The sequence below is a fragment of the Macaca mulatta genome, chromosome 8 (assembly GCF_049350105.2).
Source record: "Macaca mulatta isolate MMU2019108-1 chromosome 8, T2T-MMU8v2.0, whole genome shotgun sequence".
Taxonomy (NCBI): domain Eukaryota; kingdom Metazoa; phylum Chordata; class Mammalia; order Primates; family Cercopithecidae; genus Macaca; species Macaca mulatta.
In genome coordinates this window covers 21,562,593-21,634,681 of record NC_133413.1, presented here as the reverse complement: position 1 = coordinate 21,634,681, position 72,089 = coordinate 21,562,593, and the positions used below count along the sequence as shown (strand labels likewise).

Below are 72,089 nucleotides of genomic sequence, written 5' to 3'. Positions count from 1 at the left end.
GTCATATTCTCACCAAACACTTACTGCTAAAAGCAGTTACCACATTCGTTTGCTCATCTACAACTTCCTTCCGGTACTTTCTCGAAACCCAGTAACATGAAAACAAACACATAAGTCAATTTTGCCCCAATTCAGTGCTGCCTCACCTTCAAAAAAAAAAAAAAAAAAAAAATACCATTCCCTCCTGTGTGTTCCTCCTTTGTGCACAATTTGGAAGATTCTAAGTTTTAGAAGAAACATAACATGTTTTTAACCTCTTTCACTTTACTTTCCATTCATGGCAACTAGTATAGCCTTTGCCAGGCCAGACAGTGCTGTTTTCCAAATGGAGACAGTTAACTGGGTCATCAGCTTCCAAAGAAAATCAAGCTTGGATTTAAGTGCGCAGGGGCCACCTTGCCAGCAAGAGAAGTCAGACTTAGAGTGAAAAGATCCACTTAGGGCAGTAGTATGTTTATTCTCAGGGGGTCTTCAGACTAATAGGCTGTCAAGGAGTGAATTGTACGTAAGGTATAGATTTCCCAGAAGAAAGAACACAATCCAAAGTAGATTTGTTGCAGCTCTCTCCACTCCCCTTCCTTATCACCCTCTGTTCCTCCTGGATTTTGAAGACCATGGGTTTGGGGAAAGATCACTTGCTGTTGGACATTTGTGAGACTATTTAGTGGCTTCCATTGATCTTTGGATACAGTCTAAATGGAACACAAGCTCTTGCAGGGCTGTGCCCATGCCCTGAGTATCAGCCTTCTCTTGTGTCTCTGTCCCAGTCTGCATTTGGCTCCAGAAATGTTGGCTGTCTCTTTGTTCTTATTCTCCAAACAAGCTCCTTTCTGTCTCAAGCCTTTTGTAGATGCTGTTCTAACTGTGTAGAATGCTGACTCTCCCCTTCCTATCCCCATTCTCTTGCCTGAATAACTCCTATTCATCTTTCAAGTCTCCATTTAAATCAATTTTCCTTGGGAAAATCTTTCCTGACTTCCAAAGGAGGTTTGGCATCTCTGTTATATACTCTGAGGACACCCTGTACTCTTAATTCTTGGTATATTATCCAATATCATAATTAACTAAATGCCTGTCTCCCCATTAGACCATCAGTTTCTTGAGAGACAAGGATCAAGTCTGTCTTATTCACTGTGATATGTCTAGTATCTAGCATAGAGCTTGGCTCATAGTAGAAATTCAAATGACTATTAAATTAATGACTGAGTAAATAATTGAATGAATGAAACTTGAAATACATCTCAAGCAAAAACGTAAGTGGCTGTTTCATGTTCACTGAACTTTCAGAAGGTGCTGATAAAACATTGTTTTCTTAACCGTGCTTTTAATTCTTCACTACTTAAAAGTGTCTTTCAGACTTGTACGAAATTGTTTTAGTAATTAGGACCAGAGATAATAAATAGTATTGCAAAGTCGAATAAGCAAATCAAGTTCTGGATCCTGGATTTTACACCTTTCTAATGGGAATTAAACCACTCTAGCTTCCTATTTCACAAGCACCTATTATAAACAGTACGCATTGTTTGTGATTTGCTCTGATTCCAACTTCCTTTGTGTGTGAAATGGAGAGACTGTGGTGACATCTTGCTTTTGGGAAAAGTGCAGCTGCTCTAAACTACTCCTCGTTAGGTCCGTGGCTCCTCTCACCCCATGTCCTCTGGAGTAGCCACAGGCTGAGGCAGTTTCTCTGACAAGTCCAGAAAGAAGTCTAGAAAGAAGCAGCTATGCTAGGTGGTTATACAGGGCTTTGAGAGCTTTTTCCTCTAGGGAACAAGTGGTTGCACCAATATTCAGAGATTTCAAGGTCAAAGAAAGCCAACTTTGGGAATGGAAATGCATGTCAGCCTTGCCTTGCTTTTTTGCACTTTGAGACATGATTTCTTCTCTTAATGAAGATTGTCTTCAAAGGTCATTTTTCCTGCGCTTCTCCTGGCTAAACCATTTATGAAGAAGCATATTGTTGTTTGCCATTGGAATCTAACTTCCCAATAACAGTTCTAGTCCCATACACCTCAAGGGACAATTGATGTCATCATGTGTTTCTCTTCCATTTTTCCGTTCTAAAGATCCAACATTTTCCTCCAAGCCACTGCCATCCTATGCTGTCTGTTTCCTCTTCGTGAGAGGCGAGGACATTTCCTCCAGTTTTCAGGGGCATCAATTATCTGTGCAGGATCCACCTTTCTCGTGAGGAGCATGCACTTCTGGCTCTTGCTTAATCTCTTCAGAGTAGGTGTGCATTGAGGATGCGCTGCAAGATGCCAAGCCCGTTTCAAATACTATGTGTGTGAGACACAGTATTGAACTATCTTAAGTGAACCATCCATATATGATTTCATTTTGGACAATCATCTTAAAGGAATGGGTTTTTATTGCCCTAACACATAATTTGTATGATGGTAATGATGATGATAATGATATTTGTTATTCATTGCTTGAGTGTATGCTGTTATGGAAGACAGTATCTTGTGCTTAACAGGGAAAAACAATAGATACATTCATTAATTAGGATCCTGCTTAACCTTCTGTTATGAAGGATGATGAATTGTTTTGGGCAGAATGTTGTGTTTTGATGGAAACATAGTGGGATAATAAAAATATGACTGGATATTTGTGTTTAGTTTTATTTTACATTTTAAAATTTGCTTTATGATGAGGTAATCTAGTAAAATAGTTCAAAAATGAAACAACATTGGAAAGACATATTACAGGCTCACCATTATCCCAGATAATTCAATTTTTTCACCCTTCCTGTCATGAGTAACCACATTTGTCAGTTTATTCTACACTCTGTAGAGTCTCTTAATACCTATGATTTTGTTTCCGTAACATCCAGTATGAATATCACAGGAGAGGCAGACTGAGCCCCGTTTTCTAAACTAACCTTTATCATCAAAGCAGAAGGCTTAACTTAAACTAGTTAATGGTTATCCTTCCCAAGACATGTATAATGATAAATTTTATGTGATATGATTTATTTGTTTCCTTCTCTTATTCTGAATCGAATTGGTACTTCATTTTTAGCTACAAAATAGATATCCATATTAATACACAAAGAGAAATACATTACCTTTTTAATTTTATTTATTTATTTGAAATGGAGTTTTGTTGTTGCTGCCCAGGCTGAAGAGCAATGGCATGACCTTGGTTCACTGCAACCTCTGCTTCCTGGGTTCAAGCTATTCTCCTGCCTCAGTCTCCCAACTAGCTGGGATTACAGGCATGTGCCACACCCAGTGAATTTTGTATTTTTAGTAGAGACAGGGTTTCAACAATGTTGGTCAGGTTGGTCGTGAACTCCTCACCTCAGGTGATCCACCTGCCTTGGCCTCCAAAATTGCTGGGATTACCGGTGTGTGTGAGCCACCACGCCTGGCCACCTTTTTTAATTGACATATATTTTGTCACTTGAAGGCGTAATGAAAGCCAGTCAATGCAGTGACAGTATTATATGTCCTAAAGACATTCAACAAAGATGAAATAACTGACTAATAAGAACCAGATCTGTTTGAATAAACATGAGTATGTATATTTTTGACTTTAGATGAAATTTGATGCAGATGTTGTCATGTAAATGTGTGGGTGTGACAGGAAAGCAAATTACAGTAATATTCTTTCAAAAATGTTTCACTGGGAACCAAGTGCATGTATGTATGTCAAGGTGTCTCTTTAGAAACCGAAACCATGGTTGTCAAGATAAAGTCTATGTATCCCCATAACTGTGTGTCATTCAGTTTCATTATTCTTCAAGGCTCTGTCAGTTATTTTTATATTTTCTTTGTAATCAGTCTCTTCTCCTTCACTAATATATAGGCCTAAAAATGCCCCAATATCTCTTCTATAAAAAAAATTGAATAAAAATCTTGCTTCTTATATACTGCCTCTTAGGTTAACATGTTCTCTCCCTTCTCGAGTTCCCTGCAAACTTCTCTAGAAGCCATTGACTTCATTTGTGAAAGTCCAATTTATTCTTCATTCCTTACAGTTTGGCTTTTGTTCCTGTCACTCTGTAGAATTTATATTCTAAGGAGTCATCTATAGTTCTACTGCCAGACCTAGACACTTCCCTTGTCATTGTCAACTGACTTCCTTTCCTTGTAGACACTTTCTGTCTCAGACATTGATAACTTCCACATATCCTACAACTTCTTTGAAGTTTTTTCAGTGGATTTTCCTCCACCGTGTCTTTTCTAAATTTACCTATCCACAAAGGTCAGTTTTGTCCCACATTTCTCTCTCACCATTATTTCTTCCTTGGTTATCATAATTAGCTGTCACTTCCATGGACACAGCCCTAAAATCTACGTTTGTGATCTCTGACCTCTCTCCCAAACTCCTATTATCTATCATCATGTAGATGTTCCTCTACAACTTCCTGGTCAATTTATTGAAAATAAGCCCATCATCTTACATAACATGGAATCTCTTCCAGTATATTCTGGCTCATTAATATTTTTTAATATTTTGTTTTTAGAGATAGGGCCTCACTCTGTTGTTGAGGCTGGAGTGCAGTGGCACAGTCATAGCTCGCTCCAACTCGTGAACTCAAGCATTCCTGCTGCCCCAGCCCCCCAGGTAGCTGAGAACACAGGCCTGCACCACCACGTCCAGCTAATTAATTCTTTTTTACTTTTTTTCATAGAGGCAGGGGTCTCCCTGTGGTGCCCAGGCTGGTCTCAAACTCCTGGCCTCAAGTGATTCCCTTGCCTTGGCCTCCCAAAGCACTGGGATTTCAGGTTTGAACCACCACACCCCGTGTATTTTCTAGTTTTATTTATGCAGAATTATCCTTTCCTGTAGACTTGAAGTCAATTTACAGATGTTTCCTTCTCCTTTGTCCTTTCTTTGCATTACTAACCTTGTTGAATCACTCATCGTCTCTTATCTGAATTATTTCTGTTTTCTCTCCCTGAAACACTTGCCTGTCCTTCCTGAATTACTGTAGGATTGACTGCTCTCTCAATACCAATCCTTTCCTCATTCTAAACTATTTCTATCCAATTCTTCCAGAGAAATCTTCTTAAACCTAGCCTCTTGAATCTTAATTTTTTTCTTAATGTTTTTCCAATGTCTACCAAATAAAGTCCAAACTTCTTATCAGAGATTTTGCTTTTATTCATTCATTCATTGAGCAAACATTTGCTGAGCCCCTATTATTTGGTAGACATTATGTGAGGCATTGGCTACAGATACATCATGTATTTCACGTTCTCATAGGAGAAGCAACCAAAGGAGCATTTCCAAGATGGTAGGTAGTGTGATGGAGGCCTAGGATGCAGGATGCAAGCACACATGACTCTCTTTTGGTAAGAAGTGGAGGCACCATCTACCGCAGGGGGTGATAGGATCTTGGCAACCGCTTTAGATACACAGAGCAGGGCTGGAGAGGGTGGCACCTTTGAGGACCACCATGAGAGATGCAGGATGGACATGTAAGGGGGTCCCTAACTCAGGGTCAGGGAGATTTCCTGCAGGAAATTACATTCACAGGGATCGGTAAATTCTAAGTAAAATTTAGATATGGAAGGAAGGGGAAAAATGAGTTTCCAGGTAGAAGCAACAGGATGGCTTTTGAAGGCTTGCTGGGATCTGGCCTTATTCTACTTTTTCAGCTGAATCTTTCATTGGGTCTTTGAAGTCACCCTACACCCCTCCCAAACCAGACAGCTCCAGGTGCTTTCCTGTCTCTGGGTGTTTCCTCCAGCCTTTCTGAACGCACTCTGTTTTCTGCCTGTTCAGATCCTGCCCGTCCTTTAAGACTCAGCTCAACTACATCTAACATGAAGTGTTCTCATTTCTTAGGCTGGAAAAAAATATTTTCCTTCTCTGTGCTTTTGTAGCATTTTGTTTGTACATTTCTTATAGCATATATGCCTCATATTATATTATTGTCACATCAGTTTCCTATACTTTTTTTTTCTTTTTTGAGACAGAGTCTCACTTTGTCACCCAATCTGGAGTGCAGTGGCACAGTCTTGGCTCACTGTAGGCTCTGCCTCCTGGGTTCAAGCAATTCTCTTGCCTCAGCCTTCTAACTAGCTGGGACTACAGGCACGCGCCACTACAACTGGCTAAATTTTGTATTTTTAGTAGAGACAGGATTTCACCATGTTGGCCAGGCTGATCTTAAACTCCTGGCCTCAAGTGATCCACCTGCCTCGGCCTCCCAAAGTTCTGGGATTACAGGTGTGAGCCACCATGCCCGGCCAGTTTTCTATTCCTTTTTTTTTTTTAAGTCTCTACAAGCTCCTCAAGGAAGGGGACCATCTTTTTTGTTTCGTTCACTTCTAGATCTTAGCATTGCGTATTACAGCCCACTCCAGGGTGAGAATTTTAGGGTTTTTCAGGCACTGGAGCCACAAAGCCTTCCAGAATTAGGGTGAAGTTGAAATCTTCCAAGAGCAGGGCAGGGCAACCTGAAAGCAAAGACTGGGTCTGATTAAGCAGCAGGGGAAGGATATAGTTGGGAGGTGAGTGTCGGTAACAGACTTTTATCAAGCACACATTACATACCTCACTTAATCTGCACAGCTCTCTTTAGTGGGGAAGAATTGTTATCCTCATTTTATAGATGCGGTCGGGGAGATATAGAAACTTACGTATGGTCATATAAGCATTAAACGGAAGAGCCAACATTTCAGCTCATCACTTCTAATGATTCCGCACTCGGCTCTTTGTCTATGCCTTCCTCACCCTGAGGGTTGGAATGCCATGGAGGCTCTGAAAGGAACCAGGAAATACACAGCAGAAATTCAGAATACACCCAGGTCAGAAGGAGAAATCTAGAGCCTCATACCTCTCAGTGATGTCAGCAGCAGATGCAGAGAGGAGAGAGGAGTGAGTGTCTGGGGTTGAGGTCAGTACTTCTCTGCAGGAAATAGGGTGAGGCAAGAGGGGCCCAGGGCACAGTATTTAAAGAAGCACTGTCAGGAACAGAGGCATGTGCTAGCACCCAGCCCAGCACAAATCTAGATGCATAGCACGTGCTCAAGAAATGCTTTTCTAGTTAAACTGATTTGACACCTGGACAGTGTTCCATATTGTCTCTGCCTGGCTTCTGTAGATCATACATTTATCAAGTATGGGTGACACTTGCACTTGCAAATTAGCTAAGAAGATAAACATTTTTAAAACTGTATTGAGTCGTTATCATTTAATTAATATAATTAATGTATATCAAGTATGAAATATATATCCACAAATTATATATAGTAGCTATAATAATATAAATGTGAGTCAGCACTTTTTGATAGAGGAGAGGTAAAATCAGCATTTTTCAAAATGGGCTGGTGGTGTGGGCATATTAGAATCTCTTGGGAGACCCTTTCAAGTTCGGTGTGCTTGTCTTCTCTGTCCATCCATGCCAAGGTTATAAAATGCCCCTCTAAGCATACATGGCTCTCTTTGGTAAGAATTGGAGGTACCATGTACCGTAGAGGGTGATGGGAGCTTGGCAACAGCTTTAGATATACACAGCTGGAACTGGAGAGGGTGGTGCCTTTGAGGACCATCGTGGGAGAGAAAGCAGAAGATGATGAGGGAAGGGCTTTACAGAAGTCTATGGAACTGAGTCTTACAGGGCATGTAGGATTTCCTCAGCCAAGGCGAGAGTTTGTGGAAGTACCATGAATAGAAGGCTCTATCCTTTGTCCAGTTGGTTGCCAATAATTAAATTCAGAATACTGTGAGTCAAAAAAAGAATTTTTCTGACTCTGCTATAGGCCAAGTTGTTTTCCAGCCTTCTATTATTATACCAGGTGGCTTATTACTGTTAATCTATTAATAATTATGACAATAAGAATGTTACCAGTTCAGCAAATGAGGTAGGCTCCTTGCTAGGTAATTTATTGCATTATCTCAAACTCCTGTAATAATTGGATGAGGCAATTAGCATTACATCTTTTTAGATGGCTTAGAATTTCCAGATTACTGGCGGCCACACACACTGTTCTCTCTATATTTTTGGACTTGGCTTGTTGACATTCTGCCCACCTGTTCATGTTCACTGTAGCCATAAACAGCATCCACGCTGGGTTGATAACATCCATCCTTGACATATGTTCTGTCCACAGAAGCCAGATGGAGACAACATGGAGCATGGTCCATGTTGACCAGATGCAAGATCACTTTCATTCAACAAGCATTTATGAAGCTCCTCATGGATGAACTTCTAGATCTGTGCTCAATTAGGTGCTAACAGCAATGCAGAAGTAAATGAGGCTCAGTGTAGAGCCTCTGGGGCTCACAAGATGGGAGGGTGGAGACACACAACTTAGCACAATGTAAGAAAGATAGTGACAGATGCTAACAGAGAAATAATTTAAATGCACTGTGAGATATGCCTTAAATACTTTTAAAAATAATCATTCTCGAAGCCAATTAGAGACGCCATGTTTATAGAGTATTTGGCTGCTGTTTGTTTTGTGCCTTTGAAAATATATACATACCTTTAAAATTAGTGTCAATTCACACTTAACTCTCAAGATTCACAAAAGCACAGTTCTTTAGTTCTAAGATCGTTCTATAGGCAAAAACACTTTTAGCAAATATTTTTTAAAACAGAGACCAAAGGGAGAACCAAATGCTATCCAATAATGGTCTGCCTGTCACAGAGTAGAGAATGTCAATCTAGACAGTTAGTGGTCCCCGGAAGACTTGGAAAAAGTAAGTGGAATCAGAGACACCAAGCCAAGTAGAAGGTTGCAGTGCTGTGTTTGGTCTCCCTTACTTTAAGATGCTTTTCATTCCTGGCCTGGGTCCTAACTCTGTCCCAGCTGTGTGCTTTCACATCCCAGAAGGTCTTCATGCCCAGCCATGACCTCTCCACCCCCATTTCTCTCTATCACTGAGAACACCCAGCCAGGATGACTCCGCTTGTTCAAGAAGTTCAGAAATAGTATTTTGTTGATCTATATCTACAAGCCAAATTACCTGGAAGGTCAAGGACTTGCGGTGGTTTGACCTCTGGTGTTCTCACCTACCCTCCACAGCAAGGCGAGGCAGCCTCCATGTCCTGCTCTAGCTGAGGCTCTTTGGAATGAGTGTAACTTTTCCCTAAGGAGTCTATAGGCCAAGAAGCCAACCAAAGCACCCTCACTCGCTGGGACCCTGCAGATATTCCTAAGGCTATAGCCATCTCACACATAAAATTAGAGTTCCTGGCTAGGCGCGGTGGCTCACACCTGTAATCTCAGCACTTTGGGAGGCCGAGGCAGGCAGATCACCTGAGGTCAGGAGTTTGAGACCAGCCTGGCCAACGTGGCGAAACTAAAATTACAAAATTAGCCGGGCATGGTGGCGTGCACCTGTAATCCCAGCTACAGGAAGCTGAGGCAGGAGAATCACTTGAACCCAGGAGGCAGAGGTTGCAGTGAGATGAGATCATGCCATTGTACTCCAGCCTGAGTGATAGAGTAAGACTTTATCTCAAAAAAAGAAAAGAAAAAAAAAAAGAGCTAGTAATGTACTTGTTTGATTAAGCTACTACTGTTCCAGTTTTCTTTATCTTTTGCTGAATAGCAAAATTTCTTTGAACTTAGTGATATAAAACAACAGCCATTTTATTGTACCTAAAATTCTGTGGGTCAAGAATTGAGGCAGGCCTTGCTGGGCAGTTCTCCTGTGTCTTATGGAGTCAACAGAGGACATTTAGACAGATAGGCTGATCTGGAGGGTTCAGGCAATAAGCAACAACCAAATATCCTTCAGAAACCATTATTTCTGTTTTTATATCTCTTGATATAAAGAATCTTTCACAGGAGAGCTGCTCCAGGCATTGCTTTATTGGTCAGAGTAGGATGGGTTTGGGCTGAGTCATCACCTCTCATCTGGTCTTCTTGTCACTGGAGTTCTTGTCAATGCTGAGGGCAAAAACAATATGGATAATTTTAGAACTGGTTTTTATGGGTTTTCTTTTGAGACAGAGTGGTGGTGGCGGCGGCTTTCTTTTGAGACAGAGTCTCACTCTGTTGCCCAGGCTGGAGTGCAGTGGCACGATCTTGGCCCACTTGCTCCTGAGTTCAAGTGAACACCTTAGTTCAAGTTTCTCAGCCTCCCAAGTAGATGGGATTACAGGTGAGCACCACCATGCCTGGCTAATTAGAACTGTGCTGTATGTATGTTAAAGATACTCTAGTTCAGTGGTTTTCTATGGAGAACTAGATGTTCTGGAAGCATCTGAGAGACATCAAGGGAAACTCCCTCTTCTCCTCTTTCTTTCATATTCCAAGCAATAATTTTGTTTCTTATACTATTTCTAAATGTATGATTTAATTTGAAGAAAAGTTCTGCAAACTAAAATAATTTGAAAAATACTTACACCTATCTTCCCATTTTACAGATGAGAAAAGTGAGACCCAGTCAATTTAAATAATTTGTTCAAGACCGCATGGTCAGTGAAGTAGCTAGATGGGAATCTGTGTCTTCTTGATCTTGGTGTCTACTGTGTGGGCTCCCCTATCTGATTTTTATGACCTAAGAAGTAGGTCCTACATCTATTAGATGTGAAAAATGGGATCCAGAGAAGTTAAGTGAGTAGCCCAAACTCTTAGAGATAATAAATGGTGAAGCCAGGTTTTAGAATGCCAGGAAGATGCATTATCTGTTATACCAGTGAGTTGTAAACTTTTTTGTTAATCATACTATTTGACGATCTGATGAGTGCTATGAACCACTTTCCAGAAAAGTAAACTTTATGCCAAGTGTTAGGTGTAATTTAATAGACATTCTATAAGTCATCCATGAGCAAAAACCTTCTAGGAAGGGGCTTGCAGACCCTGGATTAGGACCAGTGTTGTGCTGGTAAATGTTTAACAGTCTACTCTCCTTGTGTAATTCTGCCATGAATATTGGTTGATATTTTCATTTACTTTAACAAGTAAGATGAAACTGAAATCATGAAGATGAATGTCAGAATTTCACTTGTTTCTCAAATGATGAGTGATTTTTTTTTGCCAAATCAGATAACAGTTTTTAAATATTGAAAGAACATTTCTCAATATTACGATATTTACAAGGTAATGTCAGAACTCACAGATTGCTTTTATGCTTAATCTGCATTACTAACACTTCTCTGTCACATTCTTAAGTCTAGATAATCCACAAAACAATAAATAAAGCCCTGATTTGTAATATTTGTTGATTTCTTTGGTGCTGATGCTCCCATGATGGCGGATTTCAGGCCACCAGCATGATGTTGTTGAATACAGAGTCAGGAATAGATACACAGTAGCACACTATTGTAGAGAATATAGATGTAAAAACATTGATATAAATCATAATAATTAGGAATTGAGTTCTGTGTATTACTTTTGTTTTCAATACAATTTATTTAAGTTAATATGATTTGATTTTTAGATGGCTATGTAGGGAAGTTCAGAGTTTGTCTCCAAAGGTTCGAGTCCAAGTCTGTTGAAATGAATTGACAATAGACAAATTCACAGGAAAAAAAGATATACAGATTCATTTAACATACATAAACACAGAAGCCACTCACAAAATATGAGAGTCAAAGAAAGGTCAAACGGTTGATGCTTAAATACACTCTTTACAGGGGAGAAGGAAGTAGGGGGCTGTACGCAATTTTAGAAGGGTAGTAAATGATTTTAGGGGAGATAAATGAACCCAAGAGACAGAAATTAGATTGTAAATGATTCTGTTTATGAACTAAATGGGACCTGAGAAGTAGGTCCCATTTGTAGATAGATAATGGGAATTTCAGAGAACGGTCTCATCTTGTACTTTCGGAGAGACAGGATTGAGAGACAATTTTCTCTGGTCCCATTTAGTTTAGAGGGGGAGATCAGAGACCTTGAGACTGCTTCTTTAGTTCAGCATGTCAAAGTGCTACATTTTGGCGTATCATTTTCTGAGCCCCAAGAGTTGCATTTAACAACTGGCTTACAAGATTTCTAAAAATTTAACAATGGGCTCTTTCAAGCCTAGTATAAGCCAGCTCCAGCACACAACTGGTGAGGAGCCACCAGGCTGTCCCACCTTCCCTCCCTATCCACAATGCTCCTTGTGACCTCCTCAGCTTCCCCAGGTCTCAGGAGCCTTCTGCAATTCTCAAGCCAACTTCCTTCTGTTTCTTCACAAAGTTCACCTAATGGAAAAGAGGGGCAAGATTGCTGAGTCACCTTTTTCTACCTGTGATGCCAATGGATGCCTTGATTCTGTCCTTTCCCTGCTTCCTTCTGGGTTGCACTCTCACTTTGGTCATTATTTGCCCCACTGAGTTTTCAGCAAGTGTAACTCATGCTTCCTCCATAGGCCTGCTTCCCAGGGGCAGATAGAGAATGCTGCCTCTGGGTGGATCTGGACTTGATATAATTCGGGAACGTATTTTTAAAAGAATATGAAATATAAATGCAGAATGAGATACAGGGCTTTGGAAATGCCTATGCCTAAAATTTCATTGGTTTCATGGCAAATCTCTCTGTAGCTCTCAGGTTTTCCTGAAATGGATGGATAGTTGGGAGGGGTGTGTGTGTGTGTGTGTGTGTGTGTGTGTGTGTGTGTATGTACACATGTACATTCATACCAGCATAAAGGGAAATAGAAATGGGGCATGTGGGAACCAGGGTGCATTTCGGTAGGGCAGGGGCCAGGGTAATTTTACATTCATCTGGAGTCCCCTGGTTAATTTACTGTATGGCCCTGAGCAAGTTATTTTACATCTGGAAGCCTCATTTTTCTTATCTATAAAGTGAAGGGAATGTACTGGGGCCTTGTTGATTTTAAATACAATTTTTTTTTCTTTTTGAGACCCTCTGTCGCCCTGGGTGGGGTGCAGTGGCATGATCTCCACTCACTACAACCTCTGCCTCCTGGGCTCAAGCAATTCTCTCACCTCAGCCTCTTGAGTAGCTGGAACCACAGGTACATGCCACCACACCTGGCTAATTGTTTGTGTTTTTGGTAGAGATGGTGTATCACTATGTTGCCCACGCTGGTCTTGAGCTCCTGAGCTCAGGCGATCCACCTACCTCAGTCTCCCAAAGTATTGGGGTTACAGGTGTAAGCCACCGCACCAGGCTTAAACATGATTTTTAGAGATGACTTATTTTAAATTGTTAAGGTTTCGTGTGTGTCAGCGGGGTAGGAAGTAAATATTTCAATGTAAATATTTGTAGCATGAATGAGTGTAGGATCCACTCAAGCTTATCACAATCAAGGGAAGTACACAGGTAAGCAAACCCCTGCCTCCTATTTCACTTGTTACTGGAGAGACTGAGGGATATGGAGGGAGAATTTTGTAAGAATGATCGAGACTCATGTGCAATTTATATAATATTTAAATGCAAGGGATGCTCCCCCCTTTGTCCTCTGGCAACAGCCCTCCTTGAGCTAAAGAGATTCCTCAGCAGCAGCAGCCTCATTAAGATCCCTGATTTTTCTCCAGCAAAGGAGGTGCATCCTTCCAATAGTAATTCCCTAAACTTGTGTTCTGTCTGCCTTTACTAGACCTTTCTCTCCAAGATCAAATAAGCTTCTCCCCACCACCCCAACCCTCTTTACTAAGTTAAAGAAGCATTCACAGATTTCCCCACCTCGCCTTCCTTGGCTGCTGTGTCTCCCCGGCCTCCTGATCTTACTGTGACAGGTTTCTCTAAGGTCTTTCAATTGCTGTCAAATTACCCAGCCTGCCCCTTCCTTACCTGGACCTGCACCCTCAGCCATGACCCCACTGGCTTCACCCACAGCCTGTCCCTGCTAAGGAGGCCCAAGAGTGAGTCTAGATTCCACACATCACCTTGGACTAGTTACTTTTCTGTATCTTGATTTCCTAATTGTTCAAATAAAGACTATAAGGGGCCTAATTCACAGGTGTGCTGTGAAGATTTAAAAAATTAATGTGCACAAGTTTATGCACATAACATTAATTTGCATAAAGTGCTTAGCACAACACCAGCAGACAGTAAAGGCTCAGTAGATATGAGATATTATTATACGATTCTGTGCAAACTCCAAAGGCAGGCTTTGCAGGCAATATAAACACTTATGTTCCAGCTGCACAGGTGACAAAATTTACAAAAGTTGAAATTTTAGGTAAAATCAATTATTTTGTGCTTTATACAAACCCTATCTCCCTTCCAAGACAGACGTTTGAATTTATATGTATTTCTATAACACTTTGTGATCGCACTCATCCTTGCTTCTTACTAAATATTAAATGTGATATAACCTAACTGAGGAAAGTAAGGATGAAATTTACTTGTTCTGGGGAGGCCGAGATGGGCAGATCACGAGGTCAGGAGATCAAGACCATCCTGGCTAACACGGTGAAACCCCGTCTCTACTAAAAAATACAAAAAACTAGCCGGGCGAGGTGGCGGGTGCCTGTAGTCCCAGCTACTCAGGAGGCTGAGGCAGGAGAATGCCCTAAACCCGGGAGGCGGAGTTGGCAGCGAGCTGAGATCCGACCACTGCACTCCAGCATGGGCGACAGAGCGAGACTCCGTCTCAAAAAAAAAAAAAAAAAAAAAAAAAGAAATTTACTTGTTCTGAAGACTCTATCCACCTTGCCTATCTGGAAACAGACTAGCTTATTTTAAGATGTAAAATTCATGCAACCGACTGTTTTCTAAAATAATCGGCAGAATTCAGTTGAATCCAGTCAACTACAAACATGTATTTTACAAAGCAATTATTATTATATTTTTAAACAAAGCATCCTTTGGGCCAATTTTGTACTTTAACAAAAGGCTTGTGTGCCTTTCTACAAATTGTCTTTTTCAGAAGAGTGGATGCTAAGGGGCCTACATGGGTTTATCAGCTCCACTCTGATTTTCAGTAAAGACCAGGGATAGTAATAGTGACAAGAATGATAACAGCCACCAGATACTGAGCACTTATCATGCTAAGAATTTTACCAGCAAATTCCTATTTAATTCTGACAACTGTCCTGAATATTAGATATTATTAGCTTTATTTTATGAAGGCAGAACTAGGGCACAGAGAATTACTTAACGAGGATGTAGCAGAGCCAGGACCTGCTACTGTACCTGTTTCTCGCCAAGTCTGAGTTGTTAATGACTGTACCATAAAGCCCTCTCAAACTCATGCTTTAAGGGGAAAAAGGCACCGTTTAGTGCTTCATGCTATTAATTTTCACTCATATTTTATGATTTTCTTCGGACTAGGAACTCAGTAAGGATTAATGTGGAGTATGGTAGGGAAAATACCAAACCAAGAAGCAGGAGATGTCAGATGTGTACACTTGGGCAAGTCACCTGATCTGTTCAGATGATAGTTTTCTGTCTATAACATGAGAAGTGTTAAAGAAGAATATTCTTGACACTGGTTAAAATGGTAAGGCACACTTTATTTAGGACCATCACCATTGGTATAAGGTCTACTAAATGGGGTTTTGCAGTAATGAGGAGAAATTGGGCTCAACTTCAAACACAACACGAACAAGTGGAAATTTATAGCCAATTTTTAGCAGCGGATGGAAAATTACGAGAGGAAACACAAGTTTGAGGCGATTCTGGCTAAATCCAACTAACAGGATTCTTATTGAAGGCAGGCCAGGTGAATCGGATGTTACCTGGGGGATGGTGGAGGACAAGGAACCCAATCAGATATCAAAGGTGATGACATATCGAGAGCCGTGCCTAAACTGACTTAGCAGAATTCTTGCTAAAATTGGGCTCTTGAGAACACACCCAAGGACATGGACTAATTGAAAAAGAGCTCAGAGGAGCCTGTCTAGAGTTTGGTCAAAGAGATAATCTTTGTCAGGAGGTCAGTGACTCTAAGATGCACAACAGCCTTACCATTCACTTCTCAAGACTGTGTAAGGGAGTGCTGTTGAGGTGTCTCAGATTTTGTGTCCACTGTGTGGAATGTATCACAATTGGTTTATCCATTCATGAGGTAACAGGCCATCTTCATTTTTTTCCAGTTTTCGCAATTTTAAATAAAGCTACTGTAGTAGGCAGAATAATACCCGCCCCACCCCCATTTTTGTTGTTTTTTGTTTTTGAGAGTTTTTTGTTTTTGTTTTTGTTTCTGTTGGTCAGGCTGGAATGCAATGGCACGATCTCAGCTCACTGCAACGTCCGCTTCCCGGGCTCAAACTATTCTCCTGCCTCAGCCTCCCAAGTAGCCGGGATTACAGGTGCCCACCACCGGTCCCGGCTAATTTTTGTATTTTCATTAGAGACTGGGTTTCACCATGTTGGTCAGGCTAGTCTTGAACTCCCAACCTCAGGTGATTCCTCCTTCCTCGGCCTCCCAAAGTGCTGGGATTACAGGTGTGAGCCACTGCGCCTGGCCCTACCCCTTTGTCTCCTACACACAGTGCATCTGAATCATAATCTCCAGAAACTGTGAATATGTTAATGTCAAAAGGGACGTTGTGGGTGTGATTAAACTAACGATTTTGAGATAAAGAAATTAGCTTGGTTTATCCAGGTTGGCCCAGTGTAATCACAAAGGTTCTTATAAGGGAAGGAGGGTGGTAGGAGAAGCAGAGCTCTGTGTGTGTGTGTGTGTGTGTGTGTGTGTGTGTGTGTGTGTGTGTCTGTTTGAGAGACAGGTTTGAAGATGCTACATGGATGGCTTTGAAAATGAAGGAGGCTACAATCTAGGAATGAAGTCAGAATCGGCAAGAAAGTGAATTCTCCCCTAGAGCCTCCAGAAAGAACAAAACCCAAAATACTTTGATTTAGCATGAGAGTTATTTTGAACTTCTAACCTCAGAACTGTAAGATAATACATTTGTCTTGCTTTAAACCATTAAGGTTGTGGTAATTTGTCACAGTAGTAATAGGAAACTAATACAGCTACTCTAAATATTTACTGTAGGTTTTTGTGTCAATATTTTGCATTTCTCTTGGGTAAAATTCCTAAGAGTGAAAATCTGGGTCCTAGCTAACTTTACAAGAATCTGCAGAACTGTTTTACAAAGTGGCTGTACCGTCTGGCATCCCCACCAACGATGTCTGGGAGTCCTAGTTGCTCTAAATCTTTGCTAACAATCAAATTGGTCTTTTTATTTTAACCTTTCTAATATTACAAATGATGTTGAGCATCTTTTTGTGTGGTTCTTTCCCAACAACACTTTTTCTTTGGTAAATTGTCCAAATATTTGTTCATTTTTAAACAGTTTCCCATCCTCACCACCATCACCTGCCTTCAGCAACCACTAATCTACTTTCTGTTTCTGTAGATTTCTCTATTCTGGACTTCCACGCAAAGGGAATGATAATATGTGTCTTTTGTGGCTGGTTTCCTTCCCTTAGCGTAATATTTTCCAGGTTTGTCTGTGTTGTGGTGTGTAATAGCACGTATCAGTACTTGGCTGCTTTTAATGGCTGAATAGTGTTCCATGGTATGATTATGTCCCATTTTGCCTATTCATTCACAGGTTGATGAATATATGGGTTGTTTCACCTTTTGTGCGTGATAAATAAATCTGCTATAAATGTCTATGTATGCAGTTTTTGTGGATATATGTTTTAATTTCTCCTAGTTATGTACCCAGAGTGGAATTACTGGGTCTTATGGTAACTGTATAGTTAATTGTTCGACCAACTGCCAGACTTCTTTTTTTTTTTTTTTTTTTTTTTTTTTTTGAGACAGAGTCTCGCTCTGTCGCCCAGGCTGGAGTGCAGTGGCCGGATCTCAGCTCACTACAAGCTCCGCCTCCCGGGTTCACGCCATTCTCCTGCCTCAGCCTCCCCAGTAGCTGGGACTACAGGCGCCCGCCACCTCGCCCGGCTAGTTTTTTTTGTATTTTTTAGTAGAGACGGGGTTTCACCGTGTTAGCCAGGATGGTCTTGATCTCCTGACCTCGTGATCCGCCCGTCTCGGCCTCCCAAAGTGCTGGGATTACAGGCTTGAGCCACTGCGCCCGGCCAGACTTCTTTGAAAGCAACTGAAGCATTTTACTTTTCTATCAGCAATGTTTGAGGATTCTGATACATACTTAGAAACATTCTAATTATCTGACTTTATTATTCTAGTCATTCTAGTGAATGTGCAGTGTTATTGTGGTTTTGATTTACATTTCTCTGATGACTAATGACATCAAGTATCTGTTCATATGTTGGCCATTTATACATCTTTGAAGAAATGTATATTCAGATCTTTTGCCCATTTTTAAGTTGGGTTGTCTTTTTATTATTGACTTGTAAGAATGAAGTCGAGTCTTACCTTACATTATATGTAAAAATTAGCTAGTAGATAAATTGAACTTCATTCAATATAATTGGGTTGTCTTTCCACTTTCTTAATGGCATCTTTGAGCACAAAAGTTTTTAATTTTTATGAAATACAATTTATCTCCTTTTTTCTTTGCTGTGCTTTGAAAAAGTTTATGTCTTAGAATCCTTTGCTAAATCCAAAGATATATTAATTTACTCCTATGTTTTCTTCTGAGAATTTTATAGTTTTAGTATTTTGAGTTAATTTCTGGATATGTAAGGAAAGGTAAGGAAAGGTTCCAACTTCATTCTTTTGCATGTAGCTATTCAGTTGTGTCAGCTCCATGAGTTGAAAAATGATTCTTCCCCTCCTACCCTCACCCCCGCTGCCACTGAATGGTTTTGGAACCCTCATTGAATCAGTTGACAGTAGATGTATTAGTTCATTTGTTGACTTTTAACTCTATTCCATTAATCTGTACATTTTTATCCTTGTCTCAACACAACGCTGTCTGGATTACCATTGCCTTGTAGTAAATTTTGAAATCAGGAGATGTAAGCCCTCCTACTTTATTCCTCTTTTCCAAGATTGTTTTGGTTATTCTGGGACCCTTGCATATGAATTTTAGAATCAGTTTGTCAATTTCTACAAAGAAGACACCTGGGATTCTGATAGGGATTGCACTGTACATCAATCTGAGGAGTACTGCTATCTAAACACTGTTAAGTTTTCTAATCCATAAATTTGAGAAGCTATTGTATTTATTCACAGCTTCTTTAATATCTTTCAACAACATTTTGTAGTTTTCAGTGTATAACTTTTGCATTTATATTAAATTTATTATTATTTTATTGATGTGATTGCAAATATTTGTTTGACTTTATTTTCAGATTGTCCATTACAATTTATTCTTTGTGTAGAAATATAACTGGTTTTGTGCTTTGGTTTTAACGCATCTTCAAGCATGAAAGTCTTTAATTTTGATGAAATCCAGTTTAACTAATTTTAAAAATAATTACTTATCTCTTTACTTGTTTAAGGTGTATTCAGATTCTCTTTTTCTTCTTGTTTCAATAGTTTGTGTCTTTCTAGGAATTTGTCCATCTCATCTAAGTTATCTAATTTGTTGATATACAATTATCATCATATTCTTTGCAATTCCTTTTATTTCTGTAGCATTGGTAGTAATGTCCCCTCTTGCATTCTGGTTCTAGTAATCTGAGTCTCCTTTCTTTTTTTTCTTGATTGGTCTAACTAATGCTTTGTCAGTTATGTTGATCTTTTAAAAAAACAGCTTTTGGTTTCATTTATTTTCTCTATTGTTTTTCTATTCTCTGTTTCATTAATTTCTACTCTAATTTTTTACTATTTCTGTCCTTTTGCTAGCTATAGATTTAGTGTGCTATTTTTCCAGTGTCTTAGCCTAAAAGAATGTTGTTAATTTGAGATCTTTCTTCTTACTTTATATAGGAATTTACAACTAGGAATTTTCCTTGAAGAATTGCTGTAGCTGCATCTCATAAAGTTGGGTATGTTGTGTTTTCATTCATCTCAAATTATTTTCTGATTTCCCTGTTGATTTCTTCTTTGATCCATTGGTTATTTAGGAATATGCTATTGAATTTCTACATATTTATGAGTTTCCATAATTTTTTCTACTATTGATTTTTAATTGTATTCCATTGTGGTTGGAGAACGTATTTTATATTTATATTTTATATTATTTCTATCCTTTAAATTTATGTAGCATTTTATAGCCTAGCATATGACCTACCCTGGACAATGGTCCACGTGCACTTGAGAAAATTGTGTATTGTGTTGTTACTGGGTGAAGTATACTATAGATATCTGTTAGATCTACTTGGTTTATTCTTCCAGGCTTCTGTTACCTTGTTGCTCTCTTGTCTAGTTTTTCTATACATTGTTTAAAATGCGATATTGAGATCTCTTACAATTATTGTCAAATTGTTTTCATTTCTGTCCATTTTTGCTTCATGTATTTGGTGCTTTGTTATCAGTTGCATATAAATTTATAATTGTTATATTTTTCTGGCAGATTTACAATCTTATTATTAGAAAATGTTCCTCTGTGTCTCCAGTAACATTTTCTTTTGCTTTAAAGTCTGTTTTGTCTGATATTAGACTAATACATCAGTCTTCTTGTGGTATTTGTTTGTATGATATATGTTTTTCTACTATTTGCAATCTACTTGTATGCTTAGTTGTCCATTTTAATTATAGTTTAATTTTTGAAATCTTTTAAGGATTGGGTTATTTAATATTGAGTCTAAGGGTTCTTTAATAGTTTTGAATATAAGACCTTGATCAGATTTTTTTTTTTTTTTGGCAAGTATTTTACTCAGTCTGATTGAACTTTTATCTTCTTAACACTATGTTTGGAAGAGCAAATGTTTTGAATTTTGATTAAGTCTTTGTTATCAGTATTTTCTTTTATGGTTTGTGCCTTTGATATCTCACTTAAGGCTATGATTAACCCAGTGTTACAAAGACTCTCTTCTGTTTTCTTTAAGAGGTTTTATAGTTTTAGGTTTTATATTTAGGCTCAGTTCTAGTAATTTTGTATGTATGTTGAAAGCTATAAATAGATGTGGCTGGGTTATGTTGTTTTTGTTTGTTTATTTGTTTTTACATAGATATATCCAGTTATTCTAGCACCATTTGTTGAAAAGACTATCAATTGTTCATTGAATCACATGGGCAACTTTGCAGATCATTTTTGTTTATCCCATCACATTGTTTACATAGATGATCATGTATGGAAATAAAGACAGTTATACCTCTTCCTTTCCAATATGTATGTCTTTTATTTTCTTAGCTTGTCTTGTTGCACCGAATGGAACCTCCAGTATAATATTGAATAGGACTGGTAAGGCAACTATCTTAGCTTTTTTCCTGATCTTAGGAAAATAATTTAATCTTTTACCATTAAATATAGTTTTAGATGTAGATATTTTGTGGCTGGCCTTCATCAGGTTGAGGACATATCCTTCTATTACCAATTTTCTGAGAGTTTTTTTTTTTTTAACATGAATGAATATCAAATTTTGACAAATCCATCTTTATCTTCATTTTTTATGGTTGCAAAATAATCCTAATTGACAGGTATATGTGTTTTTCACTAATTTGCTATTACAAACAAAATTGTAATGACTGACACTATGTTAATATCCTTTTGCAGATATGTATCTTCAAGGTAAATTCCCAAGAGCAGAACCATTAGAAAAGGATATGTATTTATAATTTTGAAAGGTATTACCAATTGTCTTCTACAAGGATTGCACCAATATACATTTCTATCAGCAATGTAAGAGTTCTTATTTTTCTTTAGAGTTGCCAACAAGGTGTATTTTTAAACTTTGGGATATTCTCAGTCTAAATTGGTAAAAAGTGGCATTTTCATGTATTATTAAATTCTATCTCTTACTATGCATGACAATGATTACCTTTCATATGTTTAAGGACCACTTTAGGTTTACTTTTGTGTTCCCATCTTTTGCTCTTTTTTCCTTTGTGTGTGTGTGTGTGTGTGTGTGTGTGTGTGTGATTTTCTTATTGATTTTTAGAAACTTACTATTATTATTTTTTAAGACAGAGTTTTCACTCTTGTTGCCTAGGCTGTAGTGCAATGGCATGATCTCGACTCACCACAGCCTTCGCCTCCCGGGTTTGAGCGATTCTCTTCCCTCAGCCTCCCGAGTAGCTAGGCTTACAGGCATCAACCACCGCGCCCAGATAATTTTGTATTTTTAGTAGAGATGGGGTTTCTTCAAGTTGGTTGGGCTGGTCTCGAGCTCTCGACTTCAGGTGATCTACCCGCCTTGGCCTCCCAAAGTACTGGGATTATAGGCGTAAGCCACCGTGTCCAGCCGAAACTTACTTTTTATATATCAATTTTGGGGGGATCAATTTGTTATCTTTTGACTTTGCTTATATTTCAGCTTATCTTAAATGGGTTACATTTTCTTTCCATTAGTTTTTCTGCTGAGCTTTTAGGCATGTGACTTAGGAGAAAATGTGGGAAACACTATAGTTATGTCTATTATTTTGACAAATCACTTTTTGGAAAGATACCCACGTGTGGTGAGCCTTATAAAAAGAGTGTGCTGATTTCTGCTACTTTTTTCATAGAAATTATGCAATATAACTTGAACATTTCTTCTTTTACTGGTGGGAATAAGAGGTACCACCTTCACTTCCTCACTCCCTACACCCTACCCTTTAAAGAAGCAGTAAACATCAAGGAGCAGCGTGATGCTATTTGTTGTACATGAAGTTAAAATGTGTCCTTGGACTTGAGGTCACCTTGAAATAATGAGTGGCCTGGTCTCAGAAGGTTCCATACCTTTGAAGGGACACTTATCATTGTCATCTTAGACAAATCACATGTGGTAGCAGAGGAATCTTAGGGCCTCGTTTAACAACCCAGGCTCACTTCTGACCTGGGGATGTCTAAAAGCCTGAGTTTCTAGCCCTTACATGGTTATCAAAATGCTGAGTTCACATGTTACTCAGGCTCATCACCGAGCTCTTTATTTAACTAGCACTGTCATTGCCCTCAGTGTGTGACACAAACTCACATGATATTGGCCCATACAATGGAAAAATAAGGTTGGTTTTTACTTTAAAATCAATATTGTTATTAAAATGATAGCGTATCAAGACATGAGTATCTTCCTTCCTTCTTTCTAACTTCTGTTTTCTGTTGCTTTTTTTAAAAACCCCAACTCAAAATCACCCGCTGTTTCCTAAAGATCTATTTTGGTCAATATCTCAGTTCCTTTTTGTCTCCTGGTTGTTTTCTCCTTCTTAGGACATATAGGAAAATCTCTTTCTAGAACAAACTGTGTTCATTTTTGTTACATTCTTGAGAAACTCACTTTAATGAATCAAAGAAGGTATTTTTAGAGCATCCTACATGTTCTGTTCCCAGGAAGAATGAGCTTGCTGGTCAATTTTGATTACACCCTCTGCTTGTAGAAACCTACAAAAGTGGAGACATGGAGAGAAAAATGAGAAGTTTCATTCATTTGTGCTGCTTGTTGAAGCTTAAAAGTACCTATTCATGGTAGTCTTTATTCACTTATTCAATTATGTATAATTTGTTGAACAAAACAAATTATCATTGAATACACTTATTTTTATACTTTGAATTTTTAAAAGAAAAATAGATGGATGATATAATCATTATTGCCAAAGGAACTGAGACGGCAAGAGAAACAGTGATGCAAATCAATTTCTGGGCAACAGAATGCTGGGGGAAACGTAGGGCCAAAATAATATTGCAATAGCATTTTTCTAGCTTCTTCATCCCCCTTCTTTATATCCAGGTATCTTCAGCATCTTTAAATCATTCCGAACAAACTTGGATGAGAAACAGAGCAGTGAGTAAAGTCAAGGTTAGCACGTACAGTATATTGCCTGTGCATGAATTACCAAAATTTGCCCACTCTGGGCAGATGAATTACAAAAAGACAAGTGTATGAAGACCCTTGTCACTCCTAACTTTTCTATATACTCCCATAAGTCTGCTCAAACAAGGCGCAGGCTACGTGACACTAGCACCTGACAAAAGTTGCCTGCACATCATAGGTACCTGATAAAAATTTGCATTGACCTTACATTTTCCTACCTTTGTCCATCTAGCTGTTAATAATATCACTTGTCACAACCCACCACAAATGAGTTGCTGAAGCACCAGGCGTGTCAAGGTTCCCTAACCTACGGAGTCCCCACTGAAGTCAGTGCAGCTTACAAAAGCCACCATAGACCCCAGCGCATTAGAAGCTTGCTGGGAAAATGTTGGGCCACCGTGCTCCACACCATGGATGCCAAATCTAACAATTCACAGATTATCATAGCTGCGTCTCCCCAAAGCTCAGGCATCCCCCCATAGGCAGGGCTGCCAGACAACAGAAACAGACACACGGTGGAACTCAAAGTTGCCTCTACTATCTATCCTGGGTCTCCATCCAAGATTCTCTTTTATGAGTTTTGCTTCTCTTTTCTCTTAGGAAAAATTTTCCTGCCAATAGATTTATGGTGCACTATCTCCAAGTGCCCCAGATATGTTCAAACAGGCTTAAAACTCAAAGGGGGAAAAAATCAAAAACTCCCAACTTTGAAGTCACACGTTGGTTTAAAAGCCAACTCGCCCAGTTACTAGCTTTGATATCTAAATTAATTCATTTCCCTGCACCTCAGTTTATTCATCAATAAAGAGAAGATAAAAATGTCTATTTTAGGAAGCTATTGTGAGAATAAAACAAATGTTAGCCAAGCACTTCACACAGTGCCTGGCACATAGTTGATGCAGAAAAGCAGGGAGTGACTATTTTTAGTAACACAACATCAGAGCAAGTACTTGCAACACTTGTGCTGACAGATAGATCCTGGTGGTAACATAGCAATGGAAGAAAAAATGGTTGCAGAGGGAGCTCAGAAGAGTGAATGTAGTCATTAAAGGTACTTAGAAAATAGGGTGGTCATTTTAGGCAGGGAGGGCCATTTGAGCAAAAATAGAGACTGCAGGAAAAAAAAACCTTGTTTAAGGAAAGATTAAGAGGCCAGGTTGTCTGGGGAAGAGCTTTATGTTAGATGCATGAAGAATACCTGGCATGAGTTGGAGAACTCTGGGAAGTACAGTGATTTATTGTCTCTACCGACCTATTCTCCTTAACTTGCAACTCGGACCATTTGGTCACCATTAAGGGACTTGAGGAATCCCTGATTTTGGCTTAGCACGGCATGACTCCGGAAATGGTCTTGGGGTTGCATCCTCAGGCTATCCCATTGTGGTGGTGTGAGCTTGGACTTTGTGCATAACCTTTCCCCATTTGTGATGGAGCAGTGATGCCAACCTTCTAGAATTATTATGAGGATTAGAAAAGATTTGAGGGCCTGGATCACATAGCCTTTAGATCTAAGGGGCAGCTCTTGTGCCAATTCTTAGTGTCTCATCCATGATGTGATTTCTGCTGCCACACCCATGCCATCTGGAAACACAAAGATTAAGGGAAATTTAATCATCCTCAGCTTATGCAGCCAAATTTTGTAAATCTTATTATTGATTCTTATCTCCTTTAGAGCTTTCTCCAGTTGTGCGCTAAGAAGGAATTTCATTTTCATTATGAAACCTTTGTGTTTCGTGTTTGGCTCTGGAGGCATTGTCTTTGGCTTAGCGATCTCTTGATTAAAAGACCCTGAAGTTGTTGGAGCCCTGTCAGAGGAATGGATGGAGTCAGAGAAATGCCTTGATTCCAGATGCCTTCTCTTAATCTCACATCAGCAGATTTCCATTGTAGGTTACAAGAGGATGAAGGATCTGAGACCTGATAAAGGAATGAGGTCCCTATACTGGAACTCTAGCGCAGGCTTTCTGAGTGAAGTCTGTTCAAAGCCCACATTTACTGAAAAATCAGTCATCATGAGGAACTGATCTGTGACCAGAGAACAGAGTTGCCAGTGTAATTCGATGGAGAGAGGATTTTTTTTTCAACAAATTGCTGGAACAGTTTGACTAAGTAAAAAAGAAATTATTGCCACAGCTACCACAACAAAAACAAAAAACACTTCTATCCATAGATAGTACCATATACAAAAATTAACTAGAAATGGGCTAAATGTAAAACAGGGTGAGTAACAAGAGTGTGCATACAAACACACACATGCATATGCAAACAATAATTTATAGTTGTTTTGTTAGGCAGGATGAAAAATAGAGATGAAGTATCGGATAGAGGAATGGGATGCTACAATCTACTCTAGAAAGTTCACCTGACTCATTATTAATAGACTAATGGGAAGCAAGGGCAGTAGCCGAGAAACCAGGGGAGACTATTGAAATAATCCAGTGAAACCTGATGGCGTAACATTAACAATGGTAAAGTGTAGTCAGATTCTGGATATATTTTGAAACAAAGCTAATATAATATATATATTTTTTGAGACAGGGTCTTTCTCGGTCACCCAGGCTAGAGCGCACTGTTGCTAATGTAGTTCTCTGCAGCCTCAACCTCCTGGGCTCAAGCTATCCTCAAACCTCAGTCTCCTGAAAATACAAGTATGAATCACTATGCCAAGCTAAGTTTTTTTTCTTTTCTTTTCTTTCTTTTTTTTAAGTAGAGATGACGTCTTGCTATGTTGCCTGGGCTGGTCTCAAACTCCTGACCTCAAGCGACCCTCCTACCCAGGCCTCCCAAAGTGCTGGAATTACAGGCATGAGCCATGACACCAAGCCAGTTTTGTTGACTGATTGATTATGTATTGCGGAAGAAAGAACTCAAGTATGGATTCCAAGATTTCCTCCTGAGCAACTGGAAGAAAGAAATTATTTTAACTAGGAGGAGAAAACTGGTGGATAACAATGTTTTATAACATGATGGGTTCAAAAAACCTATTAGAAAGCCAAGTGGAGATATTTGATAGACAACTGGATATATAAAACGTCTGAAATTTAGAAGCGATGTACAAGATGGAGATGTAAATTTTGGATTGGTCAGCAGCTATGTGGTGTTTAAAGCCATGGAACTAAGTATCACCTTTTGAATAGATATAAATGAAGTTGAGACAGCCGAAGAATGAGCACTGAAGCACTCAACACGTTAAGGGTTAGGAAGATGAGCAGGAATCAACAAAAAGTGAGAAGGAGTAGCTAATGAGAGAAGGAGGGTAGCAAATAGTGGAGTCCTAAGAGAGCAGTGAAAAATCGTTTCAAGGGAAAAGCAACCTGGCTCAAATTACACAGGGAAGTCAAGTAAGAGGACAAAGGAGAGTCAACCATTGGGTTTACTGCCATGGTATTCATCAGAAGCTTAGCAAGAATAAGTTTGGTAGATTGAAAGTGGCTTGGTCAGACTTTGTTCGAGGATTGTGAGGGGAAGTAGAAACCATTAGTAGAGATTAAGCAATTGTTATAAAGAAGAACATGAGGCTGGGTGCGGTGGCTCATACCTATAATCCTAGCACTTTGGGAGGCCGAGATGGACGGATCACTTGAGGTCAGGAGTTCAAGACCGGCCTGGCCAACCTGGCAAAACCCCATCTCTACTAAAAATACGAAAAAAAATTCGCTGGATGTGGTGGCACGTGCCTGCAATCCCAGCTACTCAGGAGGCTGAGGCAGGAGAATTGCTTGAATCGGGGAGGTGGAGGTTGCAGTGTGCTGAGATCGTGTTACTGCACTCCAGCCTGGGCAACAGAGTAAAGACTCTGTCTCAAAAAAAAAAAAAAAAAAAAAAAAAAAAGAGATGGTGGAGGTGGAAGTGGGTTCAAGCAAGTTTTAATTTTTTTTAAGTGGAAAATATGCATTTTTGTTTGCTGTTAGAATGATTCAGTAGGGAGGTGAAAACTGAGAAGCAAGAGAGGACAGGAACAACTCCAGAGCAATGTCTCTGAGTAGGAGAAAAGGACTTCCTTCTCCTGCAAGATCTGTTTGTGCAAGAATTGGTCAGAGATAGGAAGAGGGAAAATGCCTTTTATATTAGAAGGGAAAGCAGAGTGGAGCAGGGAAATGGATAGATTTAAGAATGAAGCACATAGAGCGTTTTGGTTGCCTCTGTATTCTCAGTAAATAAGGCGATCAGCTGAGTGTGGAGACAGGTGAGAAAATATTGGACGTGTGAGATTAAATCATCCTCTGGGAGAGTGAGGCCTGTTTGAACTAGGGAAATGTAGGAGGACTGCTGGATGGCTGTAAGGGATCCATGGAGTGAGGCGGTAATGTGAGGGGCAGCAGGGCTGTGTGTTACCTCACATTCTGCTGTTCTGATGCAGTTATGGAGTAGGTGGTGATCTGGATTTATTCAGGTTTCTGTTTTGCCCCGTAGAGCTCAGGTGAGGGTGAGAGAAGCACAGTTCTTTAGAGTTTTGGCATTGGAATAATAATAACCTTGGGCCTTGAAATCCAAGCTGAATAAGGATCAAATGAGGCTAAGAAAGGAAATGAGGGATGGATGGATCAATGTATTGGAGGTCCTGGGGCAGTTGAGGAGTTGTTGGACTGAGAGCACTAGACTGATTAAAGTAGAAAGAGAGCATGGTAGCCAAAGAAGGGAGAAGTTGAAATTGAGTTTATAAGTTATTAGTAATGGCATGATAGAGTATAGCACATGACAGAATGTTTCTATGTAAAGGTCGATTTAGAAGACAAGGCCATGGGAGAGGAGGAGGTAAAGGCAGTGAGAAGCCAGAATATTGGATGCATCATCCAGATGTTTTAATTATCTATTGTTGCAAAACAAACTCCTCAAAACTTAGTGAAAACAACAAGTTATTAATATCTCTCATAGTACTGTGAGTTGGCTGGGCTTGGCTGGGCAGGGCGTCTCTCATGTTGTTGCATCCAGATGCCAGCTCAAACTGCAGTCTTCTGAACACTCAACTGGCTGGAGGTCCAAGATGCCTCACTCACGTAACTGACAGTGGAGACTGGTTGTTTGTTGGGAGCTGAGAGAACCAACATATGCTCTTTTTATGAAGCTTCGACTTCCCACATCATGAATGCTGAGTTCCAAAAGGAAGTTTCCCAAGAGTGAGTGCCCCAAGGATCCAAAAGCAGAAAATGCCAAGCCAGTTAAGGGCTGCACCCCACGCTGGCACAGGGTCTTTTTAGTTATATTCTACTAGTAGAAGCAATCTTAGGGCCCACACAAGTTCAAAGGAGTGGGGAGACTAGAAAAGTAGGGTGACTAGATTCCAACTCTTAATAGGGATGTCAAGGTAACATTGCAGGGGAACATGCAGAATGGGAGGTAGTGTTGTGGCTGCCATTGAAAAATAAAATCTGTCCCCTCAGAGATAATGAAATCAGTAAGAATAATGACAGAACTAGTGTAGAAGGGAGAGAGAGTGTGAACCAGGTTCTAAAATAATGATTAGGTAAAAAACTCAGAGCTCCACAGATGTCTGTAACTAGGAAGAAGAGATGGCAATAAACTTGTTGACATGAGCAAGACAAGGGCTTAAGGGAGGAGGATGGGACAATGGTGGGCATGTCTTATGAAAAGTTGCTTTCACCCCATCCCTGTTTTAGCTAGTTCTCAATTTGGTGCAGTGTATGAGGCCCACTTCCAGAGTTGAGTCCCACCTCCTACTTCATCTTGAGAATACCTCTTTAGCCCTCTCAAATGTGGGTATTTTCTTTCCTCCTGTGTTACTTGGCCTGGGAACGAGGCAGGTAGCATTTTCGTTCCTCTTTGCAACTTTTACACTGTTGTCCCATTCTCTTCCCCTAAGCCCATGGTTCCATTTTGCATCTGGTTTCTTTCATATAGCAAAAGGTTTTCAAGGTTCATCATGTTGTATCATGTATCTGCCGCTTGTTCTTTTTACTTCCGAATAATATTTCATTGTATGAATTTGCCACATTTTCCTTATCTCTTTCACAAGTTCATGGACATTTGGGTTGTCCACTTTGGGACTAATCTGATTAATGCTGCTGTGAACCTTTGTGTGCAAATCTTTGTGGATCTGTTTTCATTTCTCTTGGGTATATACCTAGGAGTGGAATTGCTAGGTCATATGGGTTAAACTCTGTGCTTAATTTTGGAAATACTACCGAATTGTTCTCCAGAGTGGCTGTGCTGTTTTACATTCCCATCAGCCACTTACACAGGTTCACACTTCACATCCTCAGCGACACCTGCAATTGTCTATCTTATTGATCAACAGACATTGATGGGCAGTGGCCAAGTGTAAACTGGGGAGCCCCCTCCTGTCAGGGGAGACCCAAACTCCGGAAGATCCAATACCTAACTGACAATAAAAGTTTGGGTCAAGGCTGGGCACGGTGGCTCATGCCTGCAATTGCAGCACTTTGGGAGGCCGAGGAGGGCGGATCACTTGAGGCCAGGAATTCAAGACCAGCCTGGGCAACATGGTGAAACCCCATCTCTACAAAAAATACAAAACTTAGCTGAGTGCAGTGGCATGTGCTTATAGTACCATCTACTTGGGAGGCTGAGGCAGGAGAATCACTGGAGCCTGGGGGGTGGAGGTTGCAGTGAGCCATGATCGCACCATTGCACTCTAGCCTGGAAGTTTGGGTCAGTGGCCATTGAAGTAATTGTTTTCTGGACTAAATTCTTCCTGACTGTACTAAGAAGTAATCCCTACTTAGCTGCATAAATGGACCATATGCTATTATTTTAATTATCAAGGCAACCCAAAGCAAAGTTCTAAAAAATGTACCCTCCCATCCCAAATAGTTCATTTTATTGCACAAATGCTACTTACGTTACAGCTAACGATGAGGCCTCAGAAATAGAGATAATGTATACTATAAAATGACCAAAGACACTTTATGTTATTCTAACATTTTGCTTGTGAAAAAGCATATTGTAGGCAAGAATAGTCCCATGTATTTTATGCAGGCAAAATTCTGTATCATTTTCTTCTATAGTCAGTTTAAAGGACATGTAAGGCTTTCTATAGCTTTATACAAATATAAATGTTAAAAATACGTAAAATGTGTACTATAATTCTCAGAAGCTCTTTGGTTTACTAAGTACAATGGTTACTTAGTCAAAATATGCTGAGTGAATCTGACCTAAGAATAAATTTACTTTAAAAATGATACAAAATAATGACTTAGTGTGGTAATAAAATGTTGTCAATTTTATTAAAAGCTGATTCCATTTCTTCACACAGTTAAGTACGTTTCTTCCTTGTTTTGTTAAAGCCCATTTCATAAGAGTAAGTTGGCTCTGTGAGAGCATCACTGATAAAGACACGTACAAAGTTAGCACCACACGTTTATAAATGCAGATCGCCACAAGGACCTTTCCAATATGTACAAGCTCCGTTTACACATCCACACATGTATTTACAGCTAATAAATAAAATGTAAAGCCAAAGCATCCTTGATATAAATAGCAAAGTTTTTCAGAGCCAGAGTTCCCGGTGCTATGTGCTGCTTTAGTGAATCTTTTAAGTTAATGCACCCTGGGTCACAACCCAAATCCAGACATTTAGTCAATTAGTAATAAAGGGGATGCCAACAACAAATCGTACATCATTTTATTTTTAGAGAGAATTCATTCCAAGCCTGATGATGTTAATCACAACATTGGTCCTACTATTTATAGGCACGGTCATCTCTCTCAGAGAAAGGGTCAAAGTTCTGGCACATCAGGAACAATTTCTACTCCAGCATGTTCTAATACATCCCTTGATCGACTGTTTTCCCTTCCCTATTATGCTGAAGGACAGCACACATGCAGAGCTTTCTAGTATGTGTTCACATATCACACATTTTCACAGTCTGGTTCCCAGCGATAGCCTCTGAGATATTTGACATCTTTATCATTTCATATTTTTACATAGAAGAGCATTCTGAAAAATAGGAGATCTAGTTTATAAATAATTGTTCACTCACTCTTGATTAGTTGTTAAAAACAACAAATAACAACCCTCATGGTGCTCCATGTGGCTCCTTGCACGCGATGGTTTAGTAGCACTGCTTAGGAATCTACCCCAGGAACTTCTCCACCCTTTTACTTAGTAAAAACAGTCCTTCTCTAAAATCTGTAGAAGCTCACACAATGCAAAATTTGAACTCAAACATATCTTTTCATGTCAAAGCTAGGAACAAAAGAGACGTACTGGAAGTACAACTGAAGCATGACTGAGGTAAGCCTAAAACTGAATAGTAACTGTCAGATATTGAATGATTTTAAATTGATGAAAATCATTTGGAGAATCTAATAATAAAATTATGGTATTTTTTTTTTCTGCACCGTTCAAATTATGTGTCAGCTGAGGATTACAGGCTCGTTTTCAACCCCTATCTAGAGAACATTATTATAATATAATCTTGAGACAAAGAAAAAAGAAGGGGTAGAGAGGGATTAATCTATACATGATAAAGCCTATTAAGAATTAATTGATCTGGATTTTACATCTGCTTGAATTTGTAACTTTGTCATGATGCAAGCCAATGGTAGGGACTGTTTAAAAGCTCTGTGTTTATCAGCCCCTTTCTTTGTCCCCCTCCAAGTCACACATTGCTGGTGGACTTCTGGACTACATTCCAACAGCAAGAGGGAATCATTCTAAAACATCATGCATACTGCTGGGTAGCTGAGTCTGATTCATGCCACGGAAAAGCATTTTCTGTATTCTTGGAGACTTGGAGTAAACTTTGAGAAAGTCTTAGCCTGAAAGATCTAGAATTTCAATTAAAATAGGAGGTTCTAACCAATTATAGGCGATGGCCCAATACGCCACATGAAGGAGCCTTATTTTACTATGAGCCCAAACAATTATTTCTTTCTCAAAGGACAAAACAGTGCTTTTCATGACCCACTGTCTTTTAACGTTGGAGGATGTGCTGTTTGGCCACTATACCCCACAAATTGAATTAGGCACCTTTTAGTGCTTGAGACTGTCTCCTAAAATAACTAACAAGAATAGAGCTGGGATTAATATTCAGGAAAATCCACTTTTGAAACACGCCAAACACTGGGTATGCTTTGTTAAAAGTTACTTCCTTCACTTCATTCTTCACAGAATTCATGTGCTGTTCTTTATTCTGTAGAGCCGCCCAGTTTCTGAGAAAAAGCACAGGAAAAGGGCAATTTATTATCTGCTGATTGTTTTACAAACCCTGCTCATACCCCACTGGTTTTAGGATGGAAAAAGCCTTCAACTGGAATTTCAGAACAAAGGTTATGAGAATAAACCCATGGGGCGGGGGGGGGGGCGGGATGTGTATAATGGATTGGGGGTGCGCGGGATGTGTATAATGGATCAGAGAATGGCAGGTTCGTAGGAATGAAAGACACTGGAGCAAATATTTAGCCCCGTCCAAATAAGGTGCATCATTTTTGGAGGACTGAGCCAAATGACTTCTAAATTTAGAGGATTTCTTATTCTAAAATATATCAAACGAAAAGCCCATTCCATTTCATTTCTTGTGATACGAAGTTTCTGACGAGTTAGCAGAAGGTGTGAGAAAGAGAATCTTTGATTTGATTGATTTTAATCACAGAAGAAAGGAACCATTGAAGATTATTAGTCTAATTTATAATTACTTCCTAGATAAAGTTCAGGTGCATTTTTTAGAATGCATGTGGCTGGGTGCTGTGGCTCATGCCTGTAATCCCAGCACATTGGGAGGCCGAGGCAGGCAGATCACCTGAGGTCAGGAGTTCGATGACCAGCCTGGCCAATATGGTGAAACTGCGTCTCTACTACAAACAGAAAAATTAGCCAGGCATTGTAGCGGGCGCCTGTAATCCCAGCTACTTGGGAGGCTGAGGCACAAGAATTGCTTGAACCCGGGATGCAGAGTTGCAGTGAACCGAGATCATGCTACTGCATTCTAGCCTGGGCAACAGAATGAGACTCTGTCTCAAAAATAAATAAATAAAAATAAAATGCATCTGAACATTTTCTGCCTAAATAACTGTTCTTTCAGTAATCCTATAATCGGACAAGGAATGCATCATTCGGCTTTCTCAGATAAAGTCTTGTAACTTATATAAATAATATGACTGGACGTGCTTTGCAAGCAGAGTTATTTACTAATTTAATGAGGTTTTATTTTTACATTCACATATAGATTTAAAGTTGTAGATGTTCTGGGACAATATGCGTGCTATTTATGTGTAACACAAATGCATGTATAAAACTTCATCTAGAGCTGGGTGCAGTGACTCATGCCTATAATCCCAGCACTTTGGGTGCCCGAGGCAGGTGGATCACCTGAGGTCAGGAGTTCAAGACCAGCCTGACCAACATGGTGAAACCCTATCTCTACTAAAAATACAAAATTAGCCAGGTGTGTTTGTGGACACCTGTAATCCCAGCTACTTGGGAGGCTGAGGCAGGAGAATCTCTTGAACCTAGGAGGCGGAGGTTGCAGTGAGCCGAGATCGAGCCACTACACTCCAGCCTGGGCAACAAGAGTGCAGCTCCATCTTAAGAAAACAAACAAAAAACTTCATCTAAAAGTCTCTTTCTAAGAATTGAAGAAAGTATGATATTGCCTCAGATTTGTGATGAGGAAAAACAAAGTAATAACCTCTTAGAAGAAAAGTCTCCAGTTAGATAAGAATTGCGTTATTTTGCCTGGCTCAATACCACTAACTATTCTCCATTTTGAGTTTATCTTGATGCTCTTACATTAATGCTTTTGATCCAGTTGGTCTCATCTAGTCATTCAGAGTTTATACACCATAATTCTATTTTTGTAAAAGATGAAAAACATATAAATATTGTGTATGTATAAAGTCTGAAAAGATATAAATCAAAATGTTAATTGGGGTTGTCTCTGAGTGATATGGTCCCAGTGATTTTATTTTCTTTTTGCTCCTTTCTCCTGATCTATTTATAGTAAACATGCATAAAATCTATTATAAAGTAGAATTTAAAAATATTAAAGATGTTAATATATAGGGTCTTTAATATACTTTTCCTAATAGGCATTTTTTTTTTGAGACAGAGTCTTGCTCTGTTGCCCAGGCTGGAGTACAATGGCGTGATCTTGTCTCACTGCAACCTCCGCCTCCTGGGTTCAAGCAATTCTCCCACCTCAGCCTCCCGAGTAGCTGGGATTATAGGCATGTGCCACCACATCCAGCTAATTTTTATATTTTTAGTAGAGACAGGGTTTCGCCATGTTGGCCAGGCTGGTCTCGAACTCCTGACCTCAGGTGATCTGCCCGCCTCAGCCTCCCAAAGTGCTGGAATTACAGGCATGAAGGCAATTCTTATTCTATACTTTTCTCTCTAAATGCAAACTAGGAAAAGAGAACAAACCAAAAGCAATTGCTTTTCCTATTTCCAGATGACGCTGTGTCCAGCCTTTCCCATCATTTCTTGTGTCACTGGCTTGTATGACATGATCTAATATTTCTCCCCTTTGTTCCTGTAACCCATTAGCACTTGCTATCTGGCAGGGGATGTGTGGAGGGATGAAAATGGCATATTCCAGGAATTCAGAACAGGAGTGGTGAAGGTCACATGCTTAGTCTCCTCTTAGTACTGACACTCTGGAAAGATTCAGCTAACAGCTGCCACATGGATTAGCCCTAAAGGTCAGGTAGGAAAGAGGCAGAGAGTTGTTTGGAGATTGAAAAGAGAACAGTTTCCTATAACTCTCATTCTGTTCAGTTGGTAACTTCGAGGGTTTTGAGATGGTTGCTTGGGCTAGTCCTGTTGGCTGGCTGTCCTGGAGTGCGTTGGCGCTTGCAGAATCAAGAACTATGTGGCTACAGGTGATGCAATGAAACCTTTTCATTTCCCTGAATACATCCTGGGAAGAACTGCACCCACAGCCAGAACGGCAACTACTAAACTTGCGTTACATGCTCTGCAGATGGGATTTGCAAAGACAGCAGAGACGCAGTAGAGAAAAACGCAGAAGTGAAGATTCATGGGTAGTTCAGGGAGTAAAATAAAACCTAAAATGTGTGCCTGGGATGAAGGTCAGGGCTGGGAGAAACAACAGAAAGAAGAAAGAGGAAGTATTGCAAAAAGCAACAGACCCATCTGATACGTATGCAGAAGGACTAAGAAAGACTGAAGGCTTTGATCACATGAGTCAGGACAAGCTGCTGGTGATAGGGTGAAGAGGAATGCATGAAGCTGCCTCCCTTAGGGTACAAGCTCAGGATGCCCGGACAGCTTTAGCCCAGAATGCTCACCAGCCTGACTTCTTATTCAGAGACTTGTCATGGCATTTCACAAATACCGCAGGTGCCTTTCCTTTTTGCAAGTGAGACACTTTCTCCCTAGAACAGAAGATCACCCTGTGGAAGAAAATGGATGTGACTATGCCATGTAGAATAATCAAAAGCCCTGTTCACAAAGGTACAGTTCTGTCAGGACTGTTTAAATACTACGTGATCGTGCTGGGTGATTGTTTTGATATTCCCAATAATTAACTGTCACACTCAGGCCACATCAGAATCAGAGGGTAATTTGAGAGCCTAACCCAGTGTTCAGCAAACAAGCTGGTTAATTTAGATAGACAGGCATGCAGACAGCCTAGAGCAGCCTTATATCACTGGGCTTTCACCAAGAGATGATAAAAGATCAACCCTGCCATCTCTTAGCATCTGCCTTCAACTGGACCTTGCTAGTGAAAAAAAGATTCTTTATAACATTTCCATCCCATCCCCAAGATCTTTCTTTTTCTTTTTCTTTTTGGTAATACAAGCAAATGACTACTATAGCGTTCTCTATGTAGTTCATTTTATGGGTACCCATGGGTGAGGCTGCATAGACAGGTTGACATTATCTTGGAATCTCATCCCCCTTGAAGAGGTTGGTTTGAATCTTTGATTATCCAGGTAACATCTCGGAGGTTTGTTCCCCAGCTATTTTGTGCTCACAAGAAACAGTGCCAAATGAGAAGCTTAGATTCTTGACTTCTAATCCCAGCGCTCACTGAATAACTGTGAGCGATTCAGGGCTTATGTTTTCCTTACATGAAATACAAAAATACTGTCATTTTCCCAAAAAATAAAATAATAAAATAAAATAATACTCCTAAAGAAAATCTACATCATATAGTAATAAATACAAGGTTTCCTAAAGCTCTCCCTGAATCTTGAAGGCCCCTGAAATACAACCGGTAGGTCATGACATCAGGTGGGCGTCTAAAGTGAATGAAAAAAAAATACATTTAATTACTTTTTCTGAGTCTCTCCGGCTTTTACTCTGATCTTCTGAATGGCAAAGCCGGGACTGCTCCACCAGTCTGACCAGCTGAAGTATGAATCGCTCTTCCATTTGAGCTTCAACATGAGTAGTTCTCCAATGTCTACTTCTGTGTAAATTAGGAAGGAGTATGTCTTATTTGTGGAAACTTCAGGCCTAAACAAAAAAGCAATAAATTTGGTTAGTTATAGAGATCAGCTCTCCCTGCGCCCCCCCACACTTTTTTTCCTCCTCTCCAAATATAAATAGCTTTATTGTTTAGGGGATATTTTAAAAATGCAAAAAATGCCCAACAAAATACTCAAAATGAAAGTTGATGGCATTTAGTGTATTTTAAATTATATCCACATCCCTTTGATCTATTCCAGCATTCATCCTAATGACATGAACTATTTAATACAATTCTAAAAGAAAATCCTGAAGTCAGTATTCAGAAATATAATTTTCATTTTCATGTATTCTTTTTCAATTTGTATTGATACTTGAACATTAGTTACAATCATAGCACACATGCAATTCTCTATTCTTTATTCTCTTTATATTTTATATTCTATTTTTTACCATGTTTTCCTGGTTTCCCAGAATTATAGTTTTTATAGGCTAGATCAATTTTATTGACTTGACAAACCACAGTTCATTTAACTACTGACTCAATGTTGGATACTGGATTTCTAATTTATGCTAGTATATGTACCACTGTAATTGATGTTTTTAAAAATGTTTGTTGACTATTTCTTTAGGATAAATATTAGAAAAAAATCACTTCCTTCTATGTAATAACATTTCATAGCTGTGGAAAGTTATTAACGTACTGCCTACTGCACCTAGAGGGTTCTAGCCATGAACGATGCGCAGTAGGTTCACATGTTCTGCTTCACCACCTTGTCTGCACTGGCTATTTTAAAGATTTGTTCTTCTAGTAATTGTAAAAGAATATCAAGTTGCCTTAATTTTATAATTTGATTAATAGTAAGGGGTAGGCTGGGAACAGTGGCTCACACCTGTAATCCCAGCACTTTGGGAGGCCAAGGTGGGTGGATCACCTGAGATCAGGAATTTGAGACCAGCTTGGCCAACATGGTGAGACCCTGTCTCTACTAAAAATACAAAAACTAGCTGGGCGTGGTGGCGGGCACCTGTAGTCCCAGCTACTCGGGAAGCTGAGGCAGAAGAATTGCTTGAACTCGGGAGGCGGAGGTTGCAGTGAGCTAAGATCACACCACTGCACTCCAACGTGGGTGACAGAGCAAGACTCCATCTCAAAAAAAAAAACCAAAAACCAAAAAACAAAAAAACAAAAAAAGAAGTGCTAACACTTTGTTATGGACTTGTTACTACTTATATTTTCTATACACATTATATATATATCTATAGAGTGGTTTCCTGTTACTATTGCTCATTTTCTTTAATGTCAAACCTTTTGAGATAATTTGATTGTATTGTTTAACAGCAGCTTTATAAAAGAAATAAGCAGATACAAGATGATGAATAAAAAAATATAACTAGTAAGTAAAAATCAAATGACCAATTTAAAGCATTTTTTTTTCTCAATATAAAATAGAGGAAAGACCTCAATTTTGAAATTCTGATTTTTTAAACTAGAGACTTGTTTTCTAGGCATCCCGCTCTGCCTCTGCTGCTCAGACCGAGGGTTATGGCAGGGGAGGGAGCAGTGCCATGATGACTGCCCCCGTGTGCTACTCACAGGGTGAATGGGATGTTCTCACTCTCAGCCACGGTGCCGTACAGAGAAATCTCAAAGGCCTGGTTGGTATGGGTTTCACTCTCAGTCCCAGAAAAATGAATCTTTACTTGGTAATGGAAGACTGTCGGGGAGGAAATTGGAACATGCTGATCAATCTTTATGAAAATACCACAACCCCAAACAATCAGGCAATTTAGAACTACAGAAAGTATCTCACTAGCACTCAAACCAGAAGTTCACACACATGGAACCACTGGTGTTGCTTGGAAAGACTTCATCATGCACAATGTTCATATTTAGAAAATGCAGACCTTGAATTCTCCTCCCTTTCAGAAAAGTGTGGTTATATGCTTAGGGTCTGAATTGCCAAGCAGCACTAGGAAGTAGCCATCTTTGATGGAGTGCTAGAGAGATCAAATCAGCAGGCCAAATAAAACACTCATGATGCTTTCTCCATGAACTCCACCATCCTTGGCCGTCTTGTCCCTTAGCATCTGGAGCAAGCATATTCGGCATTTGCTTCTGTGTCACTATATGTCACTGTGTTTGTTTCATGAGTAGGTCTGTCCTTCCACCCTGGCTGTAAGCAGGCTTCTGGTCAGAGGACCATGCCCACCCTTTTAATTCCCCCACCATCTAGCGCAGAGTAGGTGTCTACTAGGTACACCATAGAACTTATTTCATTAGTTTTTCATTCTGTGATGGGCACACGAAAATCTCACACATCATCACTAAAGAACTTACTCATGTAACCAAATGCCACCTGTTCCCCAATAACCCATGGAAATAAAAAAAAATTTTTTAAAGAACTTATTTCCTTGAGCCATCAGTGAGGCCACAAGGACTGCCTTGTAAAGCCAGCTCCTAAAATGTTCTATACTAGGGATAGCCTCTGGAAGCAGGTACTTGAACTTCTGTATCTCTTCCCTGCCCCTCCTCTGGTCTCTACCAAAATCCCTGAGCAAATGGGCCTGGGGAGAGGTTAAAAGGAAAGGCAGTAGGACTAAAATACATCTCGATAATGGGGGAAAAAAGAGTTCTTGGAGGCCAGGCACATGGCTCATGCCTGTAATCCCAGCACTTTGGGAGGCCGAGGTGGGTGAATCACCTGAGGTCAGGAGTTTGAGACTAGCTTGGCCAACATGGTGAAACCCCGTTTCTGCTAAGAAAAGTACAAAAATTAGTCGGGGGTGGTGACGGGTTCCTGTCATCCCAGCTACTCGGGAGACTGAGGCAGGAGAATCGCTTGAACCGGGAGGCAGATGTTGCAGTGAGCCAATATTGCGCCACTGTACTCCAGCCTGGGTAACAGAGCGAGACTCCGTCTCAAAAAAAAAAAAAAAAAAGAAAAAAAGAAAAAAAAAAAAAGGAACTCTTGGAATGTTTTTTCTTCTATATCCCACTATCCTTGGTCAGATTTTTTCTTTTATTTGTGTTACTGTCTATTAAATGTACTTTCTCTTAAGCTGAGACACAGATCTCTTAAGATTGATGGTTTAGAATAGAATATAGAAGACCATATTTTTATGCTGCTTTAGACTCTTGTCCAGGTGAAAAAAATTTCAATAAATTTTATTGTGAACTTATGATAACAATCTCTATTTTGTTTAGATATATCTCTTTTTATAATTAAAAAGTAGCCAGATACTAAGCAAAAACAGAAGAACAACAACAAAACCCCACAGCTAGTAAGAGATGAAGAGACATTGAATTGGGAATTAAGCAAATCCCGTGCAGGCAGCAGGACAGGCCAGAACTGAAGAAGCTGGGAGTGGTGAGGTGCCCCCAGGAGACACTGACAGAGCCTTGAACCCACTGGTGCAGGCAGCAGGGATAAGTGAAGCCTGTCTGTGTCTTCAAGATTATGGTCCCGTGGTCCCCTCTTTACCTCATACACATTGCCTGATTCTGAAGAGTTGAGGTTTCCTTGAAGCACAGGTGCCCCAACCTCTATACCACAAAAGACACCTCTACAGATTCTAGGAATCACCTTACACACGGATGCCATATGTTTTACCTGGGGCCACTGTTCTCTAATATCGTCCCTTCCCTCAGGTTTCCACCTGAATTCCACAAAAGCCACCCTTCCTGAAGTTGGTCCCTCTCACCAGATTTATCCAATGACCTCCTCTCCCATTTTCCCACCATTCCTTTAGGTCTGGCTCTAAACAAGAGGCCAAGCTTGAAATTCAAGTGTGAAACAAACTCCTGGCAAAATGGCAGTATCTTAGAAGGTGTGAGATACTCTTGCCTTCTAGGAATAGTTGCATTTAAAAAGACAAATGAAGCCAAGGAGGGCAGATCACCTGAGGTCAGCGGTTCGAGACCAGCCTGGTCAACATGGTGAAATCCCCTCTCTACCAAAAATACAAAAATTAGCCGGGCATGGTAGTGTATGCCTGTAACCCCAGCTACTCCAGAGGCTGAAGCAGGGAAATCCTTTGAACCCGGAAGGCAGAGGTGGTTGTGGTGAGCCAAGATCGTGCCCCTCTACTCCAGCCTAGGAGAATGCTAGACTTCATCTCAAATTAAATAAATAAATAAATAAATAAGACAGACAGATGGTCCTTGCCTTTATGTAAGTCATGAACTTTCTGTAAAGGGCCAGGGAGTAAATATTTTAGGCTCTGTGGGCTATCAACTCTATGGTGGCATGAAACCAGCCTTTGCCAATATAGTAATAAATGTGTGTGACCGTGTCCTAATAAAACTTTGCATGAGCACATAGAGGGGAACAACAGACACTGGGGCCTCCCAGAGGGTGGGAGGAGGGAGAGCTTCAGGAAAAATAACTCATGGGTACCAGGCTTAATACCTGGGTGATGGAATAATCTGGACAACAAACTCCCATGTCACAAGTTTACCTATTTAACAAACCTGCATATGTACCCCTGGACTTAAAAGTTTAAAAAAACTATTTATAAAAGCAGGAAGTAGGCTGGATTTGGCATAAGGGTTATAGTTTGTTGACCCCAGGTGGATGGTTCCAAATGAGCTCTGAGCTCTGTGCTGATAGCCTAGCCCATGCTAATGGCCACATGTACAGGGGAGGGCAGCGAGCAAGGCTGCAAATCCCAGGCTGGGCACTGGGGCCTTGCTGGCAATGGGAATTAGGAGCCTCAGGCAAATGGATCAATGTAACTCCCTATCAACAGAAACACCAGTGAGAGCTCAGGGTTTAGTAATATCAGTCATCATCTCTGTTCCAATGGACAGAATCAGTACGTGCAATGCAGTGAGCATGATAAAATAGGACTCCTTGATTTCCTTATTTACAACAGTCTCCAGCCTACCTTTGTAGGGCATCTGAGAACGAGTCTTCAGGTACATCTTGCTGCTTCTTTTGGCTCTGACTTTATTGATCTCATAGCCCAGATTGTTGCAGCGGTTCTTTCTACAACTCAAGCAGAGCCCTTTCTCAAAGGCTTCCTTGGAACTGCACCTGTAGGCCTTACTTGGATTTTCTTCATTCAACAAGGAGTCGATGAAGAGATGAATGGAGCGCTCGTGGGAGCACTTCACTAGCTGGTCCACATCTGGGTAAAAAAGAGACACAAAGATTGTATCTCAGCAGAAATCCACAATGTGTGTTTCATTTGGCGTGTCTAAAATAGGTTAGATGTGGCGTTAGAATAAAATGACCCAAGGATATAGTCCTGTGCATTTATGATCGTAGGCCCTATTTCAGGAAATATTCTTGGTGGTAGCGGCCCACGCACCTTCAAGACAGTGAAAGTTGCAAGTTCACAGGGAATTTTCGACTTTCATACTTCTTATATTTATGTGTATGTTTATGAAGCTGTAATAAGCCTCCAAGGTGGAGGTTGATTTCCTTGTTTGTCACATCATTCTCTTATATTGAAAGTGTCTAACACTTCTAGGTGCTTCTAGAAACATATACATGCCCCTTGCCTTACAATATATTTTTCCTAAGTCAAAAATACTGTAAGTTGAAATGCACTTAATTCCCCCAAAACCCATCATAATGTCCAAAAGTTTTAAGTCAAACCATCATATATATATACACATGCTTCTCAACTTACAGTGGGGTTATGGCCCAATCGTAATTTTTTTTTTTTTTGTATTTCTAGAAACCACTTCTTAAGAGGTTAATTGTTAAATGAATTGTATTTTATCATTGATATTATGTATAATTGAGGATTCTGCCCCTACTAACACTCTTTTACATCAAATGAACCATAGAAATAATCAGCAATGCCATAAGAATGACTTCCTTGTATGTTTTTAGGACAATTGAAAATAGTAACATTATGCTGTAAGTTCTATAATGTGCACAAAAATAATGAGAATATCCTAGGTAGGTCCCAATGTCCATAAAGTATGCAAAGGGCCCTTAAAAATAAATCATAAGCTGGACATGGCGGCTCACAGCTGTAATCCCAGAACTTTGGGAGGCTGGAGGCAGGAGGATCACTTGAGGCCAGGAGTTTGAGACCAGCCTGGGCAATATTGCAAGTCCCCTGTTTTTACAAAAAACAAAAACATTAGCCAGGTATGGGGGTGTGTTCCAGATACTTGAGAGTCTATGGCAGGAGGATCGCTTGAGCCTAGAAGTTCAAGGCCACACTGAACTCTGATTGTGTCACTGCACCCCAACTTGGGCAATAGAACAAGACTCTGTCTCAAAAAAAAAAAAAAGAAAAAGAAAAAAGAAAAAATCATAAATTTAACACAAGCTAACATTATTAAAGTAAAACATTAAGCCAACATTATGTTCTGAAAATTTTGGAAGATTTATACTAATTAACATCTCCTTCCATTCCAATAACATCTACAATCCTTCCATTGGCTTTGCAATTGCATTCAAGGTATGACAACTTGTGGCCAGATAGCATTTTATGATGCCATTATTGAGGTCAGTGGAGTTTTCCTGTCTAAATCTCACCTTTTTCTCTTGCTACTGTAAGTGCACTGCTCAGTGTAGTCTACAATATAGTAAATAAAAGATAAAATGTCTGTTTGCCTGGCTATAAGGTGGTCTTGCTGAACATTGCAGAATTCTTCAGAAACATAATTTGGCCAAATGTGTATTTGAAAACTACATACTTTGGAGCTACTGGGTAGGACTTTGGGTCAATAAGGGTTAAGGATAAGAGTCACATTTAATTCACTTCTAAATAATATTTACCTCCAAGGCCTCTCTCTGCAATCACGCGAATAGCTTCTCCAATGTTACATCCTGGCTGAAAAGTACCTCCATTCGGGTAAATGTCAACATGCCCAACTGGTTTCTGGATTCCAATGCTTCGGCCAGGGGACCCTCTGGTGAATGTGTGTAAGACGTCTACAAAATCTGCATCATCAGGAGAAAGGCGACTCGGGGCCTCTGCATACTCAAAGTTAGGTCCAGCTGGATCAAGGCCTTAAAAGGGAAAAAACAGGTCCACAAATTTGTAAATTTCCATTCGTGTGATATTCGTATGTCACTGATCATCATTTGAATGCACTGGCAGCTATTTAGATTCTTATCTCCTGTAGTCACTGGATCTTTACTTAGACATAAAAGGAGGCTTGGCTCTTTCTACAATGAATTTGAGTCTCTTAGCCTTATACAGCAATTTTCACTCAGGATGGCTGGATTTCCTTTTGTAGATTATTTTGAATATGTTGAGAAGATGTATAAACAGCGGTGGGTTCTTTCTCTCTGTGTGTAAGCCACACCTTTGCCTAGATGCCTGTCTTCTTTCTAAGTGTCCTCTGGGATTGGTCCTTTTTCTTTTCCCCTCGTACTGATGTGCATTACACTACGAAAACACAGAGCTGAGAGTGGAGGGAAACAGGCTTCCCAGAGAAATCTGCAGGCATTGTGTGTAATTCTGCTTTATTTCTGTGCTGTTGCCAGTGGATAGTAAGCCCGTCAGAGCATCTGTAATTTTTCTTATCCCTAATAAAGAGCCCTACAATGAGGTAATGAAGTGCTGGGCATGTCTCCTGGAAGAACACCACACACGTGGAAGAACACGTGGGTATTTAACAAAATTCGTTCTGATTCTCAGAATGACAGTCTTCTCAACTCTTACAAGACCAGTGAAACTTCTTTCTTACCAGTAATTCTGTTGACTTTCTTATTGGTCAGACTTCCTGCAATGCCAGCAGCATGGGCTCCGAGGCTGTATCCCAAGAGATGGACATTGTCCAGAGGGTAGTTAAACTCCTCCTTTGGAAGAGAAAAAGAAAACAAAGGTTCTTATAATTCCGCCAAAAAACAAAACTAAAAGAAACAAAATAAATATAAGTATTGCTTTCAAAATATAGGAAATACTGAAAACTAATTCTACTTATTTTAATTTTGTGTTACGGGTAAGAGAGAGAAAATATTCTCTATTGTTAAAATTTTCTCTTTTTCTTTTGTTTCACTGTTCCATAAACAAATCCAGTATAGATTTTCTTTTCCTTTAATAACAGATTGAAATGACAGTTTTTCCATGCATCTGAAATAGTATTATTATGTATATAATATATGCATATGTTTGTATATGTCTTTGCATATATAACCATATACTATATGTACAAGCATATACATATATATGTATATATGTATATGTGTATATGCATATATGCATGCATATATATATGTATATGTGTATATGTTTGTACATATAGTATATGGGTATATATTTTCCCATTATTCCTTACTCTAAATACCTGTATCACTTTATCACTGAAGGTTAGCCAAGCAATGACAGACTCAGGAAACATTACAGTGGAAGGGATCAGAGACACATGGTCCAACCCCTCCTTTAACAGGTGAGAAGCCTGAGCCCCAGGGAGGTGATCCCGTTTGCCCATGTTCATTTGCCTGGTCAGCAAAAAAGATAAGAAAAGAACTTTTATCGTTTATGGTCAGTCTAATAAATACAGCTTATTTTTTACTTCCAATTACCTGGTTAAAATAATTTGCCTCGGTCAGAGTATTAGCTTCTTTCCAACCCCAAGATACTTTTCAGAGGTACTTTTCAGGGGATCATCTGAAAAAGTGAGTCTCTTGCAGCTAAGTCAGAACTCCAGACCTCAGTTCCCTTCTATCCTATGCACCTTCCCTTCCAACATCTTCCTAGCTCAATTCCATCACTCTCCCAATGTTCAACAAAAAGATTCATCCTATGTCACACTAAAGAATAAGTACTATTAGTATTTTCATGAAAGAGATTGGTATGTCAAGGCGAGGATAAGATGTCCATGGGCCAGCCAACTGGTGGGGAAGGATTTGGCTAAACATGCCATCTTTCCTCTGTCCGAAAATCACAAGCTTTTGTCTATTGGATCTATTCACTATGAAAATATCAAACAATAGAGCAGGGCAGGACTATTTATTGGACTTATAGTCTATTCTTATCAAAATGTTGCTTTTGGATATAAAATAATGCCCATGCTCATTCTGAAGATTTGAAATGCCCCCAGAAAATCTTTACATCTAAGAGAAAAGGAAGAAAGAACAACCATTTTGTCTGGCTCCAGTCAAAGACACTGTTTTGGACACTTAAGTCTACTTCTCCCAGTCTTACCTCCATCCAGTTGATAAACCGGGCCACGTCCTGTCCCACCAGTTTGGTGTAGCCTGCGGACACTGGGTAATGCTGCTGAGCCCGTGACAGCCAGTCCACCACAATGACGTTGGAGTCTGGTTCTCTCTTGTACAGGGCGGCCACAAGTTTTGGCACCCAACTCTCATACATTCCTGTTACCTGAAGATGATGACACAAGCTTTCTTAAAATACCCACCTACTACTTGTCATGGATGCATCAGCCCAATACACCTGCATGAAATGGAAAAAAACAAACTTGGAAGGAAGCCCGTTGGCACAGATAGAAAAAATCAAATAACAGAAGAGTGTTCAGAGACAGGTCTGTCCCTTCCAAGGCAGATCTAAGTATGCCAGGAAGGCATTGAGTTGAGGAACAGCAGATTGGAGTTCACCATGCTTTCCATTTAAAAAGTATATTTTAGACATTCAGCAAAATTTTGATAATTTATACTATTAAGAGGAAAGATTGGTCTGAATGCAAAGCGGGTCTTTGAGGAAACTAGCAGGAGCACCTGGCTAGGAGCAGAAACCTGAGGAATCGGTCCAGTCCCACACGCCTTCGCCTCCCTTCAAGGTTGGGGCGTTGGGCACCCTTTGTAGTTGGCTTTCAAGATCAAGAGAGGATGATGTCATTTCTTCAGAATGTAATGTTAATGGCCCCCTGTTTCAGCCAGGATCCCCTACTTCACAATGGGAACCCTGTACTTAAAGCCAATGACATCCAAGCAAATGGCAAAGCTCCAAGATAGCTGTGTCTAAGCAACATGCTGGGATGCATCACATGCATGCTACATGCTAAGCATTCTTTTGGGAATCTCATGACACAGTTAGAGAGCCTCCTCAGTTCCCTTCATCTGTGCCCGTGAGTCCCCAGGCAGCTTATTTCAGATAAAGCAAGAAAACTGGGTTTACTCTAGGCCCCTATTAGAAGTTTTTCCGTACTACTAGTGTTTCTCTTTTCTTTGTCCTCCCTCCCTTTCTCCTTCCCTTCCTCCCTCCCTTCTTTCCCTCCTTCCTTCCTTTTTTCCCCTCCGTTCTTTCCCTCCTTTCTTTCCTTTCTTTTGGCAGAGTCTCACTGTCTTACCCGGGCTAGAGTGCAGTGGCATGACCTCAGCTCACTGCAACCTCCGCCTCCTTGGTTCAAGCAATTCTCCTGCCTCAGCCTCCTGAGTAGCTGGGACTACAAGCACGTACCACCACACCTGGCTATTTTTTTTGTATTTTTTTTTTTAGTAGAGATGGGGTTTCCCCATGTTGGCCAGGCTGGTCTCAAACTCCTGACCTCCAGTGATCTGCCTGCCTTGGCCTCCCAAGGTGCTGGGATCACAGGCATGAGCCACCGCTCCTGGCCCAGTGTTTCTAAGTTAAGCAATCTAAAACGGCTGGTCATCCAACTTACTCCTACAGTGGCTGACACTTTTATTAACTGCACAATAGCTAATTGAATCCTTTCTTTCTGATCAACATAAAATAGTGATGTAAGTAACCACAAACAAAGCGAGTGAAAAATTTAAGTACTCACCTTCCTCAACTCAAAAAGGATCTTATTTTCTAAGTTCTTTCAATCTGAGTGTTTCTTTTGAGGTTCAATAATTACTATGTTTTAAATCTTTGGTTTTTAGACATGCAGCTGAACTGAAGCCCTCCCTGCTGCCTGTACCAGGTGGGCCACCTGACCCTGCCAGTGAGTTCACTGAGATAATCAAGATCAGTGTGGCTGGCTTCATTCTTGCACAGACGCAACTCAGTCCCACAGCCAGACAACAGTCTCTGGGCTCAAGCACTCAAAATGTCAGGACACATGATATGAAAGATACAGGTGGGCTTAGTGGGGCGGTAGGACCAATGATAGGAAGTGGCACCATCTGTTGATACTGGGTTGGTCATGTCATCTTGGTATGAAAAAGAAACGTTTTTTCCATAACTTCCCAAAGTATAAAATTCTCTCAGGGATAAGATTGAGGTGCCTGAGATCCTCGATTTATTTCTGTTGTATAAGTGCATTTATTAAGCTCAGATTTTTTGAAAAGTATTAAAAGTCAATTTCTGCATATAACCAAAGAGCCTCTAAAGATTCCTTTTTTCTGGGCCAGACGCAATGGCTCACACCCGTAATCCTAACACTTTTGGGAGGCCAAGGTGGGTGGATCACTTGAGGTCAGGAGTTCAAGACCAGCCTGGCCAGCAGGGTGAAACCCCGCTTGTGCTAAAAATACCAAAATTAGCCAGGTGTGGTGGTGGGTGCCTGTAGTCCCAGCCAGTCGGGAGGCTCAGGCAGGAGAATCTCTTGAGACCAGGTGGCAGAGGTTGCAGTGAGCTGAGATCGTGCCACTGCACTCCAGCCTGGACAATAGAGTGAGACTCCGTCTCAAAAAAGAAGAAGATTCCTTTTTCCTACTCATACCTATTAAAATATAAAAGGATTTATGTTTAGAAATTTGAGCTTTTATCACAAAATATTGAATTTACTATGTTAACATAGTAAATGGCTGTATTTTAGTAAACATCTGTGTGAATTCTGTTGGTAGTAGTCTTCATCTCTATAAAAATTGTAGCAATTGTCCTCTTCAGTCAATAACAAAGGCACTTAAATTATGTAGGAAAGGAAATGTGGACTAGATGAATGTTATTTTTAGCTAGTTCTCACTAGAAATTAGTATTATAATATTCACAAGCTCTGACATAATGGATAGATAATATATCTTTTACAATCCATTTTACATAAATGCTTTTAAATAAATTACACAGTCTACTCACTTGGGATTGAAACATTTTAAAAAAAACTAAGCAAGAACTGCGTAACGTAAAGTGACCATGTGACATATTAGAGAGGGGACTTTTGTCAATATTTTTAAAAGTAAATTTAATCACAGTTTCAATTTTTCTAATCATCTGGCATGTCAGTTCCCGGCCCAACCCTTTTTTTTTTTTTTTTAATTTCTAGAAAAGTTCCCTAAAGTTGACAACTGAAAATTTTGGAAGTAGAGTGTTCTTAGGAATAGCTAGTACAACGTCTGCTTTATAGATCAGTAAATGGAGACCCAGAGACGACAAGTGATTTGATCCATAGCACAGAGCTGGGGAATGGCAAAGCCAACACGGACCCCACACTTACTCCACTCCAGCCCTCTCCTCACTCTTCTATGCTGCCTTCTTTAGAAAGGTTCTCCTGGCAATGTGCTGGATGATGCAGGATCACGCCAGGGTTCTGCCGGTTCTCCACAGCAATCGCCTATCTTCTGCTCTATAGCTGGGCAGAGCCTCCTTTACCCACCTCGCAGGAGGCTCTGACTCAAGAGCACCAACCAAGTACAGTGTTAAAATGAAGGCTGGCATTGCCTAGGGGGAGTTCTCATGAACCTGTGGCTTCAGATCCCACCTGAGCCAGAACTGTGTTTATTCAAGTGTAAAGGAGAGCCACGCGAGATATGGGGTGTGGACCCATCACTGGCTCCCCAACAACTAGGGCAGGCCCATCAGGATACCTCACCACCCTAATCCCCTCTTCCTCAAAGAGCCTCCCTTACCGTCCAGCCATGGATCACCATGAAGGTTTTGCTGCTGTGATTGAAGTGACAGGTCGCCACAGACTCTGCTACTCCAGGAATGAGGTGGCAAGTGTCCTCAGCTGTGTCTTCAGGGGTCCTTAGGGCAAATTTACTTTCGATGTCGATAAAATCTCTTCTTTCTGAAAAGGAAAAATTGGATATGAGGTTAACTGGAGGGTTGTTTGGTTTTATTCATTGGAATGGTATATTTTAGGTTCACAGGTAACCACCGCTGATGCTGTTTTTGTTTCTGAAGTGTTTTCAAAAACGAATGTGGATTGCAAGAGAACAACAGATCCTCCAACGTTGAGCAAAGTTGACAGACAACCTTAACTCTGAATTAAGATTGTCACCATTGACCTCTCCTAAGTCTTCCAGCCTTTCCTGAAGCTCTCCTTAGTCGGGGTGTGTGTGTGTATGTTCATGATTTCAAGTAAGTGAACTGCTATTTGGGGATTCCTTAGTGAATTCTATCTTCTCTCAAGACATGAATTTAAGTGACTTGGCCAAGGTTATCCAGGTATTAGTGGGAGGGTGAGGATCAGAACCAGGTCTCTCAATTCTACTTCAAAGCTCACTTTCCTGGAGAACATTGACTCGTGCATGGCTCTGGTGTGCTGTAGTTCCAATATTTGTGGGGGGGTTTTTGTTTTGTTTTGTTTTTTGAGACAGGGTCTCGTTCTGTGTCCCAGGCCAAAGGAGTGCAGTGGTGCGATCTTGGCTCACTGCACCATCAACCTCAAGTGATCCTCCCACTTCAGCTGCCTGAGTAGCTGGGACCACAGGCGTGTGCCACCACCCCAGGCTAATTTGCGTTTATTGTAGAGATGAAGTTTCGCCATGTTGCCCAGGGTGGTCTCTATTTCCTGAGCTCAAGTGATCCACCCGCCTCAGCCTCCTAAACTGCTGGGATTACAGGCATGAGCCACCAGACCTGGTTGATTTTTGTACTTTTAGTAGAGATGAGGCTTCACCGTGTTGGCCAGGCTGGTCTCAAACTCCTGGCCTCAAGTGATTTGCCTGCCTCAGCCTCCTAAAGTGCTGAGATTACTAGTGTGAGCCATCAGGCCAGGCCTCTAGTTTTAATAAAATAATTAAAAAAAAATTTTTTAAAGAAAAGTTGGAAGCATGAGGAAGCTTTTGTATGAAACTCTTCCCACTCCTATGGCAAGATATACTTCAAAATGTTCTAAGAAATCATTTAGTAGGTTGTCTAGAAATACCCGTGTTGTGTATGAGCCATGGTTAATTCTCTCCCCAAGTATTTATTTTCCCACTATGTCATTACAATCTTCCACACAAAGGCAAAACTTGAAAACCACAGCAAAGCTTGTTGTAGAAAGGGTTCAGTTTGGTTCTTCATAGTTAATCCCAAACTTGGTGAGAAGAGAACTTTGAAACTATGGACAATAATTATAAATGCTGCTAAATCTTCATGGGGTACAGTGAATAGCTGAAGTAAATTATATTGCAAATAAAATCAGACTTCACAAAGCAGAGCACAATCAAAGGGAAGTTATGTTAAAGGAATCATTTAATTTTGAAGTAAAAAAGTAAAAAAAGAAAACAACCCATAAATCCTACCTATTTACTATAAGAAGGTAATAATTTGCAGATTTTAGATTTTGCCATTCAAACTTTCAGGAGATTCGTGAGGCTGCTAGGACTACTTCTCTTTTCTTAATCTAAATTTGCTGTTTTTTTTCAACTCAAAATTTAAAAATCTGTAATATCAAAATAACTGCAGTAGTCAGGCCAATAATAAAAATAAGAGTGGCATAGTAACAACAGTGAAAATACAGGCATTTGAGGAAATCAAAACCACAATGAGATACCATCTCACATCGGTTAGAATGGTGATCATTAAAACGTCAGGAAACAACAGGTGTTGGAGAGGATGTGGAGAAATAGGAACACTTTTACACTGTTGGTGGGACTGTAAACTAATTCAACCATTGTGGAAGACAGTGTGGTGATTCCTCAAGGATCTAGAACTAGAAATACCATTTGACCCAGCCATCCTATTACTGGGTATATACCCAAAGGATTATAAATCATGCTGCTATAAAGACACATGCACACGTATGTTCTTGCAGCACTATTCACAATAGCAAAGACTTGGAACCAACCCAAATGCCCATCAATGATAGACTGGATTAAGAAAATGTGGCACATATACACCATGGAATACTATGCAGCCATAAAGAAGGATGAGTTCATGACCTTTGTAGGGACATGGTTGAAGCTGGAAACTGCCATTCTGAGCAAACTATCACAAGGACAGAAAACCAAACACCGCATGTTCTCACTCATAGGTGGGAATTGAACATTGAGAACACTTGGACACAGGGCAGGGAACATCACACACCGGGGCCTGTCATGGGGTCGGGGGACGGAGGAGGGATAGCATTAGGAGATATTAGGGATAGCATTAGGAGGTATAATGTAAATGACGATTTAATGGGTGCAGCACACCAATATGGCACATGTATACATATGTAACAAACCTGCATGTTGTGTACATGTACCCTATAACTTAAAGTATAATAATAATGGTAATAAAAAGAAAGTACAGGCATTTGAGTCAGCCTTATCTAATTATCTACAATTGGCCAACATTTTCTTATTGAGTAATTATTTTCTAAAATTCCTTAAACAATATTGTGGTTTAAGAAATATGCAATGAGTTGATCACACACACGTACACATACACGTGCACATACACCTCCGTCATCTAAAATGTAGGAGAAATTTCTTAATGATTCTAATTATGAGAAAAGGAGTTTTGTCACAATGAGTAAACACTCCAAGATCATTTATTCAAATAAGAATCTATGCTAAACTATTGGTCTTTAAAGCTCTTTTCATTTGCATATAGTAAAACTGCACATGAATCCATCCATCCACCAAGAATATGCTCTCCCTCTCATCTTTATTTGAAGATGTTGGTCGCCTTCTTCCTTCCCAACCAGAGAGCACTTTGTTAGCTTTACTATTTATCTGATAATGGAAAAGAGTATTGAATACTTTTGATCTAATTCTGCTTTCAGTGCCTAAGAACTTTTTTTCCTGTTAAAAAGTGCTTTAGAAAATTTAAAACTAAGTTAATTTCACCTTCTCCCACATCTTTCCACCTTAAATAGCTCATATCTCCTCTCCACTAGTCTTATTTTAACATATTCTATTATCAATCTTTTTAAAGCAGAGATGATCTGAACAACCTGGCAGACAGATCTAGCTTACCACCTATTTGCCAAATTGATATTTTAAGAATATTGCTCAGTACAACTCCAGAGGCTGCCATTCACTTTTAGTCCACTTTCCCCTCGAATTATGCAATTTGGTGTCCCTGGAATTGCTGGTGGTTTTGAAATGACCACAAATTTTCTTTGAAATAACCAAGACTGGCTTTGTGTAGTTCCGTGAAAAAAAAAAAAAAAAAAGGTCTATTCAATCCATAGATACTGTACCAGATTGCATGTATGGCTCACTGACAGCTCCAGTTTCCCTCTGTTGCGTCCAGAACATGTAATGAAAAGTAGGAAATTTACACATCCTCTAGTTAATTTGTATTTAGAGACTTTCATTTTACTTTTAAAGCAAATGATTTTCATTTGACAGGAAAATAGTGCCACTCTGTGTGCTATGTGATGGTTTCAATTCTATGTCAGATATGAAATAGTAAATTTTATTGGCACTTAGTCAAACTTTCCTTTTCTTGGATGTTCTGATAATTTTCACACTACCTGTGTTTGCAACCCCCCGAGGATGTCTCAGTGTCCTAAAGATTAATGTGCTTCCCAAACTTCAATCAGCTCTCTAGTAACTGACTTAGACCATGTAGCGATGGGTAGGACGATGGACCCTGGCTGTGGGGAAGTCAGTATATTTGGTTGTTCCAGTGCATCCTGTGATTGCTATTGGGCAGCAGGTGGACTGATTTGATGGAGCTGTTAATAAAGAAACTATTAGTTTCCATACATGGAAATAATATAAGTGACTGCACTCATCTAACTAGACTGTCTTTTACCATGTCCCTTAGAAATTAAGGCCACCTTAGAATTGAGAAAGAAGAGGAGTACAGGAGGAAGGGAAGGGAAGCAGGAAGCGAAGTGGGAAGGGAAGCGGGAAGGGAAGGAGGGAAGGAAGGAGGGAAGGAAGGAGGGAAGGAAAGGCAGGCCTCCATCCTGAATTTAACTTAGCATCTCTGTACTACCTGCCAATCAGGTCTCATCAGAAATGTCCATATTAAGCACTTAGGGGAGAGTTTTGGGTAACACGGAAGTTACAAGTTATGCCTTTCCTGACTATGGAATCTTTATTCCTAAACTCCTAAATAAGTAGCTACAAATCTGAGTGTGTAAACAAAGACGAAGAATTTATTCTAACATAGATAATAACTCACAGAGACAAAATTAGGCTGAGAAGTTAAAGCACGTAGAGAAAGATAAATGTATAGAGGGGAAGAGCGGGAATTCTTGTTGCTAGAAAGAGGGAAGCATTGAGCATCCCAGGAAAGCAACAGATGATGCTTTAAAGGCAGATCAAAGTCATCACATGAGTGACATGAACATTTATGCAATGACATGAGGTACAAGAACTCAGTGAGAATGCAATTCTCTTTGGAATTTCTATTCTCCCTTTATCTCCCCACCCCTTTCTCTCTCTCTCCCCTTTTCTCTCATTCCTACAGAACTTCCTTAGTAATTCATTTGCTCTCTGAGACTGATAGTCATAGTTATCGACTCAGGCAGTGTTTGTTGAAGAACAAACTGAATTACTGATGTGGTCGATTTGGTGAAGAAAAACATCAATATCATGATCAGACTGAATTGATTGGTCTGCTCAGATATTCCAATTTAAACAATGCTCTTGACTTATCTAACAAGCAGCTTTATTTCATTTTATTTTATTACTATTTTTTGAGACGGAGTCTTGCTCTGTCGCCCAGGCTGGAGTGCAGTGGCGTGACCTTGGCTCACTGCAAACTTTGCCTCCTGGATTCAAGCCATTCTCTGCCTCAGCCTCCCAAGTAGCTGAGATTAAAGGCGCTTACCACCACGTCTGGCTATTTTTGGTATTTTTAGTAGAGATGGGGTTTCACCATCCTGTCCATGCTGGTCTTGAACTCCTGACCTCATGATCCACCCACCTCAGCCTCCCAAAGTGCTGGGATTACAGGCATGAGCCACTGTGCCAGCCTACTTTTTATTTTTATAAAAATTGTTTTATTAATGGAATAGTAAAAATAAATCCTATATGTATCACCTGAATTTTACCCTGAATTTTCTCCAGTATTAGGGGTAACCTTCCACACTACTGAAAAGAGGGGTTAAAAAATAGGTTCAGAGATGTGTGTTAAAATTTCCCCACTGAATTAGACCATCAAGTATAATAAGCCATCATTATTTAAAGGGATCTTGTGGACTGGTTAATGAAATAATTTGGTTGAGTGTCATCACATGGGCATATTTAAGTCAAGATTTTTTTTTAAGTGAAATACAAAATGTTTACATGATTAATCTGAGACGACTTTCTTCTTGTTGCTGAGGATGGCAAATGGAAACATCTAGTTGTCTGAAACTAACACAATGAAGGTCCATGATTACTTTGCCAACAATTGTTTTATTGGGGGGAAGGCTGCATAAACATGGGGATGCTATTCTTTTTAGTTAAAATGTAAGTGCTAACTCCTATACTATTCTTCACCATAATTAATTCTGCAGCCAATTTTTTTTCAAAGGTACATTATTGATGTCATGATAGCTGTATCTTGAATGAAGGGCTGTTGAGGCTCTAAATGCAAATCCATTTACCTACATTTACCACGATCCCTCCAAAAGCATCTGACTTTTCATGCTACTTAAAAGCTTCTCTAAACTTTGTACTACACTCAAATTAATCCAAGCCAGAATGGTATTACCCCTACCTGACTGCATAGAAAGAGACTTCAACATGTATGAAAACACAGATGAGCACACACACCAAAGTGGGTTGAGTGCTGTGAGCAAGGTGGCTGGATTAGACAAAGTGTGGCCACCCCAATTGGGTCATCTTTGTTCTATTCTACTGTCAAATAATGGTGGGAGACATTTTCTTTCATTCAATCAAACAGTCAAAATCACCACACTGCTTAGATAGCATCTGATCATTCTGAGAGCACAGACTAGGAAGAGCAAAAGGAATGAACTGGCACAAGTTTGACAGGCTCACTTCCAGCAGAACTTTCATATATATATATATGAAATATATATATATATATATATATATCACCCAAGGTAATCCATTCCTTCCTTCATAGTAGATACCTATTGTTGAGCACTCAAAGGGTGTCAGTGCACACAGACAATCTTAAAATGGCCACAAGACGGCAAAGTGCAGTCATGCAGTCTAATGAACAGACATTGTTCAGAGTAAATTTCAAACTCTTAGCCTCTAAATTGGAACCCTATCCTATTAGTCCTTCAGGAGCTAATGGAGCCTTCAACTTTTCCAAAAACAGAATGTGACAAAAGCACTGTGACAAAGATTTTACTCCCAGGTTAGAAAGTCTCTGTTGATAAATGGTATTTAGTTCACTGTGGTGACAAACTCATTTAATGGATAAATGATCCCAAGCTTTACACTGATAAGTGTTTTTGTTGTTTTTATTGGCATAAAAGTTGGAATTTACCTTATGTGTATGATACTCGTGTCTTGAATACTTTCCTTACACTTTGTGATCGAAAATCATCACCAGCCATCACTTTGATGGCTGGAACATCTTCATATTTAAGTCAGTGCGGTCTTTGTGGTGGCCACAGAAGAAACTAGCTGCAAAATGTTGTAAGTTGCAAGGCACTTTCTTGAACCATCTGGCATAAGGCAGTAAACTGTATGGCCTGGTTTTTCCTCCATAATAAAGCAAGAATAGAGAGCTGAGTTAAAAATAAGCTGCTGAAAGAAAGAAAATTTTCCATCACAGCTCTTCCCCCGTACCTGACTCCCACCTTTTAATACAGCTATTAATCATTCCCTCACTGAGCTCTCCTCCAGTGACATCTGCTGTTTTGCTCTCCTTTGCCATCATGTTCAACTCGGAAGATAGCCTGGAAATTCATGATGGCCAGGCAAGCAGAACTTCAGCTGCTAAGCACTGACCATACTCTCCCTCTCCTAGCTCTTCACATTTCCTAACTGGGACCATGCAGAAATGGTGGTGGCTCCCAGGACAAAGTGCCTGAGGGCAGTGCCTCTTGTTCTCATATTCTTAGAAAGAATCCAGAATGAATAAGTAAACTCAAGAGCCCAGAGGAGGTGCTGCCTCTCTTTCTACCACACTAACATCTTTCTCTCCCTGAAATTCTTACCTTCCTAGATGAATGCATCTGGGGGAGAAAGAGGGAGAAAGTTTCTGTGATGAGAGAGGCATTATATATTGGGTGAATAGAGTGAAAGTGGAGGGGATGAGAGGCAGTCGTTTCAAGTCTACTTTGAAATAATCCTTCCTTAATATATTTACAGCCTAGAAAAGCATGTGTTGGCTACAACTCAATAAACTAATTAATCACATAAGTGTCCACTTAAAGAGTCAAGAGTTACACCGGCCTCAGAGAACATTGGCTTCATCCAGTTAAGCAGTACAAAGGGAAACATACCCCACCTAAGATGTTGAAGACGTTCTCATCGAGTCTCCAGTGTTTTCAAACTGATCCAATAGAAAAGATACTTTTTTTTTAAATCCAATTTTGCTTTGATGGAATCTATACTTAGCGTTTGTGTGTGTGTGTGTGAGAGAGACTGTCACCCAGGATGAAGTACAGTGGGACAATCACAGCCCACTGCAGCCTCCTGGAACCCCCTGGCTCAAGTGATCTCTCCTCAGCCTGCTGACTAGCTGGGACCACAGGCACAGGCCACCATGCCCGGCTAATTTTTGTATTTTTTTTTTTAAATAGAAACGGTGTTCCCCTATGTTGCCCAGGCTGGTCTCGAACTTCTGGGCTCAAGCTATGTTCCGGCCTCGGCCTCCCAAAGTGCTGGGACTACATGGGTGAGCCACTGCTCCCTGCCAACTTTTTTTTTTTTTTAACCTAACAAAAATGTTTCACAAATTAATGCCAAAATAAAACAAACGTTCAGTGGCAATCCAAGCCATAGACAGACTCCATCATAACTTGAACCGCCGTGGACGTGCCGCCTGAGAGCACATCCAAGCGACACCGCCCTAATTGCAATTCCAGCAAGGAAGAAAAGAGGAAATGTTGGCCCGTGTTATGAATGGCTTCAGCTGCTCTCTATATTGCTGTTGCATGTTAACTGAATCGAGTTTTGAATTAAGCAGACTGCCTCCATTGCGGACAGGTCGAGACATTCTCATCTGGACCCGAACGCCTGGACCCTAGCGAGCGGGCGGTTCCCTGGCTGCAATGACCAAGGTTGTGCCCGCAGCGCCCGGCAACCCCAAGTGCTCGCAGCCGCGCGGCGGGGCCGGGCGCCCGGAGCTGGCCTCAGCCCCCAGGACAGGAAGGGTGGCCAAGTGCAAACCTGGCAACCCCCGAGTCGGCGGCCACAGATTGCTGATGGCTGCGCCACGTTTTCGGGAGGGTCAGCCCCTCACTGGGTTCTCAGGGCACTAAGTAAAGACGGCATGTGAGCCTGGAAGCTGGAGAGAGTCCCGGGCGCGCTATAGCGGGCAGGACGCCGCGTCCCCAGGACTCCGCGTCCCCAGGACTCCGCGCCACGCGTTCCTTCTACACCCTCAAACCCACTGCCACTCCCACAGCGGAGCGAGGGCGAGCGTGCCCCGTGCGGCTGAGATTCCCGGAACGCCTCCCGCGCCTCGGCTTCCCCAGAAGGGGCCCCTGTCGGCCCGCGCGTCCCCAGGCGGGGGCTGAGCCGCAGTCCCAGCCAAGCCGAGGTCACCTTGGCCCGTGCGCCTTTCATTCCGGGGCCCCTCCAGCAGGGAGGTGACTACAGGTCACCGCCAGCCGGGCCCTTACTCCCCGCCTCCGCTGTCCCGCCCCCCACATCCCCGAACCTCTCCGGCGGAGCCCGCGCGCCTGGGAACGCGGTCCCAGCCAGAGTGGAAGGGACAGCGCGGGAACCCGGGAGAGAGAAAAAGCGGGAACCGGGCGCCGCCGCTTCACCATCGGGAGGAGATTCCCTCCCGGCCCCTCTTGGATCCCACTGCAGGGACCCTTTCGGGCTAGTGCCCAGGCTGGGAGAGTCCCCGGGCGCATCACAGCCCCTTCCAACTTACTTTTTCATATCCTCAGTTCGGATGGCAAGTGGCCACCCGCCGGGTTTGCAGTTGGAGGGGAGTCTGCGTGCAAAACTTACGGTCGGCGGCGGCCACCCCTCCGCGGGAGGCGGTCAGACTCTGGAGCCACACGGCCAGGGCCAGCAGGAGCAGGGCTTTGCTCTCCATCTCGGGGCGCGTCCCTCTGGAGGAGCTGCAAGGCGCGGACGGACTGATGAGCCGGCTGAGCCGGGGGCGGGAGAGGGCTGGAGCCGCGGTCCGGCGCTGAGCAAGTCGCCCTTTAAAGGGGAGGGCAGGGCAGCTAGAAGTGGACAGCTTTCCCTTGAGGAGGAGGAAGAGAGGGAATCGAGTCTGACACTGTTTTCACGCCACGGCTGCTTATGTGACTGGAAATATGCAAATAAACCTCATCACCTATTGGCTATAAAATCATAAGTTGGGGGGAGGGCCCTAAATTCACTTCTGAACGTTTGAGCAAACCAGTAACGAGGATCAACCCTGCCAACGAGAAGAGGAGGAAAGGGCAGACGGAAAAATTTGCTTTGTTAGGCTCCTGTTCGCTTAGCCTAAGGGTTTCCACTCTCCCCGGGGCCCCCTGTCTAAGCACCAAACACAGGTTTATATCGATTCACGTTAAATACTCAACAATCACCTGTTTTCCAAGGAGGGACAGTTTAGCTGTTAAATTACATTTGGCCGGCACTTTAATACACCTCTCTTTTGATGAATCCTGTTTGTCACTTGCAGTCCTCCCTCCCTCACCCCGCACCCACCCCCACCCCCGCAAAGTCAATGTAGGGATACAGGGACACACATTGCGTCCCAGCTTGTGCTCGTACAATCTGGTGTTTTAACATTGGCAAGATGGATCAGCTTATGTGATGGAGAAAAGCCTACTTGCTCTAACTAGTTTCTAATTTTTGCCTCATGCAAATTATTCTCAATCCTCAAACTCATCAAGGAATGCAAGGATAATATTTTGTGTTCAGAGGCAGAACATCGAGGTCAAATAATCTAAAGCCGTATTGAGTTATAAGTGAAAGAAGATAGTCACAAATGACACATATTGTATGATTCCATTTAAAGTGTCCACAAAGAGACAAATCTATAGAGACCAAAAGTAGATCAGTGGTTGCCTGGGGCTGGGTAATCAATAGGGGAGGGGAAGAATAGAGAGATTTTGGGGGAGTTGATGACAATGTTCTAGATTACGTTATGGTGCTGATGCACAGCTCTGTAAATATACTAAAAGCAATAGAATTGTGCACTTTAAATGGGAGAATTATATAGTGTGTAAATTATAGGTCAATACAGCTATTTTTAAATGGGTAAGAGGCATGCACATAAAATAAGAAAAAAAAAATTGGATACTGTGCTTTTCTGCCAAAATGCTTGGAATACTTTTAAATATCTTTTTAAATATAAGGGATTTATATTAGCCAGGAAAGACAATGAAGTGTATCCCCAACCCCCTCTCAGTTTATGGCTGAGAAACTGACTCATCAAATCAGAACCTCCAATCTACTACATTTATAGTCTGAATATTTTTAATGTCCACTTTTACTCATCCCACCCTCCATCACACACACGCACAAACACAATGTACAATTGTAGGTTAGAACAATGAAAAGCTTTTTTAAAAACTGGGCTCGCTCTTTAAGTTTTTCTCGAAAAATGAAATAAAAGTTGATAATACCCAAATATTTCAAAAGTCTGTATTCTGCACAACAGAGTTCTATCTTTAAGTTGACGCATTCCATGCCACAACACAACACGCTGTCTTGTATTGCAATTATTACACAATGTACTGTGCACATTCACTCTATCCTACAAAGTATGTAGAGAATCTTGAAACCTGCCAAAAATTAAACTTCGCAAAACTTTAGAAGTGGCAGAACAGACCATGCAAGGGATGAATAACTATGATGTGGCCGTCCTCCAAAAATCATGTAGTAAACTCTAATTTTAAAAAATGACAGAAGATGAGTACAATTGCATTGGATGTGTTCATGGTGTGAATGGCATATAAACAGACGTGCAGAAATGCCTGCTATCTTATATAGAATACTCCTGCAGCCTATTTTCATGCATAAATGTCTTTTGATAAGACAACCAAACTAAACTGCACTTCTGTGCCTTTCAGAAAACTGCAAGGAGATTTTATGTAATTGCTAAGGTAAAGTCTTATACTTATAACGTATTTTTAAAATGATTTCCCGGGCTAACCAGATAACAAAATTAAAGCCCTCAAGAGTTGGAGGATATATAATATTTAAATATGAATTCAGTTTGAAGTGAACTATGCCATTAGCACGTCCAGTAGAGTTGAAGAGATTTCCAGGAAGACTTAATTTATAGCAGCTTAGCCTGGTTAAAAAAAAAAAAAAAAGAAAAGCAAGCCAGGTTGGCTCCTGTCCCAGGGCAAGCGCCGAGCAGGTGGGTGTGGCGGCAACACTCTCTCCTGATTGGCTGCGCTGGGAGCGATCAGGTGCCTGCCTTCTAACGCAGAAACTCACATGATCTCCAGGTCAGGATTGCATGTGCGTTAGTGAGGCGACTCATCCAAACTTCCGCGAGGTTACTCGGCCTTCAGTAGCTAAAGGCTTGACTTTTTCCATAATTGGCATTTCCTTTATAACAAACTAAGTTTTAGGTGAGAAGAAGCTAACGGTATCCCTGTAGCAGGACACTTGCCCCTGGGACACATTTAAAATGACCTAAGTAAAAAGTCTAATGTGCATACTTAATGAAACAACTTGAAGTTCTGGATGTAGGGAAGCATTATTTCGCCAGCCAGCCAGCTAGCTAGCTAGCTAGCTTATTTTGATTGAAGGCCTGCTAATTGCACTGGGCACTTTTCATCTTCTCCTGCGTTTAATCATTACAAAAGTACTCCAAACTCAGTAATATTACCCTTCTACAGATGAGGGAAGATGAAACTCAGAGAAGATTAAATAACAGCAACCACAAATCATAAGATGTTTTTTCTTTGGCGATCCCAGGAGAGAAGGAAAAAATGTATTTCATGTGCTATATTTTAACGTTGCAGCAGTTGCAAACAGGAGTAGCCTGGGAATCAGAGTTTTTTGTACACACATATTTTAATGTAGATTTTTATTTTGTGGCTTTCTTACTAAAGTAAAATACAATGAAATGTGTAAGCAGGCTCTAAAGATCATCAGTACTGAGTTGGATCTTATCCTTATAAAAATTATAATTAATGTAAGAAAACATACTGATACAAATAAAATGTATAAACGCAAAGTCATAAATATTAAAAAATATTCTAAAATCTGTTGACTTTTTAAATAAGAAAAAACAAAGATGTTTACTAAAAATTGTCATAAAAGGCTTTGCCACCACTACCTACTCACATGTGTCCCTTAAATTGTAGCACAAACTGGCTCTGAACAGAAATGATAATGTGTTGCTGAAGGGAAGGATGAAGTTGAGGCTGGCAGCTCTTGGATCTGGAGATGTGGTAAGGATAGGGGAAAAAATAATATAATCAGCATTAAAAGATTTGTCTGAATAAAATTAAGAAGATACATTTCAAAATAATTTTTAAAAAGAGAGAATTCTTTTAAAAGCCAGTGCATTGCAGTAATGCATCCAGGAAGGGACTTCTCTTCGCCAACATGGTGAAACCCCGTCTCTACTACAAATACAAAAATTAGCCAGGCGTGGTGGCAGGTGCCTGTAATCCCAGCTACTCAGGAGTCTGAGGCCCCAGAATTGCTTCAACCCGGGAGGTGGAGGTTGCAGTGAGCTGAGGTCGCACCACTGGACTCCAGCCTGTACTACAGAGTGAGACCCTGCCTCAAAAAAAATAAAAAATAAAAGAAAAAGAACAGAGCACACTATCCAGATGATGTCCCAGAGGAACTGGGGAACCAAGGGGGAGCAGGATGCAAATCTTTCCTAGAAGACAGCTCACACACACTAAAGAATGTCCCACAAATAACCCACTGGATTTCTAATTCATGTTCATTTATAAGTAGTTTCCCCCTTTTACAAAACAAAACCAAACAAAATTAAAAATTTAAGCCCGTGTAGATGAAAGAAAACTTTGAGACCCAGTTAATGATTGGAATACGGAACATCATGAATGTTTTTTGCTGATGGTTTCACATTCAGAGATAACTTCAGACCCATGTCAAAGGCCTGCTCTGAAAATGAGCTTAGCCCCATTTAGCAGAAGATGAGTTTGAGATGCCCCCTGCTGACTTCCTGGTGATATTGTAATGTCCCAAAAAAGCCCTTGTAACAGGCTTGAAAAAGAATTGACTTAATGAATGAATATATTCTAAACTCTTTTATTTGAGCTTTCTTTTTTTCCTTTTTCTTTCTTTTTCTTTTTTTGAGACAGAGTCTCGCTCTGTCACCCAGGCTGAAGTGCAGTAGCACAACCAGGGTTCACTGCAGCCTGAAACTCCCAGGCTCCAGCAGTTCTCCCAACTCAGCCTCCCGAGTAGCTGGGACCACAGGTGTGCACCATCATGCCCGGCTAATTTTTGTATTTTTAGTGGAGATGGGGGTCTTGCCGTGCCCAGGCTGGTCTCGAACTCTTGGGCTCAAGTGATCTACCTGCCTCAGCCTCCCAAAGCGCTGGTATTACTAGCGTGAGGCACTGGGCCAGATCTGAGCTTTCTTGTTTCTTTTGTTCAACCATAAGTAGCCTGAAGGGAGGTATTGCTCTTTCCATGTCTGGTGTATTTCCCGCAACAGGTACTGGTGCTGGGAAGTTAGGAGGTTCTTAGCCAATAGTTGTTGGGTGAATTAACAACATTGAGTAAAAGATGATCCAGTGTCAAATGGGGGAGAAAGCAGGGTTCCTTTTATTTTAAACTTTCACTAGATTTATTAATTATGAAACTACAATTACAAAACCACAAACACACATATACATACACAGACACATAATTAAGTTTACATAGCCCAAATCTGGGTTAGAAAAATAGAGGACAACTTCATTTGATTGGAAATTTTGCTGGCATATCATTCTCTTCTTATTTATTTATTTATTTGAGACAAAGTCTTGCTCTGTCACCCATGCTGGAGTGCAGTGGTGCAACCATGGCTCACTGCAGCCTCTACCTCCTGAGCCAAGACAGTCCTCCGAGGCTCAGGCAATCCTCCTACCCCAGTCTCCTGAGTAGCTGGGACTACCAGCGTGTACCACCACACCTGGCTCATTAAATTTTTTTTTTATTTTTGTATAGATGGAGGTCTCCCTATGTTGCCTAGGCAGTCTCAAACTCCTGGGTTCAAGTGATCCTGCTGCCTCATCTTCCCAAAGTGCTGGGATTACAGGTGTGAGCCACCTCATTCAGCCTCTTCTTCCAATTAACTCTTTAGTTGAAAAAGTAATCTGTTGTTAACCAAAAACAAAAACACTAAAATCGAAATTTCAAGCAGTGCAAAATTATGTACAACGAAACAAAAATCTTTCTCTGATCTAAGACTTCCAGTCCCCTAGTCATTCTCCACATGCTGCTAGTTTCCTTTCTTATAAAGTTTACCCTTCCAGAAAAGTCTATGAACACACAAGCATAAATGTGTTTGTAAATGTGTGCATGTGTATGTATTTATCACACATACACAACTTATTTTTTACAGTAAACAGTAATGTCAGCATACCATGAGCAGTCTTCTGCAATTTATATATATATACACACACACATATATATACACACACATATAGATATATATATAGTTGTTGTTGTTGTTGTTGTTTTTAAGACGGAGTCTCGTACTGTCGCCCAGGCTGAACTGCAGTGGCATGATCTCGGCTCACTGCAAGCTCCGCCTCCCAAGTAGCTGGGACTACAGGCCCCCGCCACCACGCCCGGCTAGTTTTTTGTATTCTTAGGGATAGAGACGGGGTTTCACCCTGTTAGCCAGGATTGTCTCTATCTCCTTACCTCATGATCCACCCGCCTCGGCCCCCCAAAGTGCTGGGATAACAGGCATCAGCCACTGCACCTGGCCTGCAATTTATATTTTTCACCTAACAACATGTCTTAGAGATTAGCTCACTGAGGAAGAGTTCTTTTTTTCTTTCTTCTTTGGGCCACATAAGATTTTCTTATTTGGTTTTATCTTCATTTATTTAATCAGACACCTATTAATAGTTACTTAGATATTTTTGTAATATAAACCATGCTACAATAAATATAAATTCTTTAAAATTATTGAGTCAAAAAGCCTAAGTGTTTATTATTCTAATAAGTAAAGTCACCTGTTTGCCAATGAAACTGCACAAATTTACATTCTACCTACAGTGTAGAATGAGAGATTGTAGACATTCTGGCTATGACTGTGTGGTGCTGAACTATTTAACAATCTTGCAGGTGTAATGTGGTCTCTTCTTTAGTTTATATTTTATATCATCATCATCATCATCATCATCATAACTAACCTTCATATAGCACTTACTATGTGCCAGGCATTGTTCTAAAAGCTTCACATATATGAACTACTTTAATATAAGTCAGGTCTGTTGAGATATAGTTTAAATATACAATTCATCTACTTAGTATAGAATTAAATGGTTTTTAGTTTATTCACAGGAATATGCAACTGTCACAAATTTTAGGCCATTTAATCACCTCCAAAGAAGCTCTGCACCCATTAGCAGTTAATCCCCCATCCCCTGCATCCAACTGTAGACTAGTTTCTGTCTCTATAGATTACCTATTCTAGACATTTCACATATACATTCATATAGTATGTGGTTCTTATAACCAGCTTTCAGTTAGCGTATTATTTTTAAGGTTCATCCATGTTGAAGCATGTATCAGTACTTCATTCCTTTATATTGCCAAATAATATTCCACTGTATATCCCACATTTTATTTATCCATTTATCAGTTGACAGATGTTTGGGTTGTTTCTGCTTTGGGGTATTTGATTAATGCTGCTATGAGCAGTTGTGTACAAGGTTTTATGTGGACAATATGTTCGCAGTTCTCTGGAGTATACAGGAGTAGATTTGCTAAGTCACAAGGTAACTGTATGTTTGAGTCTTTGAGGAACTGCTAGACTTCAAAACACCTCTTTCTCCATGGAATTTTCTAGGTTTCCCTCTGAGAGTTAGTCACCATCTCCTTGTGTTACAAAGCGGTGTTCATATCTTGATTGTTGTACTTATAATATCATATTATTCACTGTCTGTGTGTTACATGAAATTGTGACTTTCCCAAAGTTGGGGAAGTTGGGGATGAAATCTCATTTATAGTCCTGGTATCCTTACCAATGAGAATAGAGCTGGATAGCAGACTATGTACTCAAACATTTACGTGAGTAAGTGATTGAATAAAAGAAGAAGTAAAAGTTTGAAAGGTGAAAATCAGTATATACTGCCAGCTATTTAGTTGATCTTAGAACTCATTTTTTAGTTTTCTTCACAAAATAATTAAATAAAAGAGCCAGAATTAAAAACGATAAATTGAAATCTTTGTGTTTTAAAGCAGTTTATGTATAAATGAACACAGCAGTGTGATCCTATTTATAACAGAATACAAGAAATCAAAACCAAAAAAGAAGATTCAGATCTGAGCTTACTTTGTCATAAACATTGTTAATTATATGGTACCATTTTAATTTTTATTATGTGACTTAAATGCGTTATAGCAACTGGTACAATTTCACAGGTGACTTTTTACTCTTACTTCAACTGATATTTTAATGTAAGGTTAATTGCCATTTTAATGAAATTTTTATGAATCTATTTTGTCATCCCTGTCAAAGAGTACTCTTTTATCCAAAAAGTTATTTTATGTTGTCCAGTCCTAATATTTTTGGTTTGAGATATTTAAGTAGTCTAACAATAACACAATGTATTACATACAAGCAGGCTTCACGGTTGTGAAAACAAAAGCATCACACTCAGAACTAAACATCTGCCTGGGCTTGGCCTTGGTTTTCAAACAACCGTCCAGGAAAATCAGCACACAGATTGGTCTTCAGAATTACGTCTAAAAGCTCTACTCTCGGACTTCACACATCAATCACCTCTCAGTACACAGGCATTTGATTGACCCATGTCTAACACTCTACACAGCCATCCCAAGCCTTCTGCACACACTCTACCCTAGACATGCTCCTGGGACCATTTCATGCTTCAGAAGGTCAACCCAGTTGACTTATTACTTAATAGCAATGTAAGAGGGTTAGGAATCTGCCAGGACCTAGAGCCTACATTACAAAGGCCTTCTCTAGAGGCCTTGAACATAGTTTGTCTGCTTGACTGGCCAGGAGAAATTAGGCAGTCCCATCAGCTCACTCTTCTGTGAATGAGGGAGGTTTTTCCATCTCAAACTTCAGCTCTAGCAACTTCAGTGAAGAAAAGTGCCAAAGAAAATAGATCTCATTAGGACTTGATGGAGAAGACTGAGAATAGGTGGCACAGTCTACAGTGAAAAGGCAGGAGACCGCAGAAGTTGGAGCTCTGGGCTGATTCCTGGGCCAAGTTGGAGTGGGCCCCAGGGTTACTTGGATATCAGCAATCTCAGATATTTAAGATAGAATGCCCTGTTCACTCAAGCACTGTAAATCTTCACATGTGATGTGCTGAAGCTTACTGACATCAGCTTGAGAAAATTGATGGAATACTATACAGCCATAAAAAAGAATGATTTTGAGATCCTGAAGGAAGCACTAAACATGGAAAAGAACAACAGGTACCAGCCATTGCAAAAACATGTCAACATGTAAAGTCCATCAATGCTAGGAAGAAACTGCATCAACTAGCAAGCAAAATAACCAGCTAAGATCATAATGACAGGATCAAGTTCACACATAACAATATTAACCATAAATGTAAATGGACTAAATGGTCCAATTAAAAGACACAGACTGGCAAAGTGGATAAAGAATCAAGACCCATCAGTTTGCTGTATTCAGGAGACCCATCTCACATGCAGAGACACACATAGACTCAAAATAAAGGGATGGAGGAAGATCTACCAAGCAAATGGAAAAAAAAGCAGGGGTTGCAATCCTAGTCTCTGATAAAACAGACTTTAAACCATCAAAGATCAAAAGAGACAAAGAAGGCCATTACATAATGGTAAAGGAATCAACTCATCAGGAAGAGCTAACTATCCTAAATATATATGCACCCAATACAGGAGCACCCAGATTCATAAAGCAAGTCCTTAGAGACTTACAAAGAGACTTAGACTCCCATACAATAATAATGGGAGACTTCAGCACCCCACTGTCAACATTAATCAGATCAACAAGACAGAAAGTTAACAAAGATATCCAGGAATTGAACTCAACTCTGCACCAAGCGGACCTAATAGACATCTACAGAACTCTCCACCCCAAATCAACAGAATATACATTCTTCTCAGCACCACATCACACTTATTCCAAAATTGACCACATAGTTGGAAGTAAAGCACTCCTCAGCAAATGTAAAGGAACAGAAATTATAAGAAACTGTCTTTCAGACCACAGTACAATCAAACTAGAACTCAGGACTAAGAAACTCAATCAAAACCGCTCAACTACATGGAAACTGAACAACCTGCTCCCGAATGACTACTGGGTACATAATGAAATGAAGGCAGAAATAAAGATGTTCTTTGAAACCAATGAGAACAAAGATACAACATACCAGAATCTCTGGGACACATTTAAAGCAGTGTGTAGAGGGAAATTTATAGCACTCAATGCCCACAAGAGAAAGCAGGAAAGATTGATGCCTAACATCAAAATGAAAAGAACTAGAGAACCAAGAGCAAACACATTCAAAAGCTAGCAGAAGGCAAGAGATAACTAAGATCAGAGCAGAACTGAAGGAGATAGAGACACAAAAAACTCTCCAAAAAATCAATGAATCCAGGAGTTGGTTTTTTGAAAAGATCAACAAAATTGACAGACCGCTAGCAAGACTAATAAAGAAGAAAAGAGAGAAGAATCAAATCGACGCAATTAAAAATGATAAAGGGGATATCACCACCAACCCCACAGAAATACAAAGTACCATCAGAGAATACTATAAACACCTCTACGCAAATAAACTGGAAAATCTAGAAGAAATGGATAATTTCCTGGACACTTACACTCTTCCAAGACTAAACCAGGAAGAAGTTGAATCCCTGAATAGACCAATAGCAGGCTCTGAAATTGAGGCAATAATTAATAGCCTACCAACCAAAAAAAGTCCAGGACCAGATGGATTCACAGCTGAATTCTACCAGAGGTACAAGGAGGAGTTGGTACCATTCCTTCTGAAACTATTCCAATCAATAGAAAAGGAAGGAATCCTCCCTAACTCATTTTACGAGGCCAATATCATCCTGATACCAAAGCCTGACAGAGATACAACAAAAAAAGAGATTTTTAGACCAATATCCCTGATGAACATTGATGCAAAAATCCTCAATAAAATACTGGTAAACTGAATCCAGCAGCACATCAAAAAGCTTATCCACCATGATCAAGTGGGCTTCATCCCTGGGATGCAAGTCTGGTTCAACATATGCAAATCAATAAACGTAATCCAGAATATAAACAGAACCAAAGACAAAAACCACATGGTTTTCTCAATAGATGCAGAAAAGGCCTTTGACAAAATTCAACAGCCCTTCATGCTAAAAGCTCTCAATAAATTCGGTATTGATGGAACGTATTTCAAAATAATAAGAGCTATTTATGACATACCCACAGCCAATATCATACTGAATGGGCAAAAACTGGAAGCATTCCCTTTGAAAACTGGCACAAGACAGGGATGCCCTCTCTTACCACTCCTATTCAACATAGTGTTGGAAGGTCTGGCTAGGGCAATCAGGCAAGAGAAAGAGATAAATGCTATTCAGTTAGGAAAAGAAGAGGTCAAATTGTCCCTGTGTGCAGAGAAAGTGATTGTATATTTAGAAAACCCCATTGTCTCAGCCCAAAATCTCCTTAAGCTGATAAGCAACTTCAGCAAAGTCTCAGGATACAAAATCAATGTGCAAAAATCACAAGCATTCTTACACTCCAGTAACAGACAGAGAGCCAAATCATGAATGAACTCCCATTCACAATTGCTTCAAAGAGAATAAAATACCTAGGAATCCAACTTACAAGGGATGTAAAGGACCTCTTCAAGGAGAACTATGAACCACTGCTCAGTGAAATAAAAGAGGACACAAACAAATGGAAGAACATACCATGCTCATGGATAGGAAGAATCAATATCGTGAAAATGGCCATACTGCCCAAGGTAATGTATAGATTCAATGCCATCCCCATTAAGCTCTCAATGATTTTCTTCACAGAATTGGAAAAAACTGCTTTAAAGTTCTTATGGAACCAAAAAAGAGCCCACATTGCCAAGACAATCGTAAGCCAAAAGAACAAAGCTGGAGGCATCACGCTACCTGACTTCAAACTATACTACAAGGCTACAGTAACCAAAACAGCATGGTACTGGTACCAAAACAGACATATAGACCAATGGAACAGAACAGAGTCCTCAGAAATAACACCACACATCTACAACCATCTGACCTTTGACAAACCTGAAAAACACAAGAAATGGGGAAAGGATTCCCTTATTTAATAAATGGTGCTGGGAAAACTGGCTAGCCATATTTAGAAAGCTGAAAGTGGATCCTTTCCTTACTCCTTATATAAAAATTAATTCAAGATGGATTAGAGACTTAAATGTTAGACCTAAAACCATAAAAACCCTAGAAGAAAACCTAGGTAATACCATTTAGGACATAGGCATGGGCAAGGACTTCATGTCTAAAACACCAAAAGCAATGGAAACAAAGTCAAAATTGACAAATGGGATCTCATTAAACTAAAGAGCTTCTGCACAGCAAAACAAACTACCATCAGAGTGAACAGGCAACCTACAGAATGGGAGAAAATTTTTGCAATCTACTCATCTGACAAAGGGCTAATATCCAGAACCTACAAAGAACTCAATCAAATTTACAAGAAAAAAACAACCCCATCAAAAAGTGGGCAAAGGATATGAATAGACACTTCTCAAAAGAAGACATTCATACAGCCAACAGACACATGAAAAAATGCTCATCGTCACTGGCCATCAGAGAAATGCAAATCAAAACCACAATGAGATACCATCTCACACCAGTTAGAATGGCAATCATTAAAAAATCAGGAAACAACAGGTGCTGGAAAGGATGTGGAGAAATAGGAACACTTTTACACTGTTGGTGGGACTGTAAACTAGTTCAACCATTGTGGAAAACAGTGTGGTGATTCCTCAAGGATCTAGAACTAGAAATACCATTTGACTCAGCCATCCCATTACTGGGTATATACCCAAAGGATTGTAAGTCATGCTGCTGTGAAGACACATGCACATGTATGTTTATTGTGGCACTATTCACAATAGCAAAGAGTTGGAATCAACCCAAATGTCCATCAGTGACAGACTGGATTAAGAAAATGTGGCACATATACACCATGGAATACTATGCAGCCATAAAAAAGGATGAGTTTGTGTCCTTTGTAAGGACATGGATGCAGCTGGAAACCATCATTCTCAGCAAACTATCGCAAGAACAGAAAACCAAACACCGTATGTTCTCACTTATAGGTGGGGACTGAACAATGAGATCACTTGGACTCGGGAAGGGGAACATCACACACTGGGTCCTATTGTGGGGAGGGGGTGGGGAGAGGGATAGCATTAGGAGATATACCTAATGTAAATGACGAGTTAATGGGTGCAGCACACCAACATGGCACATGTATACATATGTAACAAACCTGCACATTGTGCACATGTACCCTAGAACTTAAAGTATAAAAAAAAAAAAAATAAAAGGAGTGATTTCATGTCCTTTGCAGGGACATGGATGAAGCTGGAAACAATCATTCTCAGCAAACTAACACAGGAACAGAAAACCAAACACTGCTTGTTCTCACTCATAAGTGGGAGTTGAACAATGAGAATATATGGACACAGGGAGGGGAACATCACACACTGGGGCCTGTTGGAGGGTAGGGGGCAAGGGAAGGGATAGCATTAGGAGAAATACCTAATGTAGATGACAGGTTGATGGGTGCAGCAAACCACCATGGCACGTGTATACGCGTGTAACAAACCCGCATGTTCTGCACATGTATCCCAGAACTTAAAGTATTAAAAAAAAAAAAAATTTTAATTTTGATAAAATACAATTTGTCTATTTTGTTCTTTTATTGCATATGCTTTTGGTGTTATATCT

General features: G+C 40.3%; 1 protein-coding gene across 1 annotated transcript; it reads right to left on the bottom strand.

Annotated features, from left to right (window-relative positions):
• Positions 1–30,763: 30,763 nt before the first annotated feature.
• LPL (lipoprotein lipase) lies at positions 30,764–59,266 on the bottom strand. Its single transcript, XM_015144880.3, has 10 exons — positions 58,959–59,266; positions 49,617–49,777; positions 46,069–46,248; positions 44,609–44,720; positions 43,692–43,925; positions 41,836–42,078; positions 38,543–38,663; positions 36,811–36,993; positions 35,820–35,924; positions 30,764–32,720 (listed from the first exon to the last, which is right to left on the bottom strand). Coding segments are annotated over exons 1-10 (1,428 nt in total). The 5' UTR covers positions 59,047–59,266; the 3' UTR covers positions 30,764–32,719.
• Between the last annotated feature and the right edge of the window lie 12,823 nt (positions 59,267–72,089).

Bases quoted from the DNA above. Each gene is read 5' to 3' on its own strand.
- LPL (XM_015144880.3), bottom strand. From the start codon at position 59,046: ATGGAGAGCAAAGCCCTGCTCCTGCTGGCCCTGGCCGTGTGGCTCCAG. The intron at 43,926-44,608 runs GTAAGAAAGAAG...TTCCCTTTTAAG, and splicing joins GAAAGTCAACAGAATTACTG to GCCTTGATCCAGCTGGACCT. The intron at 38,664-41,835 runs GTAGGCTGGAGA...CCTCCCCGACAG, and splicing joins TTCTCAGATGCCCTACAAAG to TCTTCCATTACCAAGTAAAG.